A 72,089-nucleotide genomic window follows, 5' to 3' on the forward strand; every position below is an offset into this window, starting at 1 on the left:
AATACTCCCCAAAGCATTATACAGGTTTAATGCGATCCCTCTAAAGACACCCATGACATTCTTCAAAGAAGGGGATCAAACACTTATGAAGTTCATCTGGAACAATAAATACCCTTGAATAACTAAAGCACTCCTTGGGAAAAGGAAAATGGGAGGCATTACCTTCCCCAACTTTAAACTGTACTACAAAGCAATAGTTATCAAAACAGCATGGTATTGTAATAAAGACAGACTCTCAGATCAGTGGAATATGCTTGAGTTCTCAGAGAATGTTCCCCAAACATACAAGCACCTAGTTTTTGACAAAGGAGCAAGAAATCCTAAGTGGAGCAGGGAAAGTCTCACTTCAACAAGTGGTCCTGGCAGAACTGGTTAGCCACTTGCAAAAAAGCGAACATAGACCCCCCAGTTAACATCATGTACAAAGGTAAAATCCAAATGGATTAAAAATCCAAATGGATTAAAAACCTTGATATCATACCTGATACCATAAAGTATATAGAATAACAGATAGGTAAAACACTCCATGATATTGAGAATAAAGGCATCTCCAGGGAGGAAACTGCACTTTCCAAACAAGTGGAAGAGAGATAAACAGATGGGAATACATTAAGATGAGAAGCGTCTGCACCTCAAAACAAATAGTGCCCAGAATTCAAGAGCCACCAACCATGTGGGAGAAACTGTTCACCCAATACTCATCAGAAAAGGGGCTAATATCCAAAATATCCAGGGCGCTTACAGAACTTTACAAGAAAAAAAATCTAATTCCATCAAAAAATGGGGAGAAGAAATGAACAGACACTTTGATAAAAAAGAAATACAAATGGCCAAAAGGCACATGAAAAAGTGCTCCTCATCACTAATCATCAGGGAGATGCAAATTAAAACATTGATGAGATACCATCTCACACCACAGAGATTGGCACACATCAAAAAAATGAGAACAATCAGTGCTTACGGGATGTGGAGAGAAAGAAACTCTTATCCACTGCTGGTGAAAATGCCGTCTAGTCCAACCTCTATGGAAAGCGATATGGAGATTCCTCCAAAAATTGGAAATTGAGCTTCCATTCGACCCAGTTATTACACTCCTAGGGATATACCCTAGGAACACAAGAATATGATACAAAAATCCCTTCCTCACACCTATATTTATTGCAGCACTATTCACAATAGCCAGGCTCTGGAAACAACCAAGATGCCTTTTCAACAAATGAATGGCTAAAGAAACTGTGGTACATAAACACAATGGAAATATTATGCAGCTGTCAGGAGAGATGAAGTCATGAAATTTTCCTATACATGGATGTATATGTATGGAATCTATCATGCTGAGTGAAATAAGTCAGAGGGAGAGAGAGAGAGAGGCAGAATAGTCTCACTCATCTATGGGTTTTAAGAAAAATAAAAGTCATTTTTGCAACAATCCTCAGAGACAATGAGAGGAGGGCTGGAACTTCCAGGTCACTTCATAAAGCTCACCACAAAGAGTGGTGAGTGCAGTTATAGAAATAATTACACAGAGAACTACCATGATCATGTGAATGGATGAGGGAACTGGAAAGCCTGTCTGGAGGACAGGTGGGGGTGGGGTGGGATCGAGAGAGATTTGGGACATTGGTGGTGGGAATGTTGCACTGATGAAGGGGGCATTCTTTACATGACTAAAACCTAATCACAATCATATATGTAATCAAGATGTTTAAAAAAAGAAAAAAATTTCCCAAAGTGGGAAAAAATATTAGCATAGATATTTAAAATATATGTTTAAAATTTATTTATATTTTTGATTATGCTGCTGAAAATTAATACTGTGAACACATTTACTAAATGTCAAATTATATTACAATATAAAATTAATATTCTAAGTAATGTCATTAGTCCCATGTAATTATTTTATATTTAATTTAGATTATTGTGATTTACAGTGTTATTATTAGTTGGGTTTTAAACATACAATGTTTCAGCACCAATTCTACTACTAGTGTCAACCTTCCTTTATCAATGTTCCCAGAGTTCATCCCATGCCACCACTGCATGCTCCATCCTGGCATTATAAGGGGCCCAATTTTTATTTTGGTTGTTAAAGTTTGGGTCTCATGACTTTGTTATTGTTTTATCTGTAGCTTGGATACTTAGTTCACTTTTTTTTGTTTGTTTTGTTTGTTTGTTTTTCACCAAACCCGGTGATGCTCAGGGGTTACTCCTGGCTATGTGCTAGAAATTGTTCCTGGCTTGGGGACCATATAGATACTGGGGAATTGAACCACAGTTAGTTTTAGGCCATGCAAGGCAGATGCCTTATTGCTTGCGCCACCGCTCAGGCCCCTCTCTTTTTTTTTTTTTGTTTTTTTGGGGCCACACCCGTTTGATGCTCAGGGGTTACTCCTGGCTATGTGCTCAGAAATCGCCCCTGGCTTGGGGGACCATATGGGATGCGGGGGGATCGAACTGCGGTCCGTCCTACACTAGCACTTGCAAGGCAGACACCTTACCTCTAGCGCCACCTTCCCGGCCCCCCTCTCTTTTTTCTTAACGCCACCATCTGAGTCCCCTTAGTCCCCCAGGCAAATTGTCAATGTAATATTTGAACTGTAACCCACATGTATCTGGAGAAAACCCAGAATTCTGCAGATGACTGATTGTGGCAGATGGGTATTACATATGTAAACCCTTTTTCCTAACAAATCAAATCTTCAGGAAATAGTTGACACTTATTCTTGTTTTATGTGGGCTCTCCCTATGACTTCTGAAAGCCTTCTGTTGGTTCATTTTTACTGCAATGTATCTTTGTCATGTACATTCCCCATAATATAAAAACTGAAATTATCCAGCCTACATTAATAAAACATCAATCATTCTGCAAAGAATGCCAAATAGAACATATCACTGGTATCCCTTACAGTCATTAGGGACAAGACATAATTGAACATACTCATAAACCCTCAAAACTAAATAATTGCAATACAGAAAAGAAGCATGCCACAAACAGACCATCCATTTCAACTCTATTTCACTATACTTTTTTGAATTTACCCCAATGAGAGAGTTCCACACAGCTGCAGAAAGACACTTTGAAGAAGATGCACAGATTCAAAAAACAGTTTACTCACCTATTTGGGTAAAAATTGATTTAAAAATGAATAGCTTGTAATTTCCTAATTGAAGGAAAACATATGCTTATATTTCTACAAATGAAAGCTGGTAGGCAAAAAAAGACATTAATATGAAAATACTAATCATCTTGATAGCTAAAAAGCTGCGGAGAGTACTTGGCAGAGATAATAGCTCAGTGACACTATTATTGCTACACTTTGTCAAGGCCAGTTCAAATCCACAGTCCAGTGCCTCACCTGTCACAGAAGTCTCAGACATTTGAGACTTACATGCACCATATTTGCCATTACCATCCACAGTAAATGTACACTACAGGACTGCCTCGTTATTTTCCAAAGATAAAATTGGCAGTCAATAACAAACCTTATTGCAGTAATTACAGAGTATAGCAGAATTCTCTAAAAAATGATAGATATTTGGAAATTACCACCTGTGCTTTCAATACATCTGAAATGATTTTTCCTTTTTAGCAGACAGAAGCAAAAATTATAGGCTCTTAGATTCTTGGGCATCCCCTTAGAAAACGCTGATTTGAATAATGCAACTTATTTTCTGTTTTGAATGATGCAACTTATTTTCTGTTTTGAATCATTATGGTAAAATAAACAATATTCACTACATGAGCTATTGTAAAAATGCAGGAAGACTATGCTTGTCTAAGTTTGATGATCAGAAAGTTTTTCATATCCCCAGCTCCTCTGTAAAATCTTCAGCAGCTTATATTCTCTTTAATACTTTATTGGGATTTATAGCAAAGGATAAAGCTGTATAAAAACCAGGTGTACAGCTGACTGCTTTGCATAGATAGTTACAATAATTGTCTAATTTTTTTCCCACAAGCTTTGTGGAAGGAATTTTTACTCCTGTTACAGTGCTAATTGTAAGAATGATTTTCTAGTAACTTATTTTCCAACTGATAGCCTTCCTTTCTTCCAGTGTTCCTTCCTTTTTTCTCTCCCTCCCTCCCTTTCTCCCTTCCTTCCTTTCCCTCATTTTCTTCCTCTTTTTGTTTTTGGGCCACAAAAATTGATATATCAGCAGTAACTTTGGAAATCTTTTGTTCTAGGCCTATGGAGAAAATGTTGGATATGCTACACATTGCAGTGCTTTATACTCTAAACTATTATTACAATGGTCATTATAAGAATGTCTTAAATTATGTCTGCAAAAATTTTCTAATGTTTTTTACTAAAAATATCTATGGAGAAGAAATTTAGATGCTATAGTGCTCATTCTGAGAATATTTTGGCAACTTACTTTCAATTTAAGTATTAACAATCATGTCTTAATGTTTTTGTTCACAGAATCCTACAGGAAAAAACATGGATGCTCTAGATGTATAATATGATTCTCTATAATCTTATTTCAGTGCTCAATATAAAATTGTTTAGCAAATTCTGAAAAGAGCTTTTGTGATATGCTGAATAAAGAATATGTAAAAGCGTATTGGTTTTACTTACTTAGAGCCTTGCTCTAGACCCACTTTCCCTGGTGGAAATATGGCTTAGGAGCCAATATGTCCATTACATTCATGTACACAAGAAATTTTGTTCTATTTTATTTTTAAATAACATCTTTATTTCAACACCATAATTACAATGATTATTGGATAATTACCTAATTATTTGTAGTTTGGTTTCAGTTAAAAAAAAGACCTGCTTTACCATTATTGCAACCTTTCCACCACCAATGCACCCATGCTCCCCCACCCACTGCCTATATTCGAGAAGTGTACTTCTCTCACTAGCTACAATTATCATGATTATTGTTAGTGTAGTTATTTCTCTAACTGCACTAACTGCTCTTTGTGGTAAGCTTTATATCGTGACAGATTGTTCCAGCCCTCATCTCTATTGTCTCTGTGTATTATTACAGTAATGTTTTTTAAATCTTATAGATGAGTCTGAATATTATGTGTCTATCTCACCCTCTGTGTTATTTCACTCAGCATAATAGCTTACATGTCTAACCATGTAAATTTTTATTTCTTTAATTTTCCTGATGGCTGCATAGCATTTCATTGTGTATATGTACTACTGCTTCTTTAGCCATTCATCTATTCTTGTTATTTGGGTTCTTTTAGATGCTTGCTATTGTAAATAGCACTGCAGTGAATATAGGTGTGCAGAAACATCTTTGTATTATGTTTGTATGTTACTATGGCATATCCCTAGGAAAGATATGACTGAATCATATGGGAGCTCAATTTTCTGGATTTTGAGGAATCTCCATATTTTTTTCAAGAAAGGCTGGGCTAGATTGAATTCCCATCAGCAGTGAATGAGAGTACTTTTCTCTCCATATTCCTTTAAGCACTGATTGCTCTTGTTCTTTGAGGTGTGTGCCAGTCTTTGTGGTATGATATGGAACCTCATTGTTGTTTTGATTTATGTCTTCCTGATGATTAGTTATGTGGAGCAATTTTTGATGTCCCTGTTGGCCATTTGTATTTCTTCTTTGAGAAAGTGTCTGTTCATTTCTTCTCCCAATATTTTGATGGGGTTGGATTTTTTTTTTGTTAGTTTCTGTTAGTACCTTACATCATAAATATTAGTCCTTTTTTTTGGGGGGTACACCCAGTAACACTCAGGAGTTACTCCTGGCTATACACTCAGACATTGCTCCTAGCTAGGGGAACCATATGAGATGACAGGGATCTGTCTAGGGCTGTCCTGGATCATCCTAGTGCAAGGCAAATGCCCTACCATTGTGCTATCACTTCAGTCCCAAGTCACTATATTTTTTTAAATATAAATGACCAAAGTCATTTGGTCAGAAGAGATAAAAACCAATAATTAGATGCCTTAATGAAGGTATTAAAACTTAACATTGAATTCTCTGAAAACAAAGTAGTAGAGTAGTGTAGAAAGCATATAATGTATTTAGAAAAATCATGTATTCTTTGTAGATAAATTGAGAATCTTTTTTTTTGTTGTTGTTTGTTTAGAGAGTTGTCTCTAGTAGTAAAAGATGCAAAAGCAAAACTAAACAAATTGGACTACAAAAAACTAAAATCCTTATAATAAAAAATACTTGAATTTAAACTAAAAGGCAGTTTACTTTTTGAATAATATACGTTTATATTATGCATCAGCAGTGATTTTCATCCAAAATCAAAATATATATAACTTGAGGCTAGAGAGAGATAATAAATAGGTTCTCCTTGAATGTAGCTGAAACAGTTTCTAAGCTTTGTTGCAGATGATCTAGCTTCTCTAATTGGCACTGCATTTGATCCTCTACCAATGGTCCTCAAACTATGGCCCGCAGGCCACATATTGTATTTGTATCTGTTTTGTTTCTTCATTGCAAAACAAGATATATGCAATGTGCATAAGAATGCGTTCATAAGTTTTGTTTTTACTATAGCCAGATCCTCCAATGGTCTGAGAGACAGTGAACTGGCCCCCTGTTTAAAAAGTTTGAGGACCCCTGTAACCAGGGATTGTTCTTGAACCCAGAACCAGGAGTAAATTTAAGAATTGTCAGGAATGCTCCCAAAACAAAAGCTATGAAAGAAAAATTTTTGAAAAACTCAACAATTTAAAAGACAATCTAAATAGACACCTCTTCAAAGAAGATTTTTAGCTGTTAACTAAGCACATGAAAATAGCTGTACCTGTTCATTGTAGGGAAAATGCAAATTAAAACACTCTAAATATCACTTTTACCTTGTGAGATGACTCTTATCCAAACAAAAGATGAGAATCAAAAGCATTGACTACTATGTAAAGGTGAAAATCCTTTATGAACTCCTGGTGGGAGTAAAACTGACATAATCTACTGAAAACAGTATTGAGATTCCTAAAATATATATATATATATATATATAAATCTCATTCATTCCACTTTTCTCACTACTGATATTTTATATGAAACTATACTTTAGAAAAACATTATTATTCCCATATTTATTGCGCCACTAATTATAATAGCTAAGACTGAGAAGAACTTCCTAATAATGAATAAATATGTGGTATATACATACTATGGAATATTATTCAATTATTTTCTTAACAAAATTCTGTTATTTAAAACAAGGATGGACTTGGCATGATGTTAGTAAAATAATTCAAAGATAAAAACATGATTTTACTAATGTAGAATATAGAAAAACAAACAAATAAACTAAATAAAGCCAAAATAAACATCTGAAATAAAATCAATTAACATTTACCAGAGGGTAGAGAGAGTGGGTGGTGAGCAAATTAGGAAAAGAGAGATAAACATACGATGGAAAAGAATTGGAATCCAGAGGTTAACTTAGTGTGTGTTAATTTCCAATGATACATATATGAAACATGTAACATTGTGATATAGTATCACTTTGTAAAAAGAGAAAAATAATAATTAAAGGTGAAAATGATGAGAGCAAAAGAATAATGACCTCTGGGTTGGGAAAATAGTTCAAGGTTCAAGTGTACATGTTTTGCATGTGCCAGAACTGAGTTCAAATGCAGAGTGCACTAGGTCTAACTCTAGAAGTCTCTCAGAACTGCCAAGTATGATCAGATCTATGGGTGCAACAGTGAACTATCAAGCCAGTTGGCCAAGTATCACTGCCCCCCCACCTCAGTGCACTGGTTATGATTCATCAAAATGATATTCTTTATCAATATAAAATGTTATCTTATTGAGTATGAAAAACTATTAAAAACTTTTTAAATAAGAAAATAAAATATTCAAATTTGTGCATGAGATAATCCAACAAGTATAATCTCATTCATCTATGGCCAATAGAGAAATAAAGTAGGGAATGTCTAACAAAGACAAACTCCTAAACTTGGCAAACTTTAAACTACCAAACAGTGAGAAAAAGGAGAAGAGCTAAAGGTTAGACTAAAGGTCACACAGAGCCAGCAGTTGGAAAGTCTTGAACATTTTGGTGGTAGGGTAGAAGAAGTAACTTCTCAATCAAAATCATAAAAGTTACAAATAATGAACTGTTTTATATCTATAAGATAATAAAAAGAATCATTCAACAATAATAATTCTACAGAAGAAACTCTGAAACTATGAAGATAAATTAAAAATTGTTAGAGAAGAATAAGTAAAGGAAGAAAAACATTACATTACATTACATGCAATGAAGAAACAAATTAAATGACTAGTGTGGAGAAAAGTAATCAAAAGAGAATAATTTAATGACTATGAAAGATTGCTCATTGAACAACCAATAAGAAGAAAATTCTAAAATTAAAATGCAAAACAAACAAAATTAATATCAGAAATGTTCATTCATCAAACCTTTATTGAGCATCTTCTGGGATTAAATTATTTTCTGGCTAAAAAAATAAGTCATGATATTGAGTTTCAAGAACTCACAGCTGTCATTTAGTGAATGGTGCATGGAAATGTCCTTTATTCTTGAATATGAGCTGGAGTCAGAGTGCATAATTACATCAATAATAAGGAAAACATTTTCAATTAAGAAGGATCACATTTTAAAAGATGAAAACAACAAATGTAGTTTAAATATGCTGAGTTTAGGTTACCTCTCTTTTCTTCCAAGTGAATCTTTCTAGTATACTTATAGATAAATAAGGTCATAAAACATCTATGCTAAAGATATATTTTTCCCCTTGTTTAATTCTTTTTTTATTGTAAGAATTTATTCAAGAGACAAAATTGATTAACATATTGAGGTAAACTGACATAACATAATATAGTAACATAACACAACATATAATTAATATAATATAATAATACATGTAAGTCAAAGCACAACATTTCTAATAAAACACAATTTTTTTGATCAATAATGACCTTACATATCTTTCACAATAGTGTTTTAGGTACATATTAAGATTGAATCAGGGGGATATCCTTCATCCCCAGTGTTGTCCTCCCTTCATCCCTGTTCCAAGCATATATCCCTTTCTTCCTCCTTTATCCTCCAGAATGCTAGTTTTAACTAAAAGCATATATGTTAACACTAATGTAAATAATTTTTTTTTTGAAGCTCCAGAGATTTTTTACTAGTGGTTTCTTAAAGGTTTTAGAGTCAAAGGAGCACTGTATAAACAATGTTAGAGTGGGCAATTATTGTTTGCATGGGCCCACCAAAGTATGGGGGTCATGGAAAGGAGAACTTTTGGCCTAAGTACAAGGAGACCTTACCCCTGAAGTTTCCTGACATAAGACCATTTCTAGGCTCCAGGCAAACTAGTTTGTCCAATCCCGGTCATTGTCTGTATGTGCCCATACAGTTATATTTTTCACAGTATTTGTTGTTGGTATCCTGTATCTGTATTGTAGGTCCTGGAATCTGTATATCCTACATTGAAGTCAGGATGGTGTGGAGCGGCGTCTAATTTCAACTCGGAATTAAAGGGCAATGCAGAAAGCCCTGTCCAGTACGCAAGTCGTTGTTGTTGTTTAAATCTTCTCAGTCTTAACACCGAAGACTCTTGAGTAAATCGATGGTCAGAGCAGCAGTAGGGTCTTCCTGGTAGAGAACTGCTTCCAGGTGATGACATAGACAACTTTGGATGTTTCGTAGATGGCTTCCCTGGATCAGGGGTGACTGGAAAATACCCAAACCTCTGAGGCCTGTGCCAGGTCATGATGTCAATGTTCAGGGTGTAAGGTTCCATTGCACCACTAGATTTGTGTGTTCCTATCTCTATTAGATAAGAACTTATTTGTATGTATAGTATTTTTCCATTTTAATGTGCCCATGCAACAAGGAATAATGCCACCTGGCGTTATCAGCGCATAAGGGAGCCTCAGGAACAAGTCCAACAAATCCCGTGACCTGGTTCAAACATAAGCATTAACTGAGGGACTCTTTCACCAACATTCCTTATTGAACAGTTCACAAAGAGAAAAAAAGATAAAAAGTGGGGAAAATAAACAATCTAACTTAAGACAGTGGACACAATTGTCACCGTTTAAGAAAAGTTGTTTGTTCCCATCTAAAGAATATTTAAAAAGAGTTTTCAAAGCTAGAATGTAGCTAGTGTTATATAAACAAATGAATCACACAGGGAAATTTTCTGAGTTAAACGCGGATGTTATAGGAATAGACTGAATAGAGACAAGTAGTGATTATGATAATATGTCAAAAATCAGTATGACATCTTGATGGTTCTTTCTTTCTTGTTCTAATCTTACTTTTACCACATGGAACATTTTTTGTCCACTTTTTTAAATATGCTAAATAATAGTTTTCTTAATCTTGTTTTGTGATTGAAAGGTGATAGGATCATAGCTTTAAAACTTCTGGTTTTTGAAAGGATAAAAGGGCAGATGGTAGTCTGTATCAGAGAAGGTAAGGGATAAAAATTTCAGAATTGCTGAACTGACAGTGACAGTGAGGATAAGAAAAGTTTTAAACACATATTATTTTTTTGTGAATTATTTTGTTCAGAAGCAGAGCTATTTTCTTCATGCTTTGAATAGAGGAATGAAGTGACTAATATTCAAAAGAGAAATGTTAGTTCCACCGGATTTAGAAAGTGATTTTCTCCATGAAGAAAAATGGTACTAATCCTAGACGCAGCAACACAGGGGGTATTAATTCTTAAAAAACAGGCACATAACAAATTGATAAATATTCATGATTTATATGAATATAAATATAATATGAAAAAGTAAACTCAATAGTCTAATCTGTTCCATAAAATTTTATCCATTCAATTATATGTATTTTCAATTTTTTATTCACTATGATATAATCTCTACAATATTTCAATTAGAGTTCAATGTTTGCATTCAAGATAGTTCTATAGCCAAGAGGAAACAAGTGTAATACAAAGTATTATTTTGAAGTCTGCAATGAAGGCCATACAAAGTCTCTAACTTCAGGGAAATCAGAATGAAAATAAACAGAATAAACACATAGCTTCCTAGGCTCAAGAATCTCAATAGAAAATAAAGTTAGTGACATTGTAGGTGTCTAACATATCATGGAAAACAAAATTTTGTGCAATTGTTAAAATTAATTCCCAAGACTTTTATATAGATAATTATATAATAAGCAAAATATTGGTTAATGCCTCAACTACAAATCTTTCATGATGAAAAGGTCTAACATGAGTTGCTTATAATAGATAAAATTAAAAGTTTAAGAGCCTGACATTGAAAAAAATCCAACAATGACAAACTCTAGTGGTTAATGACAATTCTATAATGTAAAACAAGAACAATTTATAATTAAAATGTTCTAGGCTGTGGCTATTAGTGAGACTAACTTTCCAGACCAAAAGGCTTTCACAGCTAGGGTTAAAACAAACTCCAAAAGAAACCAACCAGTTTGGGTTGAACCCTTTGCAACAGTGGCTACCTTCTATTTCACCCTGAGGGAAAAAAGAAGCACAAGCAGAAAATATTCCCTTCTCTTATTTTTTTGCACCCACCCCCAAGTACAGACAGGCAAAGGGCCTGGGTTGAGGTGTATATGGGGTGCATTTACTGTACTTCCTCTTTCTAGACAGTCAGTGTAAAGAACACAGCCTGTGGTAAGAATTGGGAAGACTTATCTTTTATTTTTTTCCTGTTCTCTTTAAATCTAGCTATCATACCACATTTCCTGGCCACCTTCTTCAAGCATGTGGATAGCATCAAGCATGTAGATGGCAGTTTAGTTCAAGTTTGGAGCCATCATCTCCCTAAGCAAAACTGCCACATGGATGATCCAGACTATTTTAGTATATTTCCCTTGAGAGCCACCTGCATATATTATGAGGTGACCTCATGACCATACACTTCCAGACCACTTTCTGCTTAGGGCCCCATTTCAAACTGACTGATAATTATATAAATTAAGTCATTGTGAAGTATCAAGTTCTTAAAGTTTAGAATTTTCTAGGCATAAAATGTTCTAGCACTAACTCCTTCACCAATATTGCTTACTCTCCACAAACATCCAATTTTCCTACTAATCCCACCACCACAGTTTGCCTCTATGACAGCATTTTAGTACAAATTTTGAGTACTGTGATTTACAAACCATTTTCTAATGGGGTTAATTCTTAGCACTTTAGCACTTTTAAGCACCTGTTTCCTCTTACAAATAGTATTTGCTTTTTCTGTCTTGTTCTCCACTCCAGAGAGGCAAGCTTCTATTGAAAGACCAGTTTCCATGTTCTTCATCTATTGACATTATATACTTGCTCTTCTCCAACTAACCCTCTTCACACCTTTATCTAACTGAAATCGTTCTTTGTCATTCTCTTACCCTCTAACTTCTCTCAGTATTTTAGATCCACCCATATGGTAGGAACTTATATTATTTTTACATTTTCTATGGCCATATAATATTCAATTCTGTATATGTAGTATAGTTTCTTTATCCAGTTATCTGTTTTTGGTCATTTGGGTTAATATAAGATTTTGATTACAATAATGGATAATGTTGCAATGAACATAGGAGTGCAAATGCTTTTTCTGTATTGTGTTCTTTGATCTCTTGGGGTATATTTCAAAAGAAGAAACAACTGAGTCAATTTGGAGATCAATTCAATTATTTTTGAAGAATGTCTATATGCTTTTCAGAACAACAGTACCAATCAACATTCCCACCATCAGTGATTATGAGTCCCTACTTCAACAATCATCCTGCATCCACAAAACTCTAGATTTTTTTATGTGAGTTGATCTCTATGGTGTGAAGTCCTATCATTGTTTGAAATTTGCATTTTCCCCTTGATGATTAGTGATTTTGAGCAATTTTATATACCTTCTGGACAGCCTAGGTCTTCTTCAAGGAAGTTTCTGTTTTCATCTCTTCTACTCATTTATTGGTGGAATAGAAATTTTTTCATACTAGAGGTTCTACAGTGCTTTATAAAATTTGATGTTTATATTTTTACCAGGTGATTGTGGGCAAGATTGTTTAAATAAAATATTAATGAAAAAGAGAAAGAGGATAAAAAAGGAGCGCCCAGTCTACAGACATGTTTGTAATAATGGTGTTTTAAAAAAAGATATTATTTTAAAAAAGAATTTATAAAAGGGTAAAAACCCAAAAATAATATTTCTCATTATTGTTATTTAACAACTATGGCAAATTACAATTTCAGTATATTTTTATCCAATAACACTGTTGCCTAGATAAGGAAAAATGGGTCCCATTATAGGAAGATGCCAAGATGAATCAAGACAGATAACTCACAAAGAGTATATGGCATAACATACATTTTATAGATTTTTAATAATAATTTTTATTTTGACCAAAGTGGATTAAAAATCTTTCACAGTAATATTTTAGGTACATAGTGACATTGAATCAGGGGCATTCCCACCACCAATGTTGTCCTCCCTCCCCTCTGTTCACAGCATGCGTCCCAGATCCCCCTCCTTTGCCCGCAGGATGCTAGTATAAGTGGTCCTTTCTGTGTCTAGTTTGTTGTAGATTGGTTTGATAGCTTATTAAACTCTCCATTACATTTAACTTACTATCTCTTGATAGGCTCAATATTTCTTGTGTATTTAATGCCTCTTGATAGGCTCAATATTTCTGTGTTAGTCATGATTATGAAAATGGTCAGGGCTGAAAAGATAGCATGGAGGTAGGGCATTTGCCTTGCATGCAGAAAGACGGTGGTTCGAATCCCCGTCTCCCATATGGTTCCCTGAGCCTGCCAGGAGCAATTTCTGAGCATAGAGCCATGAGTAACCCCTGAACGTTGCTGGGTTTGACCCCCAAACAAAAAAACAAATGAAAATGGTCAAAGAATGACTCTGCCTAGAAACAAAGCAAAAACATGCCACATTTAGAAAATAAATTATGGCAAATTTTTGCTTCAGAAAGTTATAATCAAAATTTTATGAGATTGAAATTTTGATATATTTTGTTCATTACTGTATTCCTTCAACAATAATTGGCATAAACTAATCAAAAAATATTTGTCAAATGAAGGGACACATCAGAAACAACAAATAGGACAGGTAAAAGAACATAAGGAACCAATGTCTAAAACAGTTTCTGTAGTTAAAAACTAAAAACAAGATATGTAACCTTCCATTAATTGTTTCTTACTTATGTACTAAAGATTGTTTTAATTGAAATTTTTTATTCATGGTTTAAGTAGTCATAGCACATCCAAATTTTTTATCCACATTTCTATTATAGAATGAAAAAGTCATATTTCAAATTAACATGAGGGTAACCTCTGAGGACACTGTATTAAAAAGTTTATTTTTACTATTCAGCACATGTTCCATTAAATTTATGATATTCTAATCATGTTTTAAATTTTTCTTTTCACAAGAAAGAAATAATTTTTTCCCCCTTTGGCTACACACGATAATGCTCAGGGGTTACTCCTGGATATGCACTTAGAAATATCTCCTGGCTTAGAGGACCATATGGGATGCCAGGGGATCAAACAGCAGTCCATCCTAGGTCAGCCATGTGCAAGACAAACACCCTACCACTGTGCCACAGCTCTGGCCCCAGAAATCATCTTTTTAATTTATATTCCCCATTCTGTTTCAGTATCTACTTAGATTATATTATTAAATTTTCTAATTAAAGTTATTTTACCTCCCTCATTCAAAGTAACAGTTTTATTATGTGTGAATTCTATTCAATACTTATAATAACTGTAGCATAAGGGAGAATGCAAAACTAACACAAAATAAATACAAAATAATGGATGTTCAAATTTATGAGAATATTGCATCTGAGTATTACAAATAAAATTTAAATGCCTAAGATTATTGAAGAATGCTCTAGACACCATATTACCATAAAAGAAAGTGAAGTGCAAACTTAATAGTAGATGTGTATTCATAGAAACACTAAAAAATGGGCCCATGGAGATAGCACAGTGGTGTTTGCCTTGCAAGCAGCTGATCCAGGACCAAAGGTGGTTGGTTCGAATCCCAGTGTCCCATATGGTTCCCCGTGCCTGCCAGGAGTATTTCTGAGCAGACAGCCAGGAGTAACCCCTGAGCAGCACTGGGTGTGGCCCAAAAACCAAAAACAAACAAACAAACAAACAAACAAAAAAAAAACACTGAAAAGTTAGACCATGAATAGCCTGGTAGACTCCATAGCAAATGTAGGTACATAGACCTGAGATGATTGCTATAAGGAAACAGAGACTCAACCATAAGGGGATACTGTCCCTGTAAAGGAAAAGTCATTAGTTACCAGATGCCAGCACCTTGTAACTCCACTAGAAAGTATTTGGATTGGGAGTATTGCTCCTGCTGAATAGTCACTGCTAAGCTGCTAAAGAAACTGTTTACTGGACTCCCTGCTCTTGCTGCCTTTTGCTGCTTCTACTGTTGCAGTCCTGAAAGTTGGTGTCCAGAACAGGCAGTAAGTATTGATTCTCTAGGGATCAAAATTGTGATCCTGTGGGATAAAGTCATGATTCTTACATAGATAAACATTCTTAACCTGTGATAGATTAAATCTATGCTGGTCTCTTTATGAAAGTCTTTTACTCTACTCCAGGTCTTTCAAAAATCTACTGTTTTTGTGTTATTGGGAGTGATGACATGCTGTAATATATCACCAAATAATGATAAAAAAGAAATATACCATACTCACCAAATTAATTTAAAATATTACTCCTTTAACCTCTCTTTGGCACACCCTTTAGTAGGAGAGACCAGACTGAATTTAATTGCCTATTACTCTGTTAGCTCCTCCTGTGTCTATGCCTCGAAAAAATACCTCCTCCTACAGGACCTGGATCAAATCCATTGGAAATGTTATTCTCCTCAATACAGTAGAATTTCATTAAGCAAATGCCATTAGAAGGAGAGGTGTCTTCCAAGTAGAAATTCTGACTTGATCTCAAATCCAACATATGGCTGATAATATTCCAAATACTACCTGTGGAAACCCCCAAAGACCTTTGTTTCCCAGACATGACTTAAAGTCCAACACTTCAGATGATGAGCTAGTTAAAAATCTCTTTAAACTCAGAGTCTATAAATTCTTTCCTGTCACATCAATAAGGTCAGAAACCAGAAGATCTAGGCCTCATGAGCTTACATCTTACCAAGGGCTGAAAATAAATTTACTTGGACATTTTAAAAAGGCATATACCATGCAAAGCAATAGTCATTAAAGCATCATGGTATTGGAATAAATACAGACCTTCAGAACAGTGAAATAGATTGGAATAGTCAAATAGTTTCCCAGACATACAATCAACTAATCTTTGATAAAGGGGAAAAAAATGAAGCAAAGAAAGCCTTTTCAACAAGTGGTTTTGGAACAACTGGTCAGCCACATGCCAAAAAGCAAACGCACACCTCCAACTAACACCATCCACAAAGGTCTAATTCAAATGGATTAAAGACCTTGATTCAAACCCAAAAATATGGTATATAGAACAGCATGTAGGTAAAACACTCCATGACATTTAGGCTAAAGGCATCTTCAAGGAGGAAACAGCACTGTACAAACAAGAAGGAGCAGAGATAAACAAATGAGACTATATTAAGATGAGAAATTTCTGCTCCTCATAGGAAATAGTGTCAAGGTTACAAAGGCAACCACAGAATAGGAGAAACTAGTCACCCAATACCCATTAGGTAAGGGCCTAATATCTAAGATATACAAGGTACTGAGAGAACTTAAAAAGAAAACAACATCTAATCCCATCAAAAAATGGAAATAAGAAATGAACAGATACTTCCTCACAGAATAAATACAAATGGTCAAAAATCATATGAAAAAATGCTCCACCTCACTCAATAATCATCAGGAGGATGTAAATTAAAACAACAATGAGGTACCATCTCATACTACAGAGGCTGGCACACATCACAAAGAACAAGAACAATCAGTGCTGGTGGGGATGTGGAGAGAAAGGAAGTGCTGGTGGGAATGCCGTCTAGTCCAGCCTTTATGAAAAACAGTATGGAGATTCCTAAAAAAAAAAAAATCCCTGAAAATTAAGCTCGCATATGATCCAGCTATACCACTCCCAGGTATATAGCTTAGGAACAAAAAACCACAATGCAAAAATGCCTTTCTCAAACCTATATTCATTGCAGTGCTATTTACAATAGCCAAACACTGGAAACAACCAAGATGCCCTTCAAGAGATAAATAACTAAAAAAAACTGTGGTACATATATATCATGGAATACTTTGCAACCATTAGAAGAAATGAAGTCATGAAATTTTCCTATACATGGACACATTTGGAAACTATTATACTGAGTGAAATAAGAGGGAGAGAGATAAACATAGAATAGTCTCAGTCATCTATGAGCTTTAAGAAAAGACATTATTGTAATAATGTCCATAGACAATAGAGATGAGGGTTGGAAGGACTGCTTTACGATATGAAGCTCACCAAAAAGAATAATGAGTGCAATAAATAAATAACTACACTGACAACTATCATGACAATGTCAATGAGTGAGAGAAGTAGAATGCCTGTCTCGAATACAGGGGGTGGAGAGGAGAGAGTTTGGAGACATTGGTGATTGGAATGTTGAACTGGTGAGAGTTTTCATTTTATGACTAAAACCCAACTACAATCTTGTTTGTAATCATGGTGCTTGAATAAAGATATTATTTTTAATAAGTTATTATTCTTATAGATGCACTTCATTATAAAATATATTTAACTGCCTGGAGTAAAAATGCAGTTGTATCCCCCATTCAATATTTTTGAACAGGGCTAGACTAAGCCTGAACCCTTACCAGTAATTGTAGTGGAGGAAGTGGTATAGTAATGAGGACAAGGCCAAACTACATAATATTGATTGATCTTGCAAGAGACTGTTCAACATATGAATGATGTCTGACATATTTATAGGTGAGTAAGAATATGGAAAACCAAAAAAAACCAAGCTACTACCTTGTACAATTCTAACACATATCCAAAAGATAATATTAGGCACATGGAATAGAATTAATGTAGATGTAAAATTCAAGGGAAGTTACACAAATATCTTCCAGGGGGTCACAGAGATTTATGCCCGATTTATAGAAAAATTAACAGATGCCAACAAAGACTGCCAAACAATTTTGTGTCCAATCAGGGAAAGAGATGTTATGGGCTACCTGAAAGCATGCCTAAACATAGGTTTTATCTCACATGAGGCACATACACATGACCTTGAGACCTACACAGTACAAAGGCAGGCTAGAGGACCAAGCTATCCGTTCAGGAAATATAAAACCCCACCAAGCCATGCATTTTCTAAGCCACCACATGGACCTAGTGCTAAATGTGGCAGGGAAACCATTGAGAAAGGGATTGCTCTGTTGGGATTTGGAGAAACTGGTGATGACAACCCCAGACCTCACAAACTGGGGTTAAATGTTATAATTGTAAAAAAATTGGCCATTATTGCAGAGATTGAAGAACCCTTTCTGTAACTGCCCTCTGAATACTGTCACCTGGACTCTTCCTACAATGCAATGGAGGTGATTATTCAGCAAGAGATTCTCCCAACAACTAAAAATATTGGGAAAATGGGCAGGGTTTCAAGCCCAGGTCCAACAAAATCAGAAGTCCCAACTAATGCAGGCCTACAATAAATAACCCACCGCTACAGAAAGTGGTGCCTTAGATAACCCCTGCCCTAATAACATCACAGTAACACTAGTACAATGTCCATACAAAGTGAAATCCAGAATTAAAAGACCAAAACTGCCAGGCACTATAGTCCTACTCTTAAGAAGAACCAGTATAACATTACGAAATCATTGTGCATGTGGGAATAATAGATTTTGATTATACAGGAAAAATATAATTGTTATCACAGTACAAAAGCATGAACAGTTTAAAAAAGAGCAGATCACCCAACACTTGTTTCTTCTTTTTTTTATGTCTAGCTACTCTGATCACCCCAATAATTGGAGGTTTTGGTGGCATTAACCCCCCAGCATCCTAAACAGAAACCCTAGTGGCCTATATCTATAAGATTATAAAATTAATGCTCCCAATAGTAATTCTAGAGAGACATGGAAAATAATTTAAAGGAATTATTAATACTGGTGCTAATGTTTCCATCATCTTTTTCCCATACTGTCCCTGTAGTTGGGCCCTGCAGGAGATATCTTATGGTCTGAAAGGAGTAGGCACTTTGCTTCTTCCTCTTTCTGACAGAGTGCTTGATGTCTAGAAAGCAATGGCCTTGAAAGGAATATAACCACATTTCAGACTTCTGTAGTCCCCTTGCCCCTGAATCTATGGAGCCCAGTTCTACATTAACAAAGACACACTGAGTTCAAAATTTCTCACCCAGTCACTTCTCTAGTCCAAAATTCAGATGACAAGTATTTTTTATCATGACCACTATGGTAAAGACCCACCACCACTGTGCATTTAGTGGAAGCCTAACCATCCTGTGCAGACACCACAGTGGTCCCTTAATGAAGTAAGGCTAAAGGCACTTAGAGAGTTAGCAGAGCAATAACTTAAATTGGCACATATTAAAACGTCGTTTCTGGATTGGAATTTTATGTCTTTATATTACAAAAATAAAATCAGGCATATAACAACTATTGTTTGACTTGAAAAATACAAATGATACCATGATTCCATTGGGAGCCCTCCAACCCAGCCTTCCTCTCCTGCAGCAATTCCTAAAGATTGGCCATTAGTTGTAATAGATATTAAAGACTGCTTTTTATAATGTTCCTATTTACCCAGATGACTTTGCATTTTCTATGTGCAGGTTTCAGTGGACTATTTTGCCCCAGGGAATGACCATGTAATATAAGTGATTCATCCTACAGACTTGGTCTTTTTTCTGAAATTGTCACTAATTCCCAAAGTCTTCCCAAAAAAAATCTTGTAGTTGAAGATTTGCTTCAACAATTGCTTAAAATGGGGGCCAGTGAGGTGGTGCTAGAGGTAAGGTGCCTGCCTTGCAAGCGCTAGCCAAGAAAGGAACGCGGTTTGATCCCCCTGTGTCCCATATGGTCCCCCCAAGCCAGGGGAAATTTCTGAGCGCTTAGCCAGGAGTAACCCTGAGCATCAAATGGTGTGGCCCGAAAAACCAAAAAAAAAAAAAAAAGGAAAATGTCTAGAGTACAGGCCAGTGTGTGGTGGGGAGGAAGGACACTTGAGGTATTGGTCATATATATATATAATATATTTATATATTTTATATATAAAAATAATATACATTTATATATAAATATATATTAAAAAATCAAAAATATAAAAGAAAATATAAGGCCTCCCAATTCTTACAACAGGCTGTGTTCTTTACACTGACTGTATAGAAAAAGGAGGTACAGTAAGTGCACCCCATATACACTTCAAACACAGGCCCTTTGCCTGGTCTGTATTGTGAATTTGGAGACAAAAAAATAATGGGAAAATGATGTTTGTGTGTAGAGTATTATTTTTGTTTATTTGTAAAATGACTTTTAATCTTACACTGTTGACAATACCTTAGTAGAATGTTTCATGAGACTGCTTCTTTCATTCTCTAAGAATTGGTCAATTTCATTAATGCCTCACAACAGATTGACAGAAAGATTCTTGTAATGAGTTAGACACCTGGATTTAAAGGTGTCTCTTTCCTTTTTAGAAAGGCTGAAAGGCTAATTTTCTTTATTTTAAAATCAGCATATCATATGTATAAGCAATTAAAAGTAAATTAAAAACAATTAAAACAAATGTTTTATTTTAGATTCCAAGGCTTGATTTGATTGTATCTATTTGGGGAGGGACTCTTGTTTTTCTGTTTTTCATATTATGTTCCTGAATAGTTGAGTCAAGTCTTGGCTTTATTCTCCATATACATATGGACATTCATATTTTGTATACTAAAATATTAACCAGAAAAAGAATAGAGAAATGTCAAGCTGATAAACCAATGTCAGATTTGAATTATATTCTTAGTTCAAAACTGCAGATACATCTTTTTTTAGTTTGCCTCACCAACTAATTGATGTTGAAAAGGAACAAAAGAAGATAAAACTTGAATCCTCAAGGGGTTGTGGTAAAAAACCTTAGAAATGATAGATTTAAAAAGAACTCTCTGTGGGAGCGAGACAACTCTGAGAACAGCAGTCAAGATGAAAAGAAAGCATTTTCAATGTGCCAGTGAGCCAAGTGAGAATTCTGGAACCTTGTCAAAGGAGTTACTAATAGGTCACAGGAGAAGGTATCAGACCACACAAAACTCTTTAGGAACAGTTTTAGAAGTGAGTTTTATTCAGCAAGCAGCACCAATCAGGAGGTTTATTATGGAATACATTACTGGGCTGTTGAATTCTTTCTGTGCTGCTTCTTTGAAAAGAGATAATCATACTTTTGAATGTATGTGATCTTTAAGAATTAGAAGCAGACATCTGACCAAGTCACAGAAAGCAACCTGAATAAGCAATTCTAAAGGAGGGCAGGGTTCAAAAGCAATCTTATGTTAGTTAATATTTGTATTAAGGAGAGAAAATGCAAGAAATATGGGTTTTATATTTTTATTGCAGATGGGAATTTATAGGACAACTGAGATTACTGGAGCCTCCTTTTAGTGTGTACATTTTAAGAGAGTTAAAAATAAGATATTTTTGATATTGATGAAGAAAACAAGTTAGATCTAAAGAATTATGACACCCAATTACAATCATGTTTGTAATCATGGTGTTTAAATAAAAATATTAAAAAAATTTGCTCATGCAATAAAAAGAATTATAACATCTGCTATTTTACATAAAATTATCACAAGAAAAATATTGAATTTTTCTTCATATGCATCAGAAGACACAGATATCCTAAGCAATTTGTTGACATTATGCTAAAAAGCAGCTTCTTTCGGGGTATGGAGCAGTGGTGCAAGCAGTAAGGCATCTACATTGTGTGCACTAGCCTAGGACAAACGAGGTTTGATCCCTGGGTATTCCATATGGTCCCCCCAAAGCAGGAGCAATTTCTGAGTGCATGCCTTGAATAACCCCTGAGCATCACCAGATTTGGTCAAGAAAGAAAAAAATCGAAAGAAAGAAGAAAAGAAAGAAAAAGAAAGAAGAAAGAAAGAAAGAAAGAAAGAAGAAAGAAAGAAAGAAAGAAAGAAGAGAAAAGAAAGAAAGAAAGAAAGAAAGAAAGAAAAGAAGAGAAGAAAGAAGAAAGAAAGAAAGAAAGAAAGAAGAAAGAAAGAAAGAAAGAAAGAAAGAAAAGAAAGAAAGAAAGAAAGAGAAAAAGAAAGAAAGAAAGAAAGAAAGAAAGAAAGAGAGGAAGAGTGAGAAAGAAGAATAGAAAGAAGAGAGAGAAAGAAGAGAGAAAGAAGAGGAAAGAGAGAGAAAGAAAGAAGAAGAAAGAAAGAAAGAAAGAAAGAAAGAAAGAAAGAAAGAAAGAAAGAAAGAAAGAAAGAAGAAAGAAAGAAATAAAGAAAAAAGAAATAAAGAAAGAAAGAAAGAAAGAAAAAAAGAAAGAAAGAAAGAAAGAAGGAAAGAAAAGGAAGGAAGGAAGGAAGGAAGGAAGGAAAGGAAGGAAGAAAGGAAGAAAGAAAGAAAGAAAGAAAGAAAGAAAAAAGAAAGAAAGAAAGAAAAGAAAGAAAGAAAGAAAGAAAGAAAGAAAGAAAGAAAGAAAGAAAGAAAGAAAGAAAAGAAAGAAGAAGAAAGAAAGAAAGAAAGAAAGAAAGAGAAGAAAGAAGAAAGAAAGAAAGAAAAGAAAGAAAGAAAGAAAGAAAGAAGAAAGAAAGAAAAGAAAGAAAGAAAGAAAGAAAGAAAGAAAGAAGAAAGAAAGAAAGAAAGAAAGAGAAAGAAAGAAAGAAAGAAGGAAGGAAGGAAGAAAGAAAGAAAGAGAGAGAAAGATAAAGAAAGAGAAAGAGAGAGAGTATAAGAAAGAAAGAAAAGAGAAAGAAAAAGAAAAAAGAAAGAAGGAAGAAAATAAAAAGGGAGGAACGAAGGGAGGAAAGAGAAAGAAAGAAAGAAAAAAGAAAAAGAAATAAAGAAAAAAGAGAAATTATCTTATTCTAATAGGATTATATCTCAAAATGATGCGCTAAGTAGACGAGAGTTAATCCCTTTGCAAGTAATTATTATTGCTTATTTTTAAGAATGTTTTTTATTTAAATTATTTTAAATAATAAGATGTAATCAATTCATTATTACAGTAAATGAGAGGACAACAGAAAAATGGTGGGGGAAAATGGACACTAGTGGAGAGTGTGGTGCTGGAACATTATATGCATAAAATTTGAGTATTAACAATATCATAAATCAGTGCCAAAATCAAACAAACTTAAAATTTAATTGATAAAAATTAATTATAAATTGTATGCACTCCAAATATATTTTAATATTCATAAAAATAAGCAAATGACTAGAAAAAGTTCTACAGAGACTGAATCATAGACTTCATCCTCCCAAAACCATAGGTAAACACTAATAGCTAATCTACTAATAGATCATCAAATAGAATTTCACTGAAACAACAGAATAACTTTTATTCAAAGTTTTAATAATGAATTAATATAAAGCATTCAAACACTATTCAAATGTAACAATATAATAAAGGGATGAATCTTAAACTATATTTCTAAAAGTAACCATTTTCATAAATTTCTTTAATAGTTCTATATTTTTACTTATTACTTGGTATAAACTTGTAATTTTATAATAGAATGAACATTTTGATTTTTTATTTTTTGGTCACACCCAGCAGGGGTTACTCCTGGCTCTATGCTCAGAAATCATTCCTGGCAGGCTCAGGGAACCATATGGGATGCCAGGATTTGAACCACCAACCTTCTGCAAGAAAGGCAATTTGCCTTACCTCCATGCTATTTCTCCGGTCACAACATTTTTAATTTTTAGTCAGGAGGTAGCTCAAAAGATTAGCTCTGTATGCAGAAGGCCATATTCTATTTTTAACTTGTCATGGCCCCCTGAACACAAATGTGCCATAGGTTGCCCAAAAATCTAAATAAACAAATTAAAAATTTTAACTCTGAAACAAAATATTTGTAATTGTGCATAAGTACATTTTATCACTGTTTATGGAAACAAAAATATTTGACCATTAAATAGCTTAATTTATTCTCAACTAAAAATGGAACTCAAAAAATATAGACTATCCTCTTGAAAGTAGAAAATTTGTTACTGAATCACAAAAATGCATGATTTGCCACTGATCTATGATTTTCCTCCACCTTCTTCTCATATTAGCAAAATACTTGAAACTCCCTTTATGATGTCATTATTTTAAAAATATTCTTATTAATAAAATAAACCAGTATGATGAACCAAAAACTATGATGATGATTGAAGGAGGACTAATTTTAATTTATTTTATATCCATTCCAATCAGCTTTAATAAGTATCCTAATTCTGTACTATATTTTAAAATATTTGGGATATATAATAGTATGATAGTATACTATGAAAAGACATTTTACATCTGTGTTGGTGGATGTTGAACTCCTTATTAATTGTTTCTGAGTCCAAAAATAGTTTCCAGAAAGATAAATTAAATCCCATTCTTCCATCCCCCTTTTGGGGAAGACCTTGGCAATAATATCCGGAGTAAATAATCAACAAAGGCAAAAGATTAGGGGACCAAAGGTTCAGCAAAAAGAGTCTTTTGTCAGTTGCAGCCAGCTCCAAAAAAGCAAGCGGAACAAGCCGTCAGCTCTGGCAAAAAAAGGCTCTTATACCTCCCCAACAAGCTATTTCATTCTTTTTTTTTTTTTTTTTTTTTTTTTTTTTGGTTTTTGGGCCAAACCCGGTGACGCTCAGGGGTTACTACTGGCTATGCGCTCAGAAGTCGCTCCTGGCTTGGGGGACCATATGGGAAGCCGGGGGATCGAACCACGGTCTGTCTCCTAGGCTAGCGCAGGTAAGGCAGGCACCTTACCTCGAGCGCCACCGCCCGGCCCCGCTATTTCATTCTTTCCTTAATCGCCCCCACCTGGAAGATCCAGGTGGGAAGAGAGGCAAAAACAATACTACAAAAAATACACAACAATTCCCCCTTTTTTGTAAACAAACAACAATAATGTACAATAATAATAATAATGTAACCATATCTAACCCCAAACGCATAGTTACAAAAGCAAAACTTTAATGAAATATAACATCAATTTTATAAGATTAAAAAACATTAATTACAATTAATTAAAACATTAATTACAGTAATCAAAAATATAGAATCAAATATACTTCAAAGGATTCCAATCATAAAAAATACAAATACATAAGCTAAAAATTTTTACCAAATCCAAAATTACTCTAAAAAGATGGGGAATATAGAACTCCTAAAAGTCCTACCAAAGACATTTGATGAATCAGGGAAGATGAGTTGTAACTTGATACAGGATACAGCACTGAAACAGTTAACAATGTATTCTTCAGTCCGAAATCAGGAGGCTTGCAATTGTGGGTGAAAGAGGCGATCCACACATGTGATGGGATTCCTATAAATAAAATGTTAAGGACTAAGAAGAAACAGGGAATGATGAAAAATAATAAATTAGGGGATAAAATGTCAGGAAAAGGGAGCCATATAAAAAATGCAAGACAGACACACAATAAGACATGCAAATACATACTATACAAAATTATGGGAATAACACTCACTCATAATTACCAAAAATATATATTGGGACGGAATTAAAATAGAGCTAAAAAAAATTCAGCTGAATCAACAAAAACACTTTAAAAAGACAATAGCAGAAAAACTTTAGATGGATATCTTCAAATTCACAATAAAAAAAAACTATTTTTTAAAGCAGAATCTAGTAAATCTGAAAAAGAATTTCATGCGCAATACGACATAAAGTGCTATAATGCAAATACGAAACAGTAAATCTATCATAATCAGTCATTGATAATGAGTACTGTGAAGAGAGTGTACCCAAAAAGTATGGTTATATCAAAACTATGATTATACCTCCATCCTAAAATCTACAATGAGGTCAATAAAACAATGATGTTACAATGAAAAGTCAAAAGTTGCCAATTAAATATATCTCAATACACAATCATAAAGCAACATTAATATGATTAAAAATTTTTCTCTCAATAGGTCTTGAGTAACAAATTGCAAAATTTTTTAATTAATAATGACCTAAAACAATATTAAAATTAAGGCATAAAAACATCATGCAAGCATCCACAATTGGGATCATCATATTTGCTCCTATTAAGCAATTATACCTAAAAAATGACCCATAAAACATTAATGACAATTGACAAATAAAGGAAATGATCAGTGGGTAATCATAGTAGATCTCTGAAAGTATATAACAGGATATATGCTGATGTAGATTTTACTGATGTAATAGGGATTTTCTTGATCTTCTTGTCATCAAAATTGATACAATATTGTTCTGTAGTAATTTTACGATATGAAGTACAATGTCCTTAGTAAACTTGACCAAAACGATTTGATACTGATGATAAATTGTATTTTTCAGTCTTTTTATTATCTTCCTGAGAAAATTCTGCTAAATTGAGATCTTCTAAAGGAAAGTACACATAAATGTATAGGTTTTTTTGTTTTTTTGTTTGTTTGTTTGTTTTTTGTTTTTGGGCCACACCTGTTTGATGCTCAGGGGTTACTCCTGGCTATGTGCTCAGAAGTCTCTGCTGGCTTGGGGGGGTCCATATGGGATGCCGGGGGATCGAACTGCAGTCTGTACTATGCTAGCGCTTGCAAGGCAGACACCTTATCTCTAGTGCCACCTTCCCGGCCCCCAGTTTTTTAATTTGTTTTCCATCAAAAGTAAAATGTTTCAAATGAATTATCAATACAAGAGGTATTTTCCATAAATATGTTTTTTTTTTTAAAAAAAATCCCTTTTAGTGTTGCAGTTATGACAGTGAATTCTATTGCTATCTCTCAAATCTTCTTTAAAAAATTCAACAAGGCATTCTTGTAAAGTACATTTATCTGCAGACTTAACAGCCAGGGACAACTGAACAAATGTTTCATAAACCTCAGACTTTTGGTAACATGGAAGACACTGTAGTATAGATTTAAACTGTCCTTGAAAGATATCATAGGTAATAGATTTGCAAGCCCTAAATTGTTCATATTTTTCATTGTCTATAAGGTGTATAGTTTCCCTTGTTAGTGAATTTTTAAGCAAATCCTGATGTAGTCCTTTTTATAAGAAACAATAATTCGTGAGGATCCTGTTGGTTGTGTCCAGCAAATTGGTCATCAATAAAACCTATTGTTACTTTGAAGCTTTCAGGATTGAAATACTTATGACATCCATTTCCCATGATTTTGATGAGATGACCAAATTCATCTGCTAATTTACCTTTATGTCCCTTTGGATTTTCTCTGTTAATATCTTTTTTTATAATGATCTTGATAAAAAATACTGAATCAAGTCTCTAATATTATTATACAAGCATTGCAATATTGAGTTCATGTAACATGAGTTACCTCAATTTGTAATCTAGTGAAAACAGTTTTCTGTTTTTCTATTTGTGTTCCAGACTGTAAGGATTTTTCACTGTTGTCAGATTCACTAAGAATATGTGGTATGAAAGTTAATCCCTCACCTACCTTCTCAGTCACCTCAGCAGCACCACAACTGTTAATATCCTCTGTACTTCAAGGGTCTCAAACTCGCTGCCCGCAGGCCGTTTGCAGCCCTCGAACAACATTTTGTGGCCTGCGGCTGGCCTACAAATATCGCAGTATTCGATTATTCGCTTACCGAATAATCGCAATAAAAATCACATTCGTAAGAAAAAAATCACATTAAACATTCACATACCCTGAGCAGTTCTATTCGAGGTATGCAAATGTTTAATGCAATTTTTTGCGATTCTTTTTCTTTACTAATGCGATTTTTTATTGCGAATATTCGGTAAGCAAAATCCCTTATGTGGCCCTGCCTCTCCCCAACTTTGTCTCCTGTGGCCCCAGGTAAATTGAGTTTGAGACCCCTGCTGTACTTGATGTGGGGGGGGGGAGTCTATAGTCCCAGCAACCTGACCTTGATCATCCACTCCAGTCCGATTTCTAACAAGGTACAAGGGGACCCAAAATTTCTTGGGAGGGTTGTCATTGTAGAAATATAACCTTCCCTCTCAAGAGGAAATAACCAGCAATCCATTTTTATCCTCTTTTATCCAAATTGTAATATTTGTTGTTTCTTGTCTCTGATTATCTTCCTTAAAATGTCTTTCCCTGCTGTGTAGCTCTCCCTTGAGGTGAATTTAGGTAATTTAGGGTGATAAGAGTCAAAGATAACAGCTTAGTTGGGATTAAACCTTTTTCTATTCTTTTGCAATTGAGTTTTTAGAGTTCTGTGGGCTCTCTCCACAATGGTCTGTCCTTGATAATTGTGAGGAATTCCTTTAAGATGTTTTATCTGCCATTCTTTACAAAAAAATTTCTAAAGTTTTGCTTATATAGGCAGGCCCATTATCAGTTTTAATAGAATATGGAATACTCATAACAGAAAAACATTGTAAATGAAAACTGCAAACCGCCTTAGATTTTTTGGGAAGACATAGGGATTGCCCAAATAAATCGAGACTAGGTATCCACCACCACATGAAGACATGGTCTTTTTGGGAAATAAGTCTGTCTGAGTTACATCCATTTGCCACAATTCGTTAGACTGTAAGCCTCTTGGGTTTGCGCCTACTATATGAGTCTTCTATGCTAACGAGGCACATATGTTGCTTTCTATAATTTCTCTAGCTTGCCTCCATGGAATTTGGTAATTTACATGTAAGCCATGAGCATTTGTGTGTAAGGCTGAATGTTTCTCTACAGGTGATTTAATATAGGCATTGCCAACGAATCAGCAGTTTTATTTCCTTGAGCCATTGGTCCTGGAAGACTGAATGGTCTCTAATATGTGTGATGAAAATGGGTTCAGTTCGTTTTTGAATAGTTATTGCTATTTTTTCACTAAGTTCTGTATAATCGGACTATGAGAATTAAGGGAGGCAGTGGCCATCACCACGCATAAATTTACAACATATAAAGAATCAGAAACACATTCATGGCTTCAGATACATTTTCTAATAGGTAAATTAACGTTGCTAATTCAACTTTCTGTGCAGAATTATACTTGGTTTCTATCGTTATATTCATATTTTCTCTGGTTATTTCTCCCTTCCTTCACTAGATTCATCTACATAAAAAACTTTTGCATTGGGAATAGGAGAATCTTGTACAATTGAAGAAATAACAAACTGAGTCTTTTTCAAAAATTCCCAGGTATTTCCTTTTGGATAATGAGAAGAAATCTCTCCTGTGAAATCTGAGAGGGCCCTTTGTAGAGATTTATTAAGAGGCAATATTAACTCAATTTCCATTTTTGGCAATACTATTACATCTGGATCAAAACCTAATAAAGATATTGATCTAAGTCTTGCTTGTAATCAATTCTGAGATTAGTTGCAGGTAAGGTATCATAGACGAGGCTGTTTGTTATGTAAATACACCCATTCCAAAGGACCAGCCTGTTGCATTAAAGCTGCCATAGGTGTTTTTGTTTTTGTTTTGTTTTGTTTTTTTGGTAGGGAAAATTAATAAAATACCTTCTCTCCAGGATGAATCTTAAGAGAAATAATTTTTGCAGTCTGTTCAAGAAAATGTCCAATTTATTTTTGGCAGCTTGTGTTAAATTTCTGGGACTATCTAACACAGGATTACCTTCCAAAGTTTTAAGCAGATTAAACAGCTCTGCATTCAAGATTCCTAGCGCTGGGCAGAGCCAATTTATGTCACCTAAATGTTTCTGAAAGTCATTAAGTGTTTTAAGGTTTTCCTTTTTTGATGGAAATTTTTTGTGGACATATTGATGTTCTGTCCAAAATAAAACCCAAGTATTGATATGGTTTGTTTTCTTTCTAAAGCTATTTTCAGTCCTGCTGTTTGCAAACAATTAATCACATAAGAGTATAATTTCTGTAAATCTGTTTCATTATTTGTAATTAAAATATCATCAGTGTAATGATAAATTATGGCTTGGAGAAATTTTTCACGAGGAGGGCTCAAAATTTTGTCCACAAAGAATTGACACATAGTTGGTAAATTTAGATGCCCTGGAGGAGAACAGTCCATTGAAAATGCCTGCAAGGTTGGGTATTATTGACAGAAGGAACTAAGAATGCAAAATGGTGTTTATCATCTGGGTGAATAGGAATACGGTAGAAGCAGCCTTTCAAATCAATTATAAGTAATGGCCATTTCTTTGAAATAACTACAGGTGATGGCAAACCTGTCTGCAATTTTCCCATAGGAATCATAGATAAATTTACAGCTCTCAGATCCATCAACAGTCTCCACTTACCAGATTTCTTTTTTATAGTAAATATAGGTGAATTCCATTGAGAAACGAAAGCTCAATATGTCCTAATTTTAGCTGTTCTTCCACTAATTCTGTCAGCACCTTTAATTTATCAGTTTTAAAGGACCACTGGCCTATCCAAATTGGTTTGTCAGATTTCCATTTTATTTTTATCGGTGCTGGGGTTTTTTTGGCAGTGGCCCTTACCAAAAATTTTGGGTTTTTAATTCAGAAGCTTCAGGCTCACCTTGAGCTAATGGAATATGGAATTCTGCCTTCCATTTTTTATGCAAGTCATGTCCCCACAGGGATGGTGAGAATGGGCCCATGTGAGGTCTGATTATAGCTTTTTGGTTTTCTGAGCCATAAAATACCATGGTTCTTGTGCTTAACAGACAAGAACTCAGGCCTCCCACTCCTTTTAGCGAATATGGAAATTCTTGAAGAGGCCAATTTTCTGGCCATTCTTTATCAGAGCACCTGTGTCTATCATGCCATTGAAGGATTGCCCTTCTAAATTAAGTTTAATCATTGGATTTTCATCTTTAAATTTAGTAATCAGAGCCACTATTGGGTTTTTGGCAGCCCCCGGATTTGTGCTTCCAAAACCTCCAATTCTTGTCTTATCTAAAGTCCCAAATTTAACATAAGGTATTATTACTATCTGGGCAATCGTCTCCCCATTTTTGAAAATCCAAGTACCCAGCACGTTAATGACTACAACAATCTCTCCCTTTAAATCTGAATCAATGACACCTGTGGTTACTGATATGCCTTTTACGTTAAAGGAACTTCTGCCCAAAAGTAAACCCATAGTATCTGGGAGTGGTGGTCTCACTATGCCTGTGTGTAAAATATAAGGGCATTCTCCTGGATAAATTGTAATGTCCTCTGGGCAAGTGATATCAAGCCCAGCACTGCCCGCCATGGCATGTGATAATTCATAAATTAAAATTAATCTTCTTGGGCTGGGCTGGGAAGAATTACAGTTTGATGACTTTGCCCTTGATTTGAAAGGGCCTGGGGACTGGCCCTGTAGGCGCTTCCCTATTCCGTAAATGTAGGTCCGGGAGGAGCTGAATTTAAAAACAGACGACAAATACTTTTAATATGCCCCTGTTTTCCAAAAACGGTAACAGGCAAATTGTCTCCTAGGGTTTGTGTTAAAACCTCCCCCTATGTTATTATTTTTTTTTAAAGGTCCAAAACAAGCAAGTTTTATTGAAAACAATGAAATACAGAAACACAAAATTCATTTTAAAGTAAAACTGAGAACATCTTCCCAAACTTTCCTAATACTATGTCATTGCTGTCATTATTAAAAACAACTAAGTTCCCAATCCAAAACTATGAACCTGTTGATAAACATTCTTCTTATATTTCTAACCCCTATTTTTCTAAATCTTACATTTGCATCTTTTCAAGAACAAGTAGATTTTTATTTCTGCTTTTTAAAAAATACCAATCTTTATTTGTGAAAACCAAACTTTTTTCATATTAATTTTTTAAAAACACCAAACTATACACTCTATTCAACTCACAGAAAATATACGTTTGTTCAGTAATGCTCACCTGCTTTAGATACTTTTTTCTTCACACATTAGCATAAGTCAATGCTGATCCATACTTTAAAAAGCTGTACAAAATGAAGACCTGTTAATTCCTAGGGACAATCTTAAGGCAAAAGCAAAAGCTTCCCACTCCAAAAGAAAAACAAAGCAAAAGACGTGGGGACTGTGGCTCAGATTAGGAAGCACCACAAGGATGAAGACAATTTGTACAAACAGATGCCAGATAGTTTTAAAAGGAACTTTTAATACCCATTTTCCTGCAGAAATAAATCGTCATAGCAGATAATCTAACGCCTGAAACAAGTGCTGTTGGTTTTTAATGAACAGACCTTACTTCCTAATTTTACCAACAGTATAGGAGTTTTCTTTTGCAGATTGTTTTCTTCTTTCATTGCACAAACTGTTGATCAGAGAATTGCCCCCAAGAATTCCTATATTGGACAGTCAGTAAGTATTCTTGGGTCCTTCTTTGGAAGGCTGTTCTCTCTTTCCAGCCAAATATTGGAACTATGACTAAATTCCAGGCAATCACTTCATGTTTTTGCATTCTACTCAAAACTTTCAGCATGAAGATTTAAGGCTACAAACTTTTTAAGTTGGTCCCATTAATCAATGACTAAAAGGCAGGAATTTTTAAATGGTATGAATCAAGCACTTGCACATTTCAACAGAATATAGTTTACATTCATCTCTAAATCTGAGATTAAGGAACTATTAGCTGGTTTCCAACTGGTTTCAATACTGGTTTGAAGTGTGAATAATTTTATCTTTAGATATTAAATACTGTTTAAATATTAAACATTAAATCTTTTCCTGACTATCCAGAAAGAAATAGAAAAAGCAGGTACAACAGGCAAGAGAAGAAACAGTCCAAATAACAGACTGTGACTTCTATACCATCTGTAAAAATGAAAGGGATTTCAAAAATGCCTGGAAGCTGGTTTCTAAAAAGTCATCTCCCTTGACATAAACAATTTTGTTTTAAAAACACAAATATCTGTTCCTATAAAGGGGGATAAAGCCAGAAAATAAAATGCAAAGAACTGGGGTAGTCTCTGTAGTGTGATGAAAGAGCCAATCTTACACTAGTAGTTTATTCATTTCATAAATTACAGTGGGTACTTTGCACTACAAGTGCTAGCCACACAGAAGAGATCTTCCTATGGGGAAAAGATTCAAACTTGGTTACCTATACCTTAAACCTGGTTTAAAATCTTAATATGAAGATTTCCTGCTATCAGGAAGCTAATTCCTACTAATTTTTAGGCTATCTGTACCATGGTTGAAGTACCAAGTAGGCAAATTAGCTAGTCACTTACTGATTCTCTTGACTATTCAGTCATTTCTTATAACTTAACTTCAGAAACAGCTTTCTTTTGGGGAGGAGACACACCACACCCAGTGATGCTCAGGGATTACTCCTGGCAGTGCTTGGGGACCATGTGGGATGACAGGATTGAATTGAGTCAATTGTGTGTGAGGCAAGTGCCCTACCTGCTGTACTATCACTCCAGCCCAACAACTTTTTCTTTTTAAATACAGAAGTTGTCAAGGACTTAGCAGACACAGCATTTCTTGGGGATTATCTAAGAAGTAAGATGCTTCTCCCAGTAACTTAGTCAGGCTTTCTTTAAAACTAGCACTCAGAATTAAGTTGTAAACATTGCTGAATAACTGGGCTTATCAATTATGTAAGAGAAACCAAGGAGCAACAGTAGCACAAGGCAAGTAAAGCCTTGAAGGAAAGTTTTCTTTTGTATTTTCCTATGAGGTGAGCCACAATGCTACTATTTAATCAATTAAGCTACAATAAATTGACAACAAATACACAAGTCTCAGGGCCTGTTCAATTTCTTAGTGATAGGCCCAAACAACTACTACCTTGGCTTCTTCACCCAAATCATATATGAGTGCATATATATATACTCACATACGTACATATATGCACATATGTATATATATGTGTATAGATATATTTGTGTGTGTATATATATTCACCAGGGTAAATAAACAAAGTCATATCTACAAAGCTGTGAGTCCAACTATAAGGTATACAACAGGAACATACTTCTTTCCCAATGCATCTTTGTCAAGTATCTGAATGGTTTTAGACAATCTGACAGATGACTATCATTCTTACATGTAGAACTTCTATACTTGCCTTTGCAGTTTGAAATCTCACACTTCCTCAATAAATCCCCGAGAAAATTGCTTTTCCCTTGAGACAAGTTTCTTGGCAAATCACTGAACTCAAGAAATAGCTACCCAGAATGAGAGGCCCACACAGGGAGAGATATTATGACACCCGTTTCATAAAACATTAAAGGCCCTTACTATGCAAGTGGATTCATGACTGAACACATGAGCCTTCTCAACTTGGACAGCTTTAGTACAGACACCTATTAGAGTTCCATTTCTTCTTCTGTGCAAGCAGCTGCCTCCAAACCATTGTAAACAGGCATTGCTAAATGCTGAGGTTCCAAGAACAGTTCAGTTCTCCGAGAGAAGGCAGTTGCAGGTGTTGCATGCTTAGTTTGGTTCTCTCCTGGGTAGTTCTTAGCATTAGATGACCGCTTTGGCTTATCAGAAAGAAGTTCAGGGAGAGGTTTCCAGAGCACAAGTTCCATGGAAGGACGGCTCATGGACTCTATCATTTTCTTTGTAAAGACTTCATCAAATTCCCTTTTCAAACCAGTTTTCATTGTATCCGACAGAACAAGACTGGGGAGATGGTTAGTATTTCTGTCTGCTTCAACTTCTTCATCTTCATCAATTATCCTGTCCTCAATTTCCTGAAGCTTTCTCCGGGCAACTTCACATTGTGGTTCTCCAGTTGTCTGATCCATTTCTTCGCAAATAACATCTGTCATGCCAGGTCCAGAAAGGGCACTAGTACACAAATTTACTCCATGTCCCTCTAACTGTTGAGGTGCACAAAGAACCCAGTCATTAGGCCCAGCACTGAGGCCTGCTTCAGTTAATCTTTTCTTTCTTACTGGACAATCATCATCCTCTTCCTCTCGCTTGTGCTTCTTTTTACAGTGAAGCGTAAAGCGTCCTCGCGCGCCCCGGCCCGGGCCCCCGCTCGCGCCGCCGCGGCTCCCCGCTCTCGGGCCGGCTGGGCGGGCGTCGGCATCGGGCACGAAGGCCGCGGGCGGCGGCAGGAACTCCGAGGCGCCGCTCAACGGGAGGCCGCCGAAGGGCCGGCCCAGCGCCGCCATGCCCGCGCCACGCGACGGACGGACATGCTCGCTTCGCCCCTCGGCCCGGCCGTCGTACAGCTCCGCGCTGCAACTCGACTCGACTCGACTCCCCTATGTTATTATTAAGGGGATTTCCAGATCTACAGTCTTTCGCCCAGTGTTGACCCTTTTTCCATTTTGGGCAGAGACCTGGCTTTTGGGTGATATTTTGTCCCTTTTGGTAAAAAGGTATTATTTCTTTAGTAATTGCAAAGGTCTGTACCTGATCTAAGTTTGCTAATGAATGGGGCATATCATAAACATTTCTACATGCATATAAAAATTCATTTAAATCAGCTTTTTCCTGCAATGGAGCCAATACCAATTTGCAAGCCGAATTCGCATTATGATAAGCCAAATATTTTTCTAGAAATTTTCTCACCTCATCATTTTTAATTTGTATTTTCAAAGCATCTTTGAGCTTAACCACAAATTCTACATAAGGCTCATGGGGACCTTGGATGATTCTTAAAAAGGTTCTCTCACCAGTACTGTTAGCATCAATTCTTTCCCATGAAGACAATGTAATGTCTTTAATTATTTTTGAGATTTCCTGAGGTAAAGCCACTTGTGTCTGTACATCTGAATATTGATTTTCTCCCATTAATAATTCATATGAGAGATTAACCCCTGCCACTTGCTTTTTTGTTCCATCTGGACTATATAGTTTGGATTTCACACCCTCTGCATATAACATTTCCCATTCAGTTCACTGTTTAGATGGCAGGCTTATTTCAGCAAGTTTTTTTTTTTGGGGGGGGGCACCCGGTGACGCTCAGGGGTTACTCCTGGCTATGCGCTCAGAAGTCATTCCTGGCTTGGGACCATATGGGACCATTGGGACGCTGGGGATCGAACTGTGGTTCGTCCTAGGCTAGCGCAGGCAGGGCAGGCACCTTACCTCGAGCGCCACTGCGCCAGCCTCTATTTCAGCAAGTTTTTTAAAGTCATGCAGAATCCAAATTGTTTTTTTGACACCAAATTCTTAGTATCTACAGACAATATGGAGAGGTTGTCCCAAAATCTTTACACGCTTTTTTTAAACCATTCCACATCCTCTATTTCGAGAGGTTGATAAGCTGAAACATATAGTGTCTGCAATGGAGTTGGGACAGGATTAGCAGAAGTACCCTGCACAGGGCTCTGAGGCCTGAGGTGTGGAGTACTAAAATGCGGTTCATTGTCTGAGTTGGCAATAACATGTGAGTCCATACTGTGAACAGAATCAGGACTCTTTTGTGAACTTAGCACTGGAGGTTGGTCATCAGTGTCAAAATTTTGATTTGGATCGTGAGTGTCTAATTTACGTGTTCAGGTTGATTTTTTACCAGCAAAAATGCCTATCCTTATGATGCCAGTGTTAGATTTATCATCCTATATCTTAATCTGAATTTTCGTAGGATACGTTTTTTTTATTGTCCATACTGGTCATCACTTTATAATTTCCACACTGTCTATTTCCTAACCACCAGCCAATGCCTATGCTTTTGGGTGACATACAATAGCCATACTAGCCAACACAGAAATTCCACAAACTATGACTAATGGGACCACTCAAACGATGCAAATATTGGAGTAGAAATTTTCAATTGGAAAGTAAACAGCAACCATTCAATGACAATGATATTTACTAGTGCCAAACCAAGTGATTTACATCCAAACAGAATAATGCACTTGAATAATGCCAAACCGATGCATTTAATAACAGACGGCATAGTGAGTATCCATATTAACCAACCAAGGACCTCCAGAGGCAATTTCCAATAAAACATGTTACTTACAGTTACTGAGGGTCCAGATTCACCTGTTCTGGCCGTCATTTGTTGGTGGATGTTGAACTCCTTATTAATTGTTTCTGAGTCCAAAATTAGTTCCCAGAAAGATAAATTAAATCCCATTCTTCCTTCCCCCCCCCCCTTTACGGGGAGACCTTGGTAATAATATCCAGAGTAAATAATCAACAAAGGCAAACGATTAGGGGACCAAAGCTTCAGCAGAATCTTTTGTCAGTTGCAGCCAGCTCCAAAATGCAAACCAAACAAGCCATCAGCTCTGGTAAAAAAAAAAAAAAAAAAAAAAAAAGCCCCTTACGCCTCCCCAACAAGCTATTTTATTCTTTCCTTAATCGCCCCCACCTGGAAGATCCAGGTGGGAAGACAGGCAAAAAAATATTACAAAAAATACACAACACATCTGTCTTTATTTTATCTGATATTTTTTTGTTTGGGGGCCACACCCAGCAATGCTCAGGACTTATTCCTGCTCTGCTCAGGAATCACTCTCGGCAAAATTGGAGGACCATAGGGAATGCCTAGATTAAACTCTGCCCTAACACTAGCAAGGCAATCACACTATCTGAGATACTATTTCTCTGGCATTGTCACTGAATTTAGTAACTGAGATTTTTTAAATAATAACTCAGAGTTATTAGTTAATATACAGAGTGATGGTGCAAGCGTTACGGCATTTGCTTTGCAATCCACTAATTTAGAACAAATCGCGGTTCAATCCCCCAGGATCTATTTTACTACATGTGTCCTATTTAAAGTTCTGTTATTTTTTAAGCTTTCAAAAACAAACCTCATTAAGCAACTTAATTTGTATTAATTCAAAGGAGCTTCTAAGTAAAATAGTTCAGTATAGAAAAATAATATAAACTATAATTACTACACAACAAAATAAAATACCCTCCTTTTTCTCAAAAGGATGATCCAACAATTCAAGAACAACTAATTCCAACTTATAATATAACCATTCATGTTCAAATAAAAAAATCAATACTGGTGCATATTTCCATGTGTTGATATGTGTTCTTAATTGTTCCTAACACCCTTTCCAAAGTAAGAAGTCAAAAATAATGCCAATTTTATATAAATTATAGGAAAAGGAAAATACTACAAAATAGAAGCCAAAAGAAGTGCTTATAGTCTTGGGAAAAGTAGACTAAATGAAGCTGTATTGTCCTCTGTGAGGCATTATGTTAATTTATGGCATTGTACAGGTAAAAACTTTAGAAAAATGACCAAAGGCCAGATGGGTTGAGTCAGATCTAGTAAAAGGCTTTGTAAAAGTATATCAAAAAAGTGATATTTTCTACTATGCCATTTATTAATCATATTATATTATTAAATATTTGCACTATTGATTTACACAATTTGTTTTCTTCTGCAATATTTAATATATTTAGCATTATATTTTACATTTTATGTGTAACATACTCTTACTGGATTTATACTGTTCATAGTTTTAGAGCTTGAAACATTTCTGGAATATATTTTTCCCTCAATTGCTGTCTTACTCTAATCTAATTAATATGTGAATAATTTTACTTGATATGCTTGATAATTTCAGAAACTGAAAATGAATTATTTACTTAAAAGATTACCTTCAGGGTCTGAAGAGATAGCATGGAGGCAGAGCTTTTGCCTTGCATGCAGAAGAATAGTGGTGTGAATCCGGCATCCAATATGGTCCCCCAAGCCTGCCAGAAACAGTTTCTGAGTCTAGAGCTAGGAGTGACCAATGAGTGCTGCAGGGTATAACCAAAAAACCAAAAAAAAAGAGATTACTTTTCAATGATACATATAAAAAAATTCAAGGCAAAATATTATTTTTCCATTAATTATTGAATGAGATGATTAATCCTATAAGCAGTTTAACTCGACATTTTTCTTAACAGAGATATATATGAATATTAATACATTCTGAAGTAAATTTTACATGTAAAAAAGCAGATCTGTTTCACCAGACAATTAGTTTGATTTCTAAAGATAAGAATTATTTGAATTATAAGCTTCCTCCAACTTACAGAATTGCTAAAATACCCAAAATATAAAAAGTTTAGAAAAAAAATGAGTGAACTAGACTCTTTATTTCTAATTTTTCAGTTCTTTCTGCTCTCTTTTGCTTTGAATTCTTTGACATTTGATTGTTGGTTTTATTCTACTCCTACAGCGCATGAGGAAGAAATAATAGTAAGTTATCATATTAAAATAACTTAATATTCAGTTCAGATAGAAAATAAACACTTATTTGACATTCAGAAATAACATTTTATTAATATCTTTATTTAAACACCTTTATTACAAATATGATTGTAGTTGGGTTTCAGTTATGTATAGAACACCCTGTTCACCAGTGCAACATTCCCATCACCAATGTCTCATTCTCCCTCCTTTCCATTCTACCCCCGCTAATACTATAGACAGACTTTCTACTTCCCTCATTCATTCACATTGTTAGGATAGTTCTCAATGTATTTCTCTAACTGCACTTATCAATCTTTGTAGTGAGCTTCATGATGTGATCTGGAGCTTCAGCCCACCTTTCTTTTGTCTCTGAGAATTATTGCAAAAATGTCTCTTATTTTTCTTAAAACCCATAGATGAGTGAAACTATTCTGCATCTATTTCTCTCCCACTGGCTTATTTCACTCAGCATAATAGATTCTATGTACATACATGTATAGGAAATTTCATGACTTCATGTCTCCTGATGCCTTCATAATATTCCATTGTATATATGTACCACAGTTTCTTTAGTCATTCATCTGTTGAAGGGCATCTTGGTTGTTTCCAGAGTCTGGCTATTGTAAATAGCACTGTAATGAATATAGGTATAAGGAAGGGATTTTTGTATTGTATTTTTGTGTTTCTAGGGTATATTCCTAGGAGTGGGATAGCTGGATCATATAGAAGCTCAATTTCCAGTCTCTCCCAGTTGCTCCAGTAATAAGTTTCATTTCATAGAGTTTTCTTTTTTATTTCTTTCAAATTGATGCAAGCTCTAATACAATACTTTACAAGTTTATCTATATATGCCTGGGCATTTTCAAAGGTATGTTAAATCTATATAATAACAAAAAATAGAAGGTGGGCACTTTGAAAGTGATAAAGAGTTATTCAATGATACATGCCAACAATTCAATATGAAGACCTGAGAATCCATGGTGTCGTTCAATCAAGGCAGTGCAGGGGACATCCAGGAGCATCCCAGCAGTACTACTGGAGGGTTTCCATGTCCATACTTGGTGATATTTAAGGTCTCCAGTGCTCATGAGTTATATACTGCAGGGATTCAACACCAGTGCATACAAGACATGGCCAATAAATCCTGGACTTTTCCCATACCCCCTTCAGCTTTTTAAGAATTAAATTAAGATATTTGCTCATTCACTGTTTTACTTTTTTCAGTTCACTATTTATTTATTATGTTTTTTTCTGCCACACCCTATGACACTCAAAGGTTACTCTTGGCTATGTGCTCAGAAATCACATCTGACTTGGGGGACCATATGGGATGCCAGGGAATTAAACTGCAGTCCTTCCTAGGCTAGTGTATGCAAAACAGACACCTTAAGGCTTGTACCACCACTCTGGCCCCACAATTCACTATTTAATTTTTGGACACATATTACAATTGTTGCTGTGGCTGAAAATACTGACACCTACTGTTATAGAAGTGACCCACCTAAAATTATATTGTCATTTTATTTTGGTCTATTGTATAGTAAGCTCAAAGTAGGAATGGTGAAATATATCTTTATTGACATAGTAAATGTTTATTTCTTTTTTGTTAAACTGAATATTTGAACATCCAACTTTTCAATATTCAGTTTTTAAAAGGGTAAGCATGCATAAACAATTCTATACATGCTAAAGTGTACTGGAAAGCACTGTGAAATTTTTAAAATTGATGCAGCTAATTGAAGCAGCCACTATGAAAGCATGACTTAAAAAATTGGATAAGGATTGAGACCAGAGAGATAGAACAGTAGTAGAGTGTTTTCCTTTCACACAGCTGATCCAGGATGAACCTCGGTTCAATCCCTGGTATCCCATATGGTCCCCCAAGCCAGGAGCAATTTCTGAGTGCATAGCCAGGAGTAACCCCTGAGTAGCACATGATTTGGTCCTAAAATCAATAAAAACAATTGGCTAAGGATAAACTAAGGTTATTCATGCTTGAGTCATTTACATTTATTTTCTCAAAAATTAGCAAAGTAGCTGCTATTTCAATGTAAGTAGCTAACAATATTTTATTTCACAAATAAAAATTCAAGTTTTTAAAGAAAATTAGAATTCTGGGAAAATAACATTCTCCACAATAAACTTATTGCTTAGACAGAGATCAGAACTCAAAGAACAGTACTGCAAATGCTTATAATTTTGTTTTTGTTTTTCGGGCCACACCCATTTGATGCTCAGGGGTTACTCCTGGCTAAGTGCTCAGAAATTGCTCCTGGCTTGGGGGGACCATATGGGATGCTGGGGGATTGAACCGCGGTCCTTCCTTGGCTAGCACTTGCAAGGCAGAAACCTTATCTCTAGCGCCACCTCACTGGCCCCAAATGCTTGTAATTTTAAGTTAAATCTCTCCCTGTAGTATCTATTAATCTATCACCTTGGTATAAAAATTCTAACAACTTCTGAGCAATGAGATTTTAACTTGCTTTAATGTACTTTTTAGACATTTTATACTGTTTAAGCTAAAAATAATTAGCATCCTTAATATCACAGTATGTTTTCAGGGAGCAGATTGGTAATACTGCAGGTAGACTGCTTGCCTTGCATGTGGTTGGCATATGTTCAATCCCTAGCACTCTAAAGGGACCCTGAGCACTGCCATGAGTGAACCCAAAAATGTCAAGTGTAGGTAGGGGCTGCTGGACCTTCCAGCAGAGAGACAGGTGACTGAGTCTTGTCTCTTCATCATGAGAAAACCTCAGAATTCTGAGACTGGACATGTCTACCTGGGAGAATCAGTATCTTGGCATTCTTTTTTTAAAAATAATTTTATTGTGACCAATGTGAATTAGAAACTTTCACAGTAATATTTAAGGTACATAGTGACATTGAATCAGAGGTATTCCCCCACCAGTGTTGTCCTCCTTCCACCCCTGTTCCCAGCATCCCCCTCCATTGCCCCCAGGACTGCTAGGATAACTGGTCCCCTCTGTGTATAACTTATTGAAGATTGGCTATCAATTCTGTTTTATTGTCTTTGGGTTTGGTGTTTAATCTGATCATTTTTTTTATTTCTACTCAATGTTCATATGACTGTTTAGTTCTGGCACCATCCATTTTCCCCTCAATTTATGAGACAGCTTATGAGATGATTCAAGTTATGTGGTTCTGTTTGAAAAAAGAAATGAAAAAACAAAAACAAAAACAAAAAAAAAAAACAGAAGAAAGGGCTGGAGAGATAGCATGGAGGTAGGGCATTTGCCTTGCATACAGAAGGATGATGGTTCAAATCCCGGTATCCCATATTGTCCCCCCCCCACCCCCGAGCCTACCAGAAGTGATTTCAGAGCATAGAGCCAGGAGTAACCCCTGAGCACTGCCAGTGTGACACCTTAAAAAAAATAAAAAGAAGAAAGAAGAAAATAAAAAAAACATAACAAACAAACAAAACACAAAAGCAAAAACAACAAAATTGGCATTCTTTTTGAGAATATTTGTAGAAATTATAAAAGCAGAATTTGTCAATATATAAAACAAATAATAATTGAAAACATAAAGTATCTAAGAAGTTTATATCAGTGAGAAAAAATACGTGAGACAATTTCTATAACCATGTGCTTAGATGAAGAAAGTATTATTAAAAATAATAAACATCTAAATTTCCTTTATTAAACCTACATAATATTTGTAGGCTAATTGAAAAATAGAACAAATTTGAATAAGCCTCTTATATGAGGATGATTCAGTAGCAGTTTAAGTTCTTAAATGGAGCAGAGATCACAGTTCTACAGACACATTGTAATTCATACTCATGCACAGTTTGCCTTTCATTTCAACAAATTTTGAAAGGGATCACAAAGAGAGTATTGGTTTTCACAGGATTATTCTTTGGGGAGGAAGTTCATAAAAATTGGATACGTGTTATTGTGTGTATACTTTTTGATGGTTCAGATGTTTAAAATTTTCAACCAACTTTTTGTACCTGTCCTACACACAAAAAAATGACTCTTTTTCCAGAATTTTGTTCTGTAAAGAAGACATGGATTCAGGCCCAGAGAGGTAGTGCAGTGGATAGTGAATTTGCCTTGCATGAGGCCAACTTGGTTTTGTTCTATACCCCAGCATCTCATATGATCCTAGGTGCCTGCCAATAGAAATTTCTAATGTAGAATTAGGAATAACCACTGCTAGGTTTGGCAAAAGAAAAAAACTGTATTCTTTCTTCTGGGTAATTCATTTGTCTGTCCTACACACACACACACACACACACACACACACACACACACACACACACACACACACAAAACTGACTCTTTTTCGAGTATTTTATATGCTAAAGAAGACTTGTATCCTTTCTTCTTGATAATTGTTTTATCTGAATGCTTTAATACTACATAACCTTTTAATATTTTTGGTGCTTCTATCCCAAACACTAGCAGCATTTTTCTAAAAGATTTATCTAGAGCTGTAAAGTTATCCATGCATATCTAAGTTGTATTCTAATATATAATCATTTATTTTGCTTAGTAAACTCTAGTGTAGCCAAAGTTAAGTAAGTGTTTAGAATAACTAAGCACCCTTATCTGTCCATTTTTTTAAATGGTTGGACAGTGTTGAAGCAAAACATATACTTGGTTTTAAACTGATTAAATAAAGGCTGGGGATGATTCTAGTAGTTAAGCAAGAAAATACCTAATACTTGAAAATAAATTCAAGAAATAAAATGAGATAAAACAATTCCAGGTAGTTTTATGACTATATTTTTAAATATATAATATAGTAAAATATTGTAATAAAAATGCTATTAATTTTTAAAATAGACTGATTTTTCCACTTATTTATTTATTGAAATGAATGGAAAACCTCATACAGGTATATGTGTTCATGTACAGATTACTCTATAATTTTATTAGCATATTTCCCAAAATTGATCAATTAAGAAGAGAGATTATAAAATATTTAAGTATTTAAGTATTTAATATCAGCATTAACTTCACGAGGACAAGAAACTCTAAAAGGATTATGAGTCAGTTTTGCATTTAGCAAAGAAACTTACCAGTTTAAAAAAAAAAGTAAAAATAAGAAACAAGGCAGGGCAAGCAGGGGAAAAATAAACAAAAGGCAACTTTTTATGATACCCATGTCTAATTTGTTAGAGGTATTTAGATGACTAATCTCAACTAATCTCAACATCAGATTCCAGTTCGGTTTCATTTTTCCACATAAATTATCTATATTACATCTTCTTTTCCCAGGGGGCATTGATATAAATATACTAAGAGATGACCTATGTTCGAGTAGAGAGAAAAAGTAGTCTTAATAATTATCAGTTGTAATTTTGAAAATACCTTTATTTTTCATTCTCTAAAATACATAAAAGTTTTCACAAAAGTTTATTCACATAGTTTATTAATATATAAGATATATATCTCATGCTTTTAGTCTTAGAGCCAAGAAATTATATAATAGTGAAAATTTTTATTTCTTAAAGCAGATGGTGACTTTTGAACTGTGCTAAATCTATAAGATATTAGATTTATTCATAAGATGTTGCCATGTCAATATAGAAAGTTTGGCAAGATTTTCATCTTAAAAAGGTCAAACTACATCACTTCAATATTAATTTCTGTATCTTTTCCATCAACTTTTCCATCTGTTATTTCTTTGAAAAATATATGAAAATTTAGCTTTACATGAGAAATGAAGTTTTAGACTTTATTTTTACATGGGCCAGGATATATAAATATGTGCATACATATAAATATAATTAACTAAATTCTACTCATACCTAATATAATCATATATAGCATATATTTAGTAAATATTGCAAAATCAAATAAGCTTAAGAACATTTAAAGAGGAGTCCAAAATTTTTTTCACATTAAGGAGAATTATTGGATATAGCCTTTTGCTAGTATTTGAAATAAGTCTAAAATGTATGTGTATTGTGAGAAAAGAGAAATAACACAAAAAGTGTTGTTTGTATCATAAGAAATATCCTTTTAAGAGTTGAGACTGGAGAGATAGCATGGAGGTAAGGAGTTTGCCTCGCATGCAGAAGGATGATGGTTCGAATCCCGGCATCCCATATGGTCCCCCAGCCTTCCAGAAGCGATTTCTGAGCGTAGAGCCAGGAGTAACCCCTGAGCGCTTCCGGGTGTGACTCAAAAACCAAAAACCAAAAAAAAAAAAAAAAAAAGAGTGTTTATTAAGACAGAAATAGAGTGGAGCTCTATTCACCATCATATGAATGTCATATTAATTATACACTAATATAGTTGATTCAATTAAGAAGACTGACATAAATTATAATGACTTTATTATTTAATCATGTTTACACCATATAATTAATTTAGTTCAATTTTTAATGACTTAAAAAAGTAAAAAAGTGAATATTCACATTCAAAAATCATCTTCTGATGTGTGTAGATGGGGCAACCAGAAAGATTCTACTGAGAAGAGTGAAAGAAGTTGACAAGTGCATCTGTAATGCATAAAGGGAATTGTATGCACATTGAGCATGATGTCTGAATATAGTCAGATGTGGCCCAACTCCAACCCACAAAATTAAACAAATAAATGAATGAATGAATAGTATAAACATAATCCCAGTGGAAGGATATATAGATCTTCAGCAAATTATTATCAAAAAAAGAGAAGGGAAAGGAGTTGAGAGAAGGGAAGGGAAAGATGAGAAAAGAAGAGGGGAATGGGAGGAGTGATAGGAGGGGATAAGAAAGGAGGGAAGAGGAATGGATGAAAGGATAGAAGAAGAAAGGGGAAGAGGAGAGGACAGGAAAGGAGAGGAAGAGAGTTCGGGAGAAGAAAGGGAGGGGAGAAGAGGGGAGAGGGGGAAAAAGAGAAGAAGGGAGGGGAGAGGAAAGGAAGAGAGGACAGTGGAGGGAAGGGCACAGTAGGAGAGGAGAAGAGAGGAGAGGAGAGGAGAGATGGGGAGAGGAGAGGGAGGAGAAGGGAGGGAGGGAGAGGAGGGGAAGGGAGAAGAGGGGAGGAGAAGAGAAGAGGGGAGAGGGGAGGTGGAGAGGGGAGGAGAGGAGATGGACAGGGAGAGGAGAAGGGAGGAGAGGAGAGTTAAAGAAAGAAGGGAGGAGAGGGGGTAGAAAGGGGAGGGGAAGGGAGAGACGGGATGAAGGAAGGGAAGGTAGAGAGAAGGAAAGTTTGTTTCTATATAAACCCCTTTTTGTCACACTTACTATCATTCTCTACAATAAATGACTGAATTTGCCAAACCAATGAGACTCTTCTGCTTCTCCTGTCAGATATGACATAAATAAGTTAAAAGTTATCAAAACCCTAAAATGCTAAGTTTATAATTGTGCAACCACATGGGCATAGATAGTAACTAATATTGTTTAAACGATGTATAATTAGAATATAAGAACTGTCTAATATGTTATTTCTAGGGTATAGAGCAAATGTGTTTTATGTGTTCATTATGATTCAAAATGAAGACAAAAGTCACCTTAAGTGAACCTAAGAAGGTGGATGTAAGGGTATAACTCCAAAGCCTTTTAACTGTCATTTTGTTTCCAAAACACAGGAATAGTAACTTATATTATCATCTCCTTTAGTGGTTTCTGTAGGAAGCATTCATTGCAAGTTATCTGAAAACATCAGCTGTCCCTCAAATAAATAGCATTGTTCTTCATCATCCTTACAAGTTTGATCCTTCTTTGCTGTACTAAGTCTAGAAAAATTGCTAACGATTTAATTTTAGAGCATCTTGTTAAAGATTTTTCATAAGAATCTTTAATGAAGTTTACTCTAACTTCCAATCAAATAAATTTACTATCTCACAATTTTCTGTCCTTGTATTTAATTATTTTAAGCTATATCTCTGGATCTTCTCCAAAATTTTGCACAGTTCCATCAGTTGAGTTTTATGTGCTGATTGTAATTTTTAATGGACAGAAAAATTGCAGATATTGCACATTTTTCTCCTTTCTGTGGAGCTCTCCTAAAGATTGTTAACAGCATATTTTCCTTCTATAACCTGGATTTCAAAATAATAAAATGGAATATATAGGTTTCAAAAATACAGTTAAAGATAATCTGTTTGGCAAAAATAGCCATCTTCTCTCATGCAGCCAATGATTTCATATTTTCCAATTTTATCCTTTTTATTTGTAGAATGAACACTCTCAGGTATGTCATTTGGTTTTGGAGATATTTCATTTGAGGAACATCGGCAGTGAACTGGGTTTATTTCTGACTGTCCATTCAGTAAGAATTACTCTTGGTGGTATTCAAGAGTTAATTTGGGAAACCAAGTATCAAGCCCAGATCAGTCATATGTAAGGCAAATTCTTTACTATCGCTTCAGCCCCATAAGCTGTGTTATTTGGAACTAAACAATGATTATTGATGATAATATCTGAAATAAGTTTTACCATATATTTCACCCAAAATACCACTAAAGAAAAATACTATATATTTTGTGTGAAGTCAGAAATGATTCAGTCACTGCCTTTGACAGTGACAATTGAGCAGCAAAGTGATTAATCTATTCTCTTGTAGAAGCAATACTGAAGTTCCTAGCTTATTAGACTTGCTTCCTTATATTGTCTAGTAGAAAATGAAAAAGCTAGAGCTATCAGAGGTAGGTGCTTACATGTAGTATAAAAAGCATGTGAGCAAGAGCACAGAATAAGCAGAAAATACCTGTGATGTAAAATAGAATATTTGCTTCCAGGACTCCTAGGAAGAAGATATATTGATATTAATAATATTCACACTAGCCTGACCAATAATTTTGTAACGACTCAACAAACCATCTTTTATATACATGGCTATGTTAAGAGCTCCATTGATATACATTCTCTAATAGCTACCTAGAGGTGTATTTGTTTTGCATTTATCTGTAATTACTTTAACATGTAATCTCACTTCATTTTCTTATTATATTTAAAGAATAGTTACATTTGATACCCATTTAAAAATAAGAAAACTGAGGCTGAAAATATTAAGTAACTTATCTTGAGGTCATATAGCATAACAGAATTAGGGGATCTCATAAAAATCATTTTAGAACTGTATCCTTTATTATTAACCACAAAACTATATAACATATTGCTGTTCAGATGTTCCCTCTTAAAATATTTCTAAATAAGATTACTTTGAATGATAGCCCCCTAAAGAGGAAACAAGTAATTTCAAAGAGTAATTATGTGAATTACAATCACTTGTAATTAATTCTGTGACTTGTCAACTTCTTACCCATCATCATTAGACTCCTTTTGTTTATATATATAAAATGTATTGTCCCATCCCAGTAAGCCATGATTCTTAGTATCCTGTAAAAAGGTCCTTTTCCTACAGCTTTTGTCAGAGTGAGTGCATTGTTGTCTCCATAAAATTCATTATATTTTATTCTAAATTTTACACTATCATCTTTGTAAATTCAATTTCTTCTGGAAGCTAGCCCAGATTTACTAAAACTTTTACCCCTCTTCCTTCTTTGCTTTCTCATGCCTTTTCATTTTCTCCATTGGTTCTAAACAATAGGCAAATATATCCTCTCCAAAACAAAATAATGAATGGCACAATTATACCTTCTATTTATCACAGTTAAACTACTGAAATAGCTAGAAATATAGTATATAATAATGACTTTTAAGACCATATGTAAAACTGAATTTACCCAGTTTAAAAATGTAAATTATGGCGAGCATGTGTTAAGAAGAAAATAAAACAATTAAATTTGCTACTGACTGTTTAACTAAAGAGGATCAATTAGTGGGTGAAGGTCTTAGAAATTCACCTTCTAAGAGAAATTATTTAGGCATGACAGAAAAATGAACTTTTTCACACAAACTGATTGAAATTATCAAAGTGACCTACTGACACTGCCAGAGTTTACTATTCTAGTAATATTTAAACATCCTCAGGAGATTTAATACATTAAGCAAGGCTCTCAATCATTCGCAGCTTGTGGTCAATTTTTCCCATCAGATATAATTTTCTCCTAACCTCTAGCTGAGAGTGGAATGCTAAAGAAATGAGACATTTAAAAATGGAGAAATTATCTTGCTATTTGTTGCACTGTCCAGAAACCTGTTAACTGCAGCCCTCAGTCAAAGGGGTTATATAGATAATATTAGGAAATTCAGAAGGAAAAAGGACCATGATAGATATGAGACATAGTAATGCCATTTGAGTTAACACTGGAACATTTTTCTCTATTCCTATATTCTCAGTATACATGATTTAGTAAAGTTTAATTTTATGTCCACTATAAATAAAATATTGGTATAGCCTCTAAGTATGCAGAATTATTTTTCAAGTCAGAAATTGTGGTTCTACGATTATTAAATTTTATTCCACCTGAACTCAGATGCCAGCACACCTATCTGCCTGTCTTCTGTGCTGTGCTTCATTTTTGGCCTGATTTTATCCTGTGTGTGGCTCATCTATGGATGGATCGCCTTCCCTGAAGCCTTCCCTGGAGGTGAGCTTACATGCCCAGAAAGGGGAAGCCGCTGAACTCTGCAGGAACTCAGATGCCAGCATCCCTATCTACCTGCCTTCTGTGCTGTGCTCCATTTTCGGCCTAATTTCATCCTGTGTATGGCTCATCTGTGGACGGCTCACCTTCCCTGGAGCTTTCCTTGGAGGTGAGTTTACATGCTCAGAAAGGGAGGAGCCAGAGGAGCATGGCTGAGGCCATGCACATCATTTAGCCAATGAATACAACCACAACACGTATAAAAACCCACAATACAAGTGTGACAATGGGGGAAACAATGCAGGTCAGCACCAGACATAGAGAATAATGATGGCAACTCTGATGACTTGAACATGACCAACCAACTAGTCAGTCTCTTAGATAAGGAGTTTAAGAGTCGCAATATGGAAGATATTCAAAGAACTCAAAAAAAGTATAGAAGAGAACACTAATAAAAATCAAAAGAATATGAAGATAGAAATCAGAACATTCCAAACTAAAATTTGGCATTAAAATTTCAAATAACAGGTCTGAAAAACTCAGTAGATGAATTGAAGGAAAACATGGTTGAGCTTTCCCACAGGCTAACAGCAGCTGAGGATAGAATTAGTACACTGGAAGATAAGATGAATAACAAATCCATACAGCAGAAAAAATTGGAAAGAAGCCTTAAAGCAAATGATCAAACAATGGAAAAATTACTCAAAGAATGGGAACAGAAGAAAATAGAAGTCTATGATAAGCTCAACAGAAACAACTTCAGAATCACTGGAGTCCCAGAGAACAGGAAGAAAATCTTCAGGAAGAATCAATGGTCAAGAACATCATTAAAGAGAAACTACCAGAGCTAAAGAATACATGCGATCAAATCCTGCATGTCCGAACAGTACCAACTAAAAGAGACCCCTTGAAAAAACAACCCACTACACATTCTAGTCACAATGACGAATCCCACAGATAAAGACAGAATTCTGAAAGCAGCAAAATCAAAAAGAGAAATTACATTCAAGGGAACATCCTTGAGATTTACTGCAGACCTGTCACCAGAAACACTCAAGGCCAGAAGGCAGTGATGGGACATAGTGAAAAAACTCAATGAAATAAATACTTCGCCTAGAATACTGCACCCAGCAAAACTCTCTTTCAGGTTTGATGGAACAATACATGGTTTCACAGACAAACAACAGTACAAAACTTTACAGATTCAAAACCATTCTTAAAAGAAAAACTGAACAGCCTACTTTAAGACAAGACTGACCAACAGACATACCAAACTTTGATATAAAGATGGCACTAACTCCCAGGACAATTCTTTCTCTCATGTCAATGGACTAAATGCACCAGTTAAGAGACACAGAGTGGCTAAATGGATCAAAAAACTCAATCCAACCATCTGCTGCCAAAAAGAAACACACCTGAATAGGCAGAACAAACATAGACTCAAAATAAAAGGTTGGAGAAAAATCATCCAAGCAAACAACACCCATAAAAAAGCTAGAGTGGCCATACTAATATCAGATGATGCAAACTTTATACTTAGGAAAGTTGTAAGGGACAAAAATGGACATTTTGTATTCATCAAGGGGTATGTAGAGCAGGAAGAAATAACTCTCCTAAACATATATGCACCAAATGAGAGGCCAGCAAAATATTTAATACAACTGTTGACAAATCTGAAATATATATCAATAACAACACAATAATTATGTGAGATCTCAACACAGCATTGTAAACACTTGACAGGTCAACCTGACTGAAACCCAACAAGAATATACTAGACCTGAAAAGAGAAATGGAAGAAAGAAGCCTAGTAGATATAGATAGATAGATAGATAGATAGATAGATAGATAGATAGATAGATAGATAGATAGATAGATAGATAGATATATAGATATATAGATATATAGATAAATATATATAGATAAATATATATATAGATATAGATATATAGGACACTCCACACCCAGAAGCCTGGATACACATTCTTCTCTAATGTACATGGGACATTCTCCAGGATAGACTACATGCTAGCACATAAAACATACCTCCATAATATCAAGAGAATAGAAATTTTGTAGGCTACCTTTGCTTACCACAGGCCCTGAAATTATATGTGAACTACAAAGGGACACAGAAGAAAAACTTTAATAACTGGAAGTTAAACAGCCTAATACTAAATACCAGTGGGTCCAAGATGAACTCAAAGAGGAAATCAAAAACTTCCTGGAAACAAATGACAATGGAGACACAAACTATCAGAACCTATGGAACACAACAAAAGCAGTGCTCAGAGGAAAATTTATAGCTTTGCAAACACACCTCAGGAAAGAAGAAAGGGCATACCTGAATAGCTTAATGATGCAGCTCATAGAATTAGAATGTACTCAACAAAGGACCCAAAAATAGGGGGACAGAAAGAAATAACAAAGCTGAGAGCAGAAATCAATGAAGTGGAAACCCTAAAAACAGTCCAAAAGATCAACGAAAGCAGAAGTTGGTTCTTTGAAAAAATTAACAAGATTGATAGACCACTGGCAAAACTAACAAAGAAAGAGAGAGAGAGAAACTTGATAACTCGTATTAGGAATGAAAAAGGAGAGATCACTACTGATATGTTAGAGATCCAAAGGGTAATCACAAACTACTTTGAGAAACTCAATGCCATTAAAAATGAAAACCTGGAAGAAATGGATAAATTTTTGGACTCATAATCTTCCATGGTTAAATGAAGAGGATGTAGCATATCTAAACACACCCATCACTATTGAGGAAATTAAGACAGTAATCAAATGTCTGCCCAAAACCAAAAAACTAGGCCCATATGGATTTACTAATGAATTCTTTCAAACCTTTCAAAAGAAACTTCTACCAATCCTGGCAAGACTCTTTCATGAAATCAAAAAAAAAAAACAAAACAGGAACACTTCCAAATAGCTTTTATGAAGCCAACATCACCTTGATACCTAAACCAGATAGAGATGCTACCAAAAAAGAAAATTACAGACCAATATCGCTGATGAATACAGATGCAAAGATCCTCAAGAAAATCCTAGCAAATAGGATTCAATGTCTCATTAAGAAGAGCATCCACTACAATCAAGTAGGTTTCATCTCAGGAATGCAAGGATGGTTCAACATCCGTAAATCTATTAACATAATACACAACATCAACAACAAGAAACATAAAAATTACCTGATCGTATCAATAGATGCAGAGAAAGCATTTGATAAGGTCCAAAACCCATTATTAATCAAAACTCTCAGCAATATGGGAATGGAAGGAACCTTTCTCAATATAGTTAAGGCCATCTACCACAAGCCAGAGGCAAATATTGACCTCAATGAAGAAAAACTGAAAGCATTTCCTCTAAATTCTGGCACAAGAATAGGCTGTCCTCTCTCATAGCACAGGAAGTACTTGCTATAGCGATTAGGAAAGAAAAAGATATCAAGGGAATCCAGATAGGAAGGGAAGAAGTCAAGCTCTCGCTGTTTGCAGATGACATGATACTCTATGTAGAAAACCCTAAAGTCTCTACGAAAAAGCTTCTAGAAACAATAGACTCATATAGCAAGGTGGCAGGCTACAAATTTAACACAAAAAAAATCAATGGCCTTTCTATACACCAATAGTAATAAGGAAGAAATGGACATTAAGAAAACAACCCCATTCACAATAGTGCCACACAAACTCAAATATCTTGGAATCCACTTGACTAAAAATGTGAAGGACCTATACAAAGAAAACTATAAAACTCTGCTCCAAGAAATAAGAGAGGACACACAGAAATGAAAGCACATACCCTGCTCATAGATTGGAAGAATTAACATCATTAAAATGGTAATACTCCCCAAAGCATTGTACAGATTTATTGTGAGCCCTCTAAAGATACCCATGACATTCTTCAAAGAAGTGGATCAGGCACTTTTGAAATTCATTTGGAACAATAAACACCCTAGAATAGCTAAAGCAATCATTGGGAAAAAGCATATGGGAGGAATTACTTCCCCCAACTTTAAACTGTACTACAAAGCAATAGTTATCAAAACAGCATGGTATTGAAATAAAGACAGGCCCTTAGATCAGTGGAATAGGCTTGAATACTCAGAGAATAATCCCCAGACATACAATCACCTAATTTTTGATAAAGGAGCAAGAAATCCTAAATGGAGCAAAGAAAGCCTCTTCAACAAGTGGTGTTGGCACACTTGGCTACCCACTTGCAAAAATTGAACTTAGACCCCCCAGCTAACATCATGTACAAAGGTTAAATCCAAATGAATGAAAGCCTTCGATTTCAGACCCGAAACCATAAGATATATAGAACAACACGTAGGTATAACACTCCAGGATATTGAGACTAAAGGCATCTTCAAAGAGGAAACTGTACTCTCCAAGAAAGTGAAAGCAGAGATTAACAGATGGGAATATATTAAACTGAGAAGCTTCTGCACCTCAAAAGAAATAGTGCCCAGGATACAAGAGCCCCCCACTGAGTGAGAGAAACTATTCACCAGTACCCATCATATAAGGGCTAATCTCCAAAATATACAAGGCACTGACAGAAATTTACAAGAACAAATCATCCAATCTCACCAAAAAATGGGGAGAAGAAATGGACAGACACTTTGACAAAGAAGAAATACAAATGGCCAAAAGACACATGATAAAATGCTCCACATCACTAATCATCAGGGAGATGCAAATCAAAACAACGATGAGGTTATCACCTCACACCCCAGAGATTGGCACACATCACAAAGAATGAGAACAAGCAGTGTTGGCGGGGATGTGGAGAGAAAGGAACCCTTATCCACTGCTGGTAGGAATGCCGTCTAGTTCAACCTTTATGGAAAGCAATATGGAGATTCCTCCAAAAACTGGAAATCAAGCTCCCATACGACCCAGCTATACCACTCTTAGGAATATACCCTAGGAACACAAAAATACAATACAAAAATCCCTTCCTTACACCTTTATTCATTGCAGCACTATTTACCATAGGAAGACTCTGGAAACAGCCAAGATACACTTCAACAGAGGAATGGCTAAAGAAACTGTGGTACATATACAGGTGGAATATTATGCAGCTGTCAGGAGAGATGAAGCCATGAAAATTTCCTATACATGGATGTACATGGAATCTATCATGCTGAGTGAAATAAGTCAGAGAGAGAGAAAGAGAAAGAGAGATGCAGAATGGTCTCACTCATCTATGGGTTTTAAGAAAAATGAAAGACATTCTTGCAATAATAACGTTCAGACACAAAAGAGAAAAGAGCTGCAAGTTACAGCTCACCTCATGAAGCTCACCACAAACAGGGATGAGTTTAGTTAGAGAAATAACTATGTTTTGAACTATCTTTATAATGAGAATATAGGAGGGAAATAGAAAGCCTGTCTAAAGTAGAGGTGGGGGTTGGGTAGGGAGGAGGGAGATTTGGGACACTGGTGATGGGAATGTTGCACTGGTGATGGGTGGTGTTCTTTACATGACTGAAACCCAAACACAATCATGTATGTAATAAAGTTGTTTAAATAAAAAAAATTAAAAAATGTAAAAAAAACAAAAAATCACAGTCACTCTTACAAATGACAAATATAAAATGATTGTTGACACTCCAAAGTCTTGTTTTATTAAATATATACTGTTAACCTTTAAAAAATGTCATTCCACTTAAGGGAAATATAAGACATAAGTTCTAATCATCATGGAATCCTGTTACATATAATAACCAACTTCTTCTATGACCATATGATCCACAATTCTGCAGCTAATCGGGCAATTCCAATATTTTTTAATAGAAGAAAGTGGCTCCTACTCTATAGTTAAACCTTCCTACAGACCAATGGACACATTTTAAGAGTTTGGTGAGTGGAGAACTAAGGCTAACCTCTTTTCCAAGGTGCATAAAATGCTTTGATATTCCTTCCAAACTGTTGGCATGTACTATACTGTGCATGATGCTTCCTGGGTCCCCAGAACATCCCAAATACTGCTGTTTCTCTCTCAACCAAGATCGCATGGGCATTAATGTGTTATTGTTACAATTTCACTCCTTCAACCTCACTAAATGTTGCAGCTTTCTATATCTTCCCTCAAATGCCTCCAGTTCCCTCTGTGCAAATAAAATTATTAGATATTTAAATGCATGAACACTGGGAGATTGTTAGATCTCATAGGCTCGAGTTATAAAAAATAATAATTTGCTGAAATATAAACAGTTCAGGTATCAGACGATTGAGTATCTGAAGCTCAGATCATAACATACACAAATCTTTAAGAACATTAAAGAAACAAAGAAACTCACATGTTCTGACAGATAGGGACACTATTTCTAACAAGTCATTGAGCTCAAATAAATTGTCAGGTCTTATCATTGAGGAATTTAAAGCAATGCTCCATAAAAAGGCCTTAAAAAAAGCAATCATTAGAAAACAATTCGATAAACTAAAAGATGAATTGTTTCAGGTTATGAAGAATCCATAAAAATTGAATTGAAGGAGTTAACAAGTACAATAGCAAGCCACAGAAATAGAAATCAATGTTTAAATGACCTTATTGGTAATATTTAAGATAAATTATTGGACATCACCAAGAATAAAAGGACAAAAATGAGAGATAAATAGAGCACAGAGAATATAGGACTTCTATAGAAAAAAAACACAAGAGAAATAATCTTTCAATTATAAGAATACAAGATGGGGTGGAAAAGGGCAAAGAGGAAGAATCGCTGGCAGAAGAAATAATTAACAAGAAGTTTCCTGATCTCTGAAGAAAGGCCCCTGTACAGATTCAAGAGGCCCAAAAAGAACCAAACAAAAGAGACTTAAACAAAACTACACCAAGTCACTAATAAAATGATAAAATCAATAGACAAAGACCTATACTTAAATGAGAAATAGAAAAATATTCATATATAAGGCAATAACAAAAGAAACACAATAGACTTTCCATAAAATATTTTATAAGCCAGGAAAGAGTGAAGTGACATATTCAAAGTATTGGGTAAAACTTTCAGCCTAGAATTCACTTCACTGTGAAGCTATCATTTAGACTTGAGAGAGGGTTAAGAACTTTTTAAGACAAACTAGAACTGGCAGAATTTTTGAAAAAAATAAACTAGAACTGGCAGAATTTTTGAAAAAATAAACAAATTTTTTGAGAATTGCTGAAAGGCCACATATCAAAAACAAACTCTAGCAAAAACACCTAAGATCCACACATACGGGGCCGGGCGGTGGCGCTGGAGGTAAGGTGCCTGCCTTGCCTGCGCTAGCCTAGGACGGACCGCGGTTTGATCCCCCGGCGTCCCATATGGTCCCCCAAGAAGCCAGGAGCAACTTCTGAGCACATAGCCAGGAGTAACCCCTGAGCGTCACAGGGTGTGGCCCAAAAACCAAAAAAAAAAAAAAAAAAAAAAAAAAAGATCCACACATACATACACAAAAATGACAACACAGCCATAAAAGAACTGAGATTGTTGGATATATTAAAGGGTTCTTCTTTCCCAAAGACAAAAATAGATTTATCTAGTGCATATGGAATATTCTTCAAGATAAATGACATATTAGGGAATAACTCAAATATATATACAAGTTATATAAAGTAACCAGTCCATAATGAAAGTAAAACTTAATAACAGAAAGATATTTAGAAAAATTTCAAAAATAACTTTTTAATAATAATTTGTTAACTTTCAGTAATAACTTTGCATTATTGAAAACACTAATAAACAGCAAATGAATCAATGAGAAAATAAAAAAATAAACAAAAATATCTTGAAGCTAATGACAAGGAGAATTCAAGCTATGAGAATCTATAGGATTAATAAAGAAGAAAAACACAAATCAACAACATGTCAAATATCTGGAGAAGTAAAGTAAACAAACCAAGACTATATTAAGAAGGTAAATAGTAAACATGAAAGACAAAATCAACAATAAGTAAACCAAAAAAGTAATTCAATATTTTAGTGAAATCAGGAGTTTGTTCTTTGAAAGGATAAAAAATTTAGTCCCATTTATTTATTTTTGCTTTCACTTCTTTAGTCAATAGTGTTTCATCCTTTAAAATACTATTAGTTCAATGTCCTAGAGTATTCTGCTTACATTTTCTTCTATGTCCCTTATTGATTCAGGTATGACATCAAAGTCTCTAATATTTCTTTTTTTTTTTTACTTTTGTGCACAACAGTAAAAAAGAGGCCTGGGTTAGTTTTTAGAATATAGCTGACCAGTTTTTCCAACACTACTTATTGAAGAAGCTTTCCTTACTTCTTTTTGTATTTCTTATTCCATTATATAAATGAATATAAAGATTATTATGCTGAGTGAAATGAATCAGGAAGAGAGGGCTATATAGAATAATTGGACTCATTTTTTAGATTTTTTTTTTTGGTTTTTGGGCCACACCTGTTTGACGCTCAGGGGTTACTCCTGGCTATGTGCTCAGAAATCGGCCCTGGCTTGGGGGGACCATATGGGACGCCGGGGGATCGAACCGCGGTCCGTTCCTTGGCTAGCGCCTGTAAGGCAGACACCTTACCTCTAGCGCCACCTTCCCAGCCCCCATTTTTTAGATTTTTAAAAAGATATTTAAAAAGATATTTTTAAAAAGATATTTTTTCAGAAATGGAATTTGGCCAAGCACACCCACACCAACACCAACATCAGAAAACCCAGTACCTCCTTCTCAAAACCACCATCTTCCCAGCAGAAAATGGCCCAGCTCCTCCAACAAGCTCCAAAAGAAAATAATGGCTGGTGATACTTCCAAGGTAGTCTAGTGCTGATTGATACCTCTATGATATTCTCAGAATCTACAGCAGCCCAATGACACTCCCTACACCCTCAGAAAGAAACAATCTAATTCCATAACTTAACCTTATCAAACTTCCAAGTCACCAATTTTTTTGGCTTATAAATCATGCAACATATGGCCATGTACTACACATAACACTTTAATATCTTATAGTAATGTCATCCTCATAATCTCACAGGAAATCTGATGGAAAATTTACATAACAATCTACCAACCTCAGTGAGCCTAACCAGTAACACAGAAGGCTGAACTAGCATCTATCCTTAAATACTGACAGTAGCAGTAATTAAGAATCTCCCCAAAAATCAAAGTACTGGTTTGGATGGATTCACTAGTGCATTTTATTAAATCTTCAGAGACAATTTACTACCTTTACTCTTTAAGGTCTTCCAAAACTTAGGGAAAAATGAATTTTTCTTAACACTTACAATGAAGTTAACATTACACTAATACCCAAAGCAGACAGAATAATTTCTAAGAAAAAAAAAAATTGAGAACACTCTCCCTAATGAACATAGATGCAAAACATTTAAAAAATCTTAGATGAGCAAATTCACATTAAGGATACAAAGATGATTCAACATATGCAAATAAATTAAAATATCATACAATAATAAAGAAAAGATAAGAACCACATAAATATATTAGCAGATTCTGAGAAAGCTTTTGGTAAGACCCAACATCCATTTATGATTAAAAAATCCCTCAATAGGGGTGGAGCTGTGGCGCTAACAGTAGGGCATTTTCCTTGCACACACTAACCTAGAATGGACCACAGTTCAATCCTCCGGGGTCTCATATGGTCCCCCAAGCCAGGAGCGATTTCTGAACAGATAGCCAGTGTAACCTCTTAGTGTCACCAGGTGTGGCCAAAAAAGCAAAAAAAAAGGGGGGGGGTGTATGGAACTTTCCACAAGAACAAAAACACATCAGTATTATCCCTAATGGTGAAAAACTGAAAAAAAAAATTATCTGAGATAAGGCATAAGGCAAGAATGTCCACTGTTTCCACTTGTATTCATCATAGTATTAGAAATCCTTGCTACAGCAATCAATAAGGAAAAAGGAAGAAAAAGAGTTCCAAATTGGAAAAGAAGTTATCACTTTTTGCAAATGACCTGATAGGAAAAAAGAAGAAGCCTCATGTCCCAATCAAAGATTTCGGAAATATGGATCTGGAAGCAAATGCTGACACAAGATATAATTCACACAAAGTTAAAGAAAACAACACAAGTTCAGGAAAATTCATCACTAGTTTTCTGTGCACTAACAAAGGTTACCATCAGGCGGATAGACTAGTTGTGGAAATCAAAACCACAAGCAGCTTCTCTCTGAGACCTAAGATCTTTAAAGGGAAGAGAAAGTCCACCCACTTGAGTGGAGAACAGGTAAGGGCAAGGGACAAATCCAGAGATACTTCCAGTCCATGAGTGACAAGTACAAGCCAAGAATTATTCTGAATATATTGAAAACCAGCTAATCTAACATAGAATACCCTAAATATTCCACAAAAACCTCCTTAAACAATAAACCATATGGCAAGGTAGCTGGCAACAAAGTCAATGCACACAGATTGATTGCATTCTTATATATAAAATAATGGATCCATAGAGAAAAAGATCAAGGGGAATATTCCATTAAAATAGAATACAAAATATAAAATTTCTAGGAATAAATTTAACAAAGGATGTGGGAGATCTATACCATGATCATTTTGACTCACTTAAGAAAAAGAAGATACGGAACCAGAGACATAGTGAAGCGGTAGGGCGTTTACCTTAGATGCTGAAGGACGGTGGTTCGAGTCCTGGCACCCCATATGGTCCCCCAAGCCTGCCAGGAGCGATTTCTGAGCGTAGAGCCAGGAGTAACCCCCGAGCGCTGCCCGGTGTGACCCAAAAACCAAAAACCAAAAAAAAAAAAAAAAAAGATACAATTTTCATGTTCATGGATTAAAAAATCATATTGTTAAAATGATTATCCTAACTATATCTTATAAATTTCAATGCAATCTCTTGCCAATTTTTTGCCATTTTTTTTCTTTTAACATTTCTATATTTTATTTTATTTTTTTAATTTTAATTTTTAATTTATTTTTTATCCCCCAATTCACAATACAGACCAGGCAAAGGGCCTGTGTTGTGGTGTATATGGGGTGCATTTATTGTACCTCTTCTTTCTATACAGTCAGTGTAAAGAACACAGCCTGTGGTAAGAATTGGAAGGCCAGATACCATTTTTTAAGAACCAGGAATAGTCAATAATAATGTATGGAATTATTAGAGACAATAACTAATCAAACCCATATGAAAATTAATAAATATGAATGTATCTCATTCCTGATATAAAACTGTTTTATAAAGGTATAGTGATAAAACTATCTGGTACTAGAATAATATTTCTTATCAATAATCAGAATAACATACACAAGTATAAAACCCCATTTAATTGTATAGAAATATATATAGGGGTCCGAGCATTGGCGCAGTGGTAGGGTGTTAGCTTTGCACGCTGCTGACATAAGCGTGGTTCGATCCCCCAGTGTCCAATATGGTCCTCCAAATCAATAGTGATTACTGAATGCATAGCCAGGAGTAACCCCTGAGTGTCACTGGGTGTGGCCCCAGAACAGATGATGATGATGATATGATGATAGATAGATAGATGATTGATAGATAGATAGATAGATAGATGAAGGAAAGAAAGAAAGAAAGAAAGAAAGAAAGAAAGAAAGAAAGAAAGAAAGAAAGAAAGAAAGAAAGAAAGAAAGAAAGAAAGAAAGAAAGAAGAAAGAAAGAAAGAAAGAAGAAAGAAAGAAGAAAGAAAAAGAAAGAAAGAGAAAAAAGAATGAAAGAAAGAAAGAAAAAAGAAAGAAAGAAAGAAGAAAGAAAGAAGAAAGAAAAAGAAAGAAAGAGAAAAAAGAATGAAAGATAGAAAGAAAGGAAAAGAAAGAAAGAAAGAAAGAAAGAAAGAAAGAAAGAAAGAAAGAAAGAAAGAAAGAAAGAAAGAAAGAAAGAAGAAAAAGAAAGAAAGAAAGAAAGAAAGAAAGAAAGAAGAAAGAAAAAGAAGGAAAAGAAAGAAAGAAGAAGAGAAAGAAAGAAAAGAAAGAAAGAAAGAAAGAAAGAAAGAAAGAAAGAAAGAAAGAAAGAAGAAAGCAAGAAAGAAAAAGCAAGAAAAGAGAAAGAAAGAAAGAAGAAGAAAGAAGAAGAAAAAGAAAGAAAGAAAGAAAGAGAAAGAAAGAAAGAAAGAAAGAAAAAGAAAGAAGAAAGAAAGAAAGAAAAGAAAGAAAAAGAAAGAAAAAGAAAGAAAGAAAGAAAGAAGAAAGAAAGAAAGAAAGAAAGAAAGAAAGAAACTCAGTTTTTGATAAAGGAACTGAGAACATGAAATGAAGTAAAGAGAGCTTCTTTACTGGGAAAACTAGTTGTGTGAAATATTGAAGACTGGTCCATGTCTCACACCTCAAACAAAAGTAATTTTAAAGTAGTTCAAAGACCTTGAGATTTTATCACAAACTATAAAGTACTCTGGGTAAAATATAGGTAGAATGCTCCAAGATTTGGACTTCAAAGTTGTCTTTAGCAATCTGGTATCACTGGCAAAATGAACAAAATCAAAAAAAAAAACAAATGAGACACCAAACAAAAGAAGTTTCTGCATGGCAAAGTAAAAGACAGCTAACTTAATTAGAAAAAATGTATCAACAAATCATATAAAGGCTTAATATCCAGAATATATAAAGTACATATAAAGATTAACAAAAAAAATTGTTAATTGGGAAAGAAAATGAATAGACACTTTTCAGAGGACAACAAGAGAATTACTAATAGGCACATGAAAAAGTGCTCAATATTGCTTATAATTAGGGAAATTCATATCAAGAAACAATGATATATAATTCACACCAGTGGAAATGATACATATCAAAATTAGGAACAATCTGTTCTGGCAGAAATAAAGTGAAAAAGAATCATCATCTATTACTAATAATAATGTTATCTGGATTAACCCCTGTGATAAACAGTATGTACAGTCCCTCAGTAAAACAAAAATATTGTGAGAGTATTCCAAGAACTAAAATAAACCAGAAGTAAAAGAAATAAACCTAAAAGGAGTAGCCAAGATATGCCCTAAAATGAGTTTAGATAAACTTCAATTATTCTAATACTACTTAAATTTCAAAATTAAGGTAAATGGCATCCTAGTTGACTAACTTGGGCTGCAGCCACATTTTGACCAGGGAACAGTAAATATCTCTCTTTCAGTACCACTCTAACTGTAATTAGGGCTAAAATATCACTCAATAGACTGTATTGTATGCATAGAAGGTGAACTCAAATTCAAGTCACATGATCTCCAAAGCATCACCATGGTGGTTCTTGTAACACTCAATATACCATATACCATATATAACCAGGCTCAGTATCTCTGAGCATGGCCCTGAAGTTTCATTGCATTTAGTAGGCAATCACCACCACTGCCTTCCAACACAGATACATGCACACACACACACACACACACACACACACACACACACACACACTCACGAGCGGAGAAAGAGAGAATAATCTATGTAAATGTGTAATTTCTCCTAGAATGTTACATAACCTTTGTAGACATGTAAGAAAAGGAAACATTAAACATCTAAATGGTAAAAATTTCTTTCTAAGATAGTACAAGTCAAATTGTTATTTAAAATAAATGACATAAACATAACACATATATTACAGGCCATGTGACAAGTGCTGTTATTACAAATACTGATTTTACACATTTTAAAGGGTTTAACATTTATAGTAACTCAGGTTTATGTAATTAAATGTTTCCACTCACATTATTAAGTTAACTCAAAACTGTATAAGAAACTTTGTGTCAGACAAGTTTGCCTTGGTTTCAAATACTTATCACGTTGGTCTGTAGAAAAGTATCCACCTCAACATCTGAGCCTTGACTCTTTATTTCCCACTTTTATAAAGGTTCTCTCTCATATACTCTGTTTCATACTTTAGGTTTTTTTTTTGTTTTTTTTTGTTGTTGTTTTGCTTTTTGGGCTACACCCAGTGGCACTCAGGGGTTACTCCTCGCTATCTGCTCAGAAATAGCTCCTGGCAGGCACTGGGGACCATATGGGACGCCAAGATTCGAACCAACCACCTTAGGTCTTGTGTTGGCTGTTTGCTAAGTAAATGCCACTGTACTATCTCTCCAGCCCCCATACTTCATGTTTATATTTGTGTTTGTGTGTACTTTTATGGGGAGGATGGTGATTTCCTTGTTTGTTCCTCTATCCTTGTTTAAAGATCCCAATAATCAAGAACAAAAATCTCTAAATTGGAATAATTGAATTATTACTCAATATCTCCAAATTTTAAAGTATCATCATAATTTTTTCTATTTTTAGGTAATAAACTTAAAGATGAAAATTAAATTTACCTTTCCTTTGGGTAAGATTAACTCTTTGTTAACTTCAAACATAGATTCATGAGAAGGGAAATGCCACAAAATATAATACCCTCGATGACAAGGCCAAAGATCTAAAGCAGATGGCTCATATTGTCATTGGAACTTGCATGGCTTACTGTATGAATAGAGAAAATATGTGGTAAATATAAACTGAGCCTGACTTTTGCCTCCAATATTGAAAGTGAATAGAATAATGTAAAGAGCCACTGAAATCCTGACCTTTCCATTGATTATACCTCTTTTTCAGGAGATTATTTAGAAATTGTATATACAAAAACAGTTTTTCAAGCAAAGTAAAGTTTTGATGATAAAAAAATACCATAATCAAATGCAAATGTCAATGTGTGATATGCTGTCTTTTATAGATTAAGGTCATGAAGAGGAAAGGCAGAGTTTAGAATTCAGTGAGATCTTCTGCAGCTTCAGCAGCTTTTTAAATATCCTATTCTTTAGAGAAATATGCATTTCTCTTCAATAAAGAGAAATAAAAGGAAACTGCTGTTTTTCTGATGCAAAAGTAGAAGAATATCTAATTCAAATCCATACTTCCAAATTAAATTTGAACAAAGAAAGCAGTAGATATCAACTAAAAGTATCTTGTTAACTTTATAAAACCTCAGTAAGTGACTTATATCTTCCTGTTGAATCCAAATGAATAGATAAAAATGAAATTGAGGATAATAATTTATTTTATTTAAGCACCTTGATTACAAACATGATTGTAGTTAAGTTTCAGTCATATAAAGAATACCCTCTTCACCAGTGTAAGATTCAAATCACCAATTTCCCCAATCTCCCTCTTCCCTCTTCCTTTGCTTGTACTCAAGACAAGCAAGCTACTTCTCTCACTCATTGACATTGTAACCATAGTTGTCATGTTTGGTTATTTCTCTAACTGCACTCACCACTCTTTGGGGTGAGCTTAATATGATGACCAGTCCTTCCAACCCTCATTTCTATTGTCTCTGGGCATTATTACAACAACAATAATAGTAGTAGTAATAATAATAATAATAATCACCATAGATGAGTGAAAGTATTCTGTGCCTGTCTCTCTCCCTATGACTTATTGCATTCAGCATAATAGATTCCATGCCCAACCATATATAGGAAAATTTCATGACTTCATTTCTCCTGGTGGCTGCATAATATGTGTATATTTTTCTTTAGTCAGTCATCTGTTGAAGAGCATCTTGGTTGTTTCCAGATTATAGCTATTATAAATAGCACTGCAATGAATATAAGTAGGAGAGAAGCATTTTTGAATTGTATTTTTGTGTTCCTAGAGTATATTCCTAGGAGTAGTAGACCTGAATCATATAGGATCTCAATATCCAATTTTTTGAAAAATCTCCATATTGTTTTCCATAAAAGCTGAACTAGATGGAATTCTCATTGGCAATGAATAAGAGTTCCTTCTCCCTAAATCCCTGCCAGCACTGATTGTTGTTGTTCTTTTCAATGTGTGACAGTCTCTATGGTGTGAGATGGTACTTCATTGTTGTTTTGATTTGCATCTCCCTGATAATAAGTGATGTGGAGCATTTAATCATGTGCCTTTTGGCCATTTGTATTTATTCTTTAAAAAAAGTGTCTATTTATTCTCCTCCCACTTTTGGTGGGCTTAGATATTGTTTTCTGGTTAAGTCAGTAACTTGTATATTTTCAATATTAGCCCCAAATATGATGGGTGTTGGGTGAATAATTTCTCCCATTTTGTGGATGGCTTTTGTATCTTAGGCCCTATTTCCTTTGAGGTGCAGAAACTTCTCAGCTTAATATAGTCTCATCAGTTTATCTCTGCTTCCACTTGTTTGGAGAGTTCTGTTTCCTTCTTTAAGATGCCTTGGTCTCAATGTCATGGAGTGTTTTACCTACATGTTGTTCTGTATACCTTATAGTTTCAGGTCTGATACCAAGGTCCTTAATTTATTTAGATTTGACCTTTGCGCATGATGTTAGACGGAGGTCTGAGTTTGCTTTTGTGCAAGTGGCTGACAAGTTTTGCCAACGCCACATGTTGAAGAGACTTTCTTTTCTCCATTTTGCATTTATTGCTCTTTTATCAAAGATTAGTTGATTGTATGTCTGGGAAACATTCTCTGACTACTCAAGTCTATTCCACTAATCTGAGGGTCTGTCTTTATTTCAATACTAGCTGTTTAATGATTATAGCTTTGTAATGCAATTTAAAGTTGGGGAAAGTGATGCTTCCCATATTCCTTTTCCCAAGGTTTGCTCTAGCTATTTGTAGGTGTTAATTGTTCCAAATGAATTTCAGGAGTGTTTGATCCACTTCTTTGAAGAATGTCATGAGTAACTTTTAAGGTATTTTATTAAATCTATACAATAAATTGGGGAGTATTGCCATTTTAATTATGTTAATCCTACAATTCATGAGCAGGGTATGCATTTCCATTTCCATGTATCCTCTTTTATTTCTTGAAGCAGGGTTTTGTAGTTTTCTTTGTATATGTCCTTCAGCTCTTTAGTTAAGTTGACTCCAAGGTGTTTGAGTTTGTGTGACACTCATGTGAATGGGCCTGCTTATTTAATGTCCATTTCTTTACTATCATTATTGGTGTACAAGGAGGCCATTGATGTTTGCATGTTAATTTTGTAGCCTGCCACTTAGCTATTTGAACCTATTGCTTCTAGAAACTTTTTGGTAGAGTCTTTTGGGATTTCTAATACAGAATCATGTCATCTGAAAACAGTAAGAGCTTGATTTCTTCATTTCATATCTGAATACCCTTGATATCTTTTTTTATAAAAACACAAAAAACAATAATGTGGGAGACCTCTACACTGTCCTGTTATACCTTGATACATCAACCAACCTGAAACCCAACAAGAATATACTAGATCTGAAATGAGAAATGGAAGTTTACTTATATATATATATATATATATATATATATATATATATATATATATATATATTCCATCACAGAAAATTAGATATACATTCTTCTCCAATGCACATGGGCTGTTCTCCAGGATAGACCACATGCTGACCCATAAAACATATCATTATAAAGTCAAAAGGATAGAAATTGAACAGACTACCTTTTCAGATCACAAGGCGCTGAAATTAGAAGTAAAATACAAAGGGACACAGAACAAAAACTTTAACACCTGGAAATTAAACAGCTCACTACTGAGCAAACAGTGTCTCAGAGATGAAATTAAAGAAAAAATTAAAAAAAGTCCTGGAAACAAATGACAATAAAGACACAAATTACCAGAATTTATGGTACATATCTAAAGCAGTACTAAGAGGAAAATTTATTGCTAGGCAAGAGCACATCAGAAAGAAAGAGACCTACATAAATACACAGTTTATAAAATTAGAAAATGATTATCAAAACAAACAAAAAATAGGTAGGCAGAAGAAAATAATAAAGCTTAGAAAAGAAATTAATGAAGTGAAAATCCAAAAAACAATCCAAAAGATCAGAAAATGCAAAAGTTGGTTCTTTTAAAAATAAACAACATTGATAAACCACTAGCAAAAACTCACAAAGAAACAGAGAGAGAAACTTAATAAACCAGATTAAAAATGAAAAGGGGAGATCATTACAGATACTGCAGATATTCAAATAGTAATCACAGACTACTTTAAGAAACTGTGCCATGAAACATGAGAACCTGGAAGAAATGAATAAATTCTTAGACTCATATAATCTTCCACAGTTACCAGGTGATCTAGCATACTAAACAGACCCATCACTACTGAGGAAATTGAAATGGTAATCAAAGTCTTCCCAAAAACAAAAGCCCAGGACAAAATGGATTCAATAACAAATTCTTTTAAACCTTTCAAGAGGTTCCTATGAATCCTTTTCAGGATCTTTCATGAAATTGAAGAATCAAGAACACTCCCAAATATTTTTTATGAGGCTAACATTACCTCACCTTAATATCAAAATTAGACAGAGATGCTGCAGAAAAAGAAATCTACAGACCAATCTCTCTGATAAACACAGATGCAAAGATCCTCAACAAAATTCTAGCAAATAGAATCCAACTGCTCATCAAGAAGGTCATACACCATGACCAAGTAGATTTTATTCCAGGAATGCAAGGATAGTTTAACATACATCAACCCTTCAACATATTACACCATATCAACAAAAAGAAAAATAAAAAACCATTATTATCATATCAATAGATGCAGAGAAAGCATTCGATATGGTTCAACAAACATTCTTGATAACTCTCAGCAAGATAGAAATGGAAGGAACTTTTCTTAATATAGTCAAGGTCATCTACCACAAGCCAATTGCAAATATTATTATCAATGGAGATAAATTAGAAATCTTTCCTCTAAAATCTGGTACAAGAAAAATCTGCCTTCTTTCACCACTCCTATTCAACATAGTGCTGGAATTTCTTGCCATAGCGATTAATTTACTACATTTTTTGTTTGTTTCGCTTTGGGGCCACACCAGATGACACTCAGAGGTTACTCTGGTTATGCACTCAGAAATCACTCCTATGACCATATGGGATGATGGGGATCAAACAGTCCTGAGTCAGCCACTTACAAGGCAAATGTTCTACTGCTATACTACTGCTCTGGCCTCAGTTTACTAATTTTTAATCTCTGGAGTGCAGCCCTTTAAATAGTCACTCTTAACTGGTATGCAGGTACAGAAAATTTAAGGTCTGTTTTCCAATTTCACGACACAGTATTTTAATATCCCTAAAATAGGGGCCAAAAAAATAGCAAGTAAGGTCTTGCATGTAACTGACCTGGGTTTAATCCCTGGTATTACATATAGTTCCTCAAACCTTTCTGGGATAATTCTTTTACACAAAACAAAGATTATGGCCTGAGCACAGCCATTGTGAAACAAATAAAATAAAATAAAATCTATAAACTGGGGCCAAAGCCATGGCACAGCTGGCAGGGCATTTGACTGGTACGCAGTCAACCAGGGAACAACCCAGGTTCAATCCCCAGCATCCCATATGCTCCCCTGAGCTGCCAAGAGCAATTTCTAATATTCAGAAATAAAAATAATACGTGTCCTTTGTGCTCTCAGAAAGAGGTAGATGAGTAAAGGACTTTTTTCCATTAGATTAGTTATAATGAAACCTCTCATAGATTTTTCTCAATGTTTTACGTAAAAATATTTAACCTGTGAGCTAAACCTCATGGGATGTTGCAAATTTACATTTGGTTTCAATTGCCTATTTCCCCTTTATTTTTGGTATATTTGGGTCAAACCCAGTGAGTCATTCCTATTCTCAAAAATCGTTCCAGGCATGGGGGAACCATATGGGATGCCAGGATTCAAACCACCATTCATCCTGGATCTGCTGCACGCAAGGTAAATGCCCTACTGCTGTGTTATCTCTCTGACCCCCTATTTCCCATTTTTTTTAAACATTGTACTTTTTCTTTACTTCATTTATAATGTCACCTATCTCATCTGAACTTCAGTTCTGCCTTATAATATTTTGCTTATCTAAAAGTTAAATCAAGGCTGAGACATAGTACAAAGGGAAAGGTATTTACCTTACAAGTATCTTTTACCCCTTTCACTGCATATGATCTCCTGTGCTCTACTGAGAGTGAACCTTAAGTACAAAGCCAGGACTACAACCTGAACACAGCAAAGTGGGGCACCCAAACAAAATTAAAAAAAGAAAAAACTAAATCCCCAGAACAAGTTGACACAAACATCATATTTCTTCCATGGACTTATCATCTTTTTAAAGTAAAAAGTTACTAAAAACAGACTTTATCAACAGTAAAAATAAGAACATCAAACTTTTCTTCTAGAACAAACAGAGTTAAAGTGCTTTAATAGATACTATGGAGAAAGGTAAAGAGACCAAGAGGGCCAATGTATTTCATAGGAACATTAAGTAACAAATGGAGCTGCACAGAATTATTCAGCTAAATTCAGCTGAGTTAACCATTGCCCACGTTCAGCCACTCACCTTACATAGTATTTTACCTTATAGGGGAACATTGCATTCCACTGAAGTGTTTCTTGGCTTTCCACCATTTTAATATTAACCTTCTTTGCATTTCTAACGAGACAGCTTTGGCTTCCATTCATCATGGGATAATTTTTAATGGAGAAGAAAGCCAATAATGAAAAAGATGTTAGCATATGAACAAAATAAAGCAGATCAGATTATTTAAGCAATTGACCCAGATGCTCTCAATTAATGAGTATGTTTGTTGAAGCAGGCTTCCTATTCAGAGTAAGGGCAATAATGGTAAACTGAGCAGGAAAATGACATGCTCTTCGTCTGTTGTTACAAAAACCAAGTAACTGTGTACCTTAATATAACTGTGAAAAACCTTGGAATAATTTGATAAATACAATTAATAAATACTTTATTAATTACAAGATTTTATAGGTCACAAGGTGTGGCAAACGTGTGTCTCTGTAGTATAGCTGACCAAAGCACCCTCTCCTAGTACTTAGAAGCTGCAGGGCAAGATTATTATAACAAGATTTTTTATGTGCATTTCAAGTATAAAATAACAATAAAAATAATTTTTCTTTGAGGTGTTTCCTTTATGTTAGAATGGAAATAATATTGGTGTATTGAAATAATTTTTATAACTCTATTATCTTCTTTTAAGATATTATTTTTAATACTGAGGCTGCATATCCAAAGTAAAAGCAGCATTTAGACAATTTTACTCCTAATTGACTTTCCTTTACAGATACATAGAAGTGTATATATATATATATATATATATATATATATATTCTCCATATACATACATATTTCTTTTCATTGGTTCAGTCATGGATGTACCATATCACCACACCTACCACAAAAGTTCTGGTGACATCACAAAACGAATACAATTTTGACTCTTCTCATTCTTTTCCCCTTCCCTCTGGTAACCACCAAATTTTACACCACTGAAGAGTCATAGTTGTTATCTCTTTCTGTTCATTACTTATTTATATTCTTCTGCCAATGATCAGAATTATCTGTTTCTGTCTTTCACTTCCTTACTTATTTCACGTAAAATGATCACTTCAGATTCTATCCATTTTATCATAAAAGGCACAGTTTCATCTTTTGAAATAATTGAGTAGTATCACATATAAAAAAAATTTTATAACACAACTTTCTTATCTGATTGGTTAACACTAAGTGCCAGGTTTTAGCTATTGTGAATCATGCTGCTATGAACATGGAAAATATTCTTCCAAAGTAGAATTTTCATATTTTCATGTATACCTACAAATGGAAAAGCTAGGTGATATGGCTTTTCATATCTAGCTTTTTGATACTATTGTTAAGGTGGTAGTGTTGCTCTAGGCTGCACCGGGAAGTGTTTGAGATGAAGACAAGAGTAAAATTATATCTGAAATTTTCAGCATAAGACTACAATAGCAGGCTAAGTGAAGCAGAAGAATTAGAAAAAGCAAATGGGGTGCAGTGGAATTTTTTCAGTAAAATAAAAAATAAATAAGTAAATATAAAGCTTGAGGATAACTTAGGGACTTTAAAAATACCAACAGACAGAATAATTAATACTATGTGGGATTTCAAAAAAAATAAAAACATAGAAAGTAAGTTCAATTAAATATTCTAAAAATTTTACTAACTGGGGAAAAAGTAAGCATCTAGAATTAGGAAGTACATTGTTTCATAAAAGAAACAGGAGATTCACAAAAAGATACACTGCAAGTAATTCTTAAAACTAAAAATAAAGACATTCTTGAGCACTAAAGATAGCTAGAGAAAGGTTGAAATGCATGTTATATACTTAGCAATGTCTAGTATGGTCCTGAAGACCCACACATACCACTAATTGTGGTCCTGAGGCTTCTGGCATTGAAGCATCTGTTCCCATTATCTGAAAATCACACAAAAGGGCCACTGCCCCCACCTAAAACACCAGAACATTTGGAAGCAAAACTAAACTAAACTAAACTAAACTAAACTAATATAGGCAAGCAATAAAATAATATTATATACAAATACCCTCTTATAAGATTATGGGCAAATTCTTCAGCAGAAATGTTACAGAAGAAAGTGGGTTGATATATTGCAAGCACAGGGGGAAAAGATCCTGCCAATAGAATATAAAATTAAAGAACTATCCCATGATTAGAGGATAGTTAGTTTTCTGATGAACAAAAGAAATTGAAGATATCTGAATTGTAACAGAAAATAGTCTTTAAAACAAAATATATTATACTAATAGTTCAAACATTTTAGATTATCATAAGTAGTAAATCAATAGAACATAAAAATTAAATAACTGTATACCCAACATTATACCACCTCAATA

The 72,089-nt window shown here is 34.7% G+C and overlaps 1 protein-coding gene and 3 non-coding genes across 5 annotated transcripts; 1 reads left to right on the top strand and 3 right to left on the bottom strand.

Moving 5' to 3' along the window:
- Nucleotides 1–11,466: 11,466 nt before the first annotated feature.
- Nucleotides 11,467–11,599, bottom strand: LOC126014818 (small nucleolar RNA SNORA51). Its single transcript, XR_007497805.1, has one exon. It is a non-coding gene; the product is annotated as a small nucleolar RNA SNORA51 (small nucleolar RNA).
- Nucleotides 11,600–20,235: 8,636 nt separating this feature from the next.
- LOC126014773 (small nucleolar RNA SNORA51) lies at nucleotides 20,236–20,369 on the top strand. The gene has a single exon (XR_007497770.1). It is a non-coding gene; the product is annotated as a small nucleolar RNA SNORA51 (small nucleolar RNA).
- Nucleotides 20,370–33,764: 13,395 nt separating this feature from the next.
- On the bottom strand, nucleotides 33,765–35,068 carry LOC126013743 (coiled-coil domain-containing protein 117-like). 2 transcript variants are annotated; one of them, XM_049776948.1, is made up of 2 exons: nucleotides 34,844–35,068; nucleotides 33,765–34,630 (listed from the first exon to the last, which is right to left on the bottom strand). In XM_049776948.1, exons 1-2 carry the CDS (start codon nucleotides 35,066–35,068, stop codon nucleotides 34,250–34,252), a joined length of 606 nt encoding a protein of 201 aa, XP_049632905.1. In that variant the 3' UTR covers nucleotides 33,765–34,249. The 2 variants fall into 2 exon arrangements, with proteins under 2 accessions (XP_049632905.1, XP_049632903.1); XM_049776946.1 differs by having other exon boundaries at nucleotides 33,765–35,068.
- Nucleotides 35,069–60,437: 25,369 nt separating this feature from the next.
- LOC126014757 (small nucleolar RNA SNORA51) lies at nucleotides 60,438–60,570 on the bottom strand. Its single transcript, XR_007497754.1, has one exon. It is a non-coding gene; the product is annotated as a small nucleolar RNA SNORA51 (small nucleolar RNA).
- Between the last annotated feature and the right edge of the window lie 11,519 nt (nucleotides 60,571–72,089).

Source organism: Suncus etruscus, chromosome 7 (genome assembly GCF_024139225.1).
Source record: "Suncus etruscus isolate mSunEtr1 chromosome 7, mSunEtr1.pri.cur, whole genome shotgun sequence".
Lineage (NCBI taxonomy): Eukaryota > Metazoa > Chordata > Mammalia > Eulipotyphla > Soricidae > Suncus > Suncus etruscus.

Coding starts and splice junctions, on each gene's coding strand:
- LOC126013743 (XM_049776946.1), bottom strand. CDS start 35,068: ATGGCGGCGCTGGGCCGGCCCTTCGGCGGCCTCCCGTTGAGCGGCGCC.